We start from the raw sequence: 72089 nt of genomic DNA, 5'->3' as shown, positions 1-72089 counted from the left end.
CCTCCACCTCCTACAGAACCAGTAGCCCCAGTTACTCAACCTCCTAGACCTAGCTCAGCCAGTGGGAGTAAGGTGAAAATGACAGCTTACCTTAAGCTGGATGCTCCTAAATATAAGTCAGGGGATGATCCCTTTGAATACCTGAGAGCAGTGAAGACGATCACTAATGAGCTAGGGGCAGATGATAGAAGAGCCATTGAGATGGCAGGGTTCACCCTGAAGTGCAAAAAGGCAAAGGAATGGTTCAAGTGCTATGTGGACCCCAAGAAGGTTGAAGCTGTGACTAACTGGCCAAGACCCACCTCAGTGACAGAGATCAGAAGCTTCTTGGGTTTGGCTGGCTACTACAGGAGGTTCGTTCAGGACTTCTCTAAGATTGCAGCTCCTTTAACCAGATTAACCAGAAAGAATCAGAGATTCGAGTGGACCGATCAGTGTGAAGAAAGCTTTGAGGAGCTCAAGAAGAGTTATACAGACATCCGCAGGAGACAGGTAGAGTTTCAGGAGGGGGATCTAGTATTGCTCAAGGTGTCTCCAATGAAAGGGGTGGTTCGGTTCGGAAAGAAAGGTAAGTTAGCTCCACGGTACATCGGGCCCTTTGAGGTCTTGCAAAAAGTTGGGAATGTATCGTACAAGCTGGACTTGCCTGCTTCTATGGAGAGAATCCATCCGGTTTTCCATGTTTCCATGTTGAGGAAGTTCGTGTCAGATCCGGGCAAGGTTCTTAGTGAGCCTGATGTGGAGATCCAAGAGGATCTCACTTATGTTGAACAACCAGTGCGGATTCTTGACACTCAGATCAAAAAGCTAAGGAACAAGGAAATTCCGATGGTGAAAGTCCTTTGGAACCACCACAATATGGAAGAATGTACTTGGGAGACACGGGAGTCCATGCTCCAGCAATATCCCTATCTCTTTTAAGGTTAGTCTCTATGTGTTTTATATATATGTTATGTTGTTTTGCTATGCATGTACTAGTTGAGGAACATTCGGGGACGAATGTTCTTAAGGGGGGGAGAATGTAATACCCGGCTAGACTCCGGTATCGGAATTCCTACCGTCCGGTGGAATTTGGGTGTCGGAAACCTCTAGAAGGGGTAAAAGCATGTTTTTATAAAATGTTTTCATGTTTTTTTTTTTTTTTTATGTTTTAAGTATGATTTTAAATAAGTTTTTGCATGAAAATTCTTTAAGGAAAAACCCAGGTTCGGCCGCCGAAACTCACTTTCGGCCGCCGAACATGCATGGACTTTGGGAGGCACGTTAGGCCCCCGAAAGTCTAAGTGAGGGAAGCGCAGGTTCGGCCGCCGAACCTTATATTCGGCCGCCGAACATTGCATGGATGCGGAGGCACATTCGGCCCCCGAACGTGGCCTGGCCAGCCACTATAAAAGGGTCCCCTTGGTCCGCACGGGCGAGTTTTTTTCTCTCCCATTGTCGGCCAAGGTGAGTCTCCGCCGCTCCTCCCTCGATCTTGAGTGTTTCCTTTAGATCTTTCATGGTTTTAACAAGTCTTCATCTTGCTTTGAAGTTTTTAAGCTTTTGAAACGAGTTTTGAGCAAGTTTTGAACTTGGAGACCCAAGGAGCTCAATCTCTCCCAACTCCAAGTTAGATCGCCTCCACTCTCGATTTTCAAGAGGTAAGAGTCGATCTCTAGCTTACACTATGTTTTAAACAAGTTTTATGCAAGATCTATGGGGTAGAGATGCATGTTTAGGTTTGTTGATGAGTTTATGGTTTTGATGCTTTGATGAACAATGTAGCTTGATTGTGTATGAATGAAGTGTTGTAGATGGGGTATATGCATGTTTGAGGCCCCTAGGAACTTGTATGTATGTTTTGGTTGAGAAATATGCATGATCTGTGGTTTTGGGAGGCAGGAGGTTCATTTGAACCAAGTTTCTGCCGTTTGGCAGAAACCAGGTTCGGCAGCCGAAGGGAGTTTCGGCCGCCGAACCCCTCTTGTGAAGGCAGCTTTCGGCTGCCGAAGGTGCCCCCGAAAAGAGACTTTCGTCTCTGTCTGGCACTTTCGGCCGCCGAAGGTGCCGCCGAACCTAGCTGAGTTTCGTCTCTGTCCAGGACTTTCGGCCGCCGAAGGTGCCGCCGAAGGTGTCCTGTTCAGCCATTTCATGCATATTTTCTGTGATGTTTTCATGATGTTTTAGGGGGTTTTTGGGGGATATATTAGAGATATGTTTATATGTGTTTGGTCCCTCATTAGAGTCCACCTGTGTAGGTTCGGACCCGAGGAACCAAGGACCCCAGCAGTGACCCAGCTGCTGAGAGTTTGACAGAGTCAGCCAGAGGTGAGTGGAACTATACTTAACCTTTTTCTAAATTAAGAAAGTGAATGTTTTATCATGTTTCATGCATCATGACTATAATATAGGATGTTTGCATTAGAATCACGAATATGCTACATTGCATTATTATATTGTGGTTGATGAGGATGGACATTGCACGACTCACTAGCCCTGTGTACGAAGTCCTGTGGTGTCCATAATAGGGCCGGGCAATAGCTCCGAGTTACGAAGTCCTGTGGTGCCCATAATAGGGCCGGGCAATACGAAGTCCTGTGGTGCCCATAATAGGGCCGGGCATGGAGCTGGGGAATTTTTGAGTCAGTCCGTCCATGATGTGAGATGTTTGTGCAATGATGCATTCCATTATAGCATGTTTTAAATATTCTTTTTATAGTTCTACTCACTGGGCATCTAGCTCACCCCTCTCCCCTAACCCCCAGGTTTGCAGGTACGGGTTTGATAGAAAAGCAAAGAAGAGAAAAGTCATATGTATGTAATAGCTAGAGTATGTGGACATGACAAATGATAAGAATGTAATGTAAAGTTTTGAACAGTTATGTTTATGTAATTATGTTATTGAGGATAGAGTTGTGCTTGACCATAGTATATGTTAATCCCTTGGTATGTACATGATCTTATTTTATGATGTATACGTAAACTAACTCAACACATGATGTATAGCCCTCCGAGGCTTTGATGAGATCCCACAGAGGGACTTTATTTATGTATATGTTCAGAGTATGCACAGGTTGAGTTGGTGATTGATCACATGTATAAAAGAAAAGTTTTAATTTTTATGTATGATGGTCGATCATGTATGGGATTAAGCAGGTTTACAGGTATATGTTAGGCTTGCTACGGGTCCCGGCGGCCTTATGCCGATCTGGATCCTAGCGCCGGTAGCGGTCCGGATTTCCGGGGCGTTACAGAGCAAGCTGATTGGTCTAGGTGGAAGGGACACTTGTGTGGCTGGGGATTTTTAGCAGCCATACCCTTTGGAGGTGGATTGTCTATAAATAGGCCACCTTCCCCAGACTTGGGGAGCTCCCTTTCCAATTTTGAGAGTCTCCCAGCAGACAGAGGAGAGAATAGAAGTCTCCCAGCAAGCTAGAGGGCAGAGTGCAGTTGGCCAGCCAGGCTGAGAGCAGTAGCAACCTGATTGGGCAGTAGCCACTCCAGCAGGAGAGAGTGGTGAGCTGTGAGAGCCCTCTCCTAAAAATGTGCCTATGTAACCCTTTGTACATGTAAAGCTTGAATTGTACTTTGAATGATTGTTTGAGTGAATAAAAGCTCCTGATTTTTCCTTCCACCCTTGTGTTTGTGTTGCTTTCGTTTTGCCACAATTATTAAGCTTCTGTTGTGCCACTCTATGGTGCTGAATGTGCATTCCGTCACATTTATCCAAACTTCACAGCTTGAATTTGGTAGGGAAGGTGTCTACAAGGATCTCCTCCAATAGGGGCGAGGCATTATCCAGGCCATAGTCCTCCTCCTACTCCTTCTGGTACCTTTGCATTGCTCTAACCAGCTTCCAGTCGATGTCCTTTGGAGCCTCGTTTGGTGGCTCCTCATCCTCCAGCTTGGCCTTCCCTTTAGTCTGTGTTTGAATTGCTTCTTTTCGAGCCCTTAGGGTCTTAATAGAAGCCTCCTCCTTACCCTAGATGTTTTTAATAAACTAGGATTAGACAAGAATAACCTTGCTAAGGTCTCCTACTTGTTAGTAGGATTAGGGGACAAGATCGTGGTAGTACTGAATACCATTAATCTCCCCCTTGTGCTAAGTGATGAGAAGCACAAGCAGGAGCTATATGTGGAGTTTACAGTGGTTGATATTCCACTCACCTACAATGTAATAATTGATCTCCTAGTCTTAAACTGTCACGGGATAGTTATTAATATGGGTGCTATATGTTTAAAGTTACTAACTCCAAGAGGATTAGCTATTGTACGAGGCAGCCAAAAATCAATACAGGAGTACTACAAGCAATTGATGAAAAGCCTCAAAAAGGCAATAATGCTAATTGATCTGCTGGAAAAGCCAGATTCTCATACGAAGCCAGAACTAGTATATCCGTTGAAAAAAGTCTAGCCAAAAATCTATAAAAATGTATGATTTGGAACTGCATTAAGCAATGAAGTAAAAGATAGCTTAATAGAATTGCTAAATCGTAGAATGACCACTTTTTCTTAGTCTCTAGAAGATGTAATAGGTGTTGACTTGTCTCTAATCACCCATAAGTTATCCATCGATAAAATAATAAAGCCAGTACAATAAAAGAAAAGAAAGTTTGCATCGAAGAGGTAGTAGGTAATTAAGGAGGAGATTAACAAACTCTTGAACGTAGGGTTAATGAAAGAGGTCCAGTATCCTACATGGCTTGCCAATGTAGTACTGGTTAAGAAGGCAAATGGGAAATGGAGGATGTGCGTGGACTTCATTGACTTAAACAAGGCATGTCCAAAAGATCACTATCCACTTTCATTCATTGACAGGTTAGTTAACTCTACCTCGGGACACACAATGGTCTCTTTCCTTGATGCCATGTCAGGTTACCATAAAATCTTGATGGACATCAAAGATGCAGAAAAAACTGCTTTTATCACTGATGGAGGAGTTCTTTGTTACAAGTTGATGCCGTTTGGATTAAAGAATGCAGGGGAGACCTACCAAAGGTTGGTGTCAAGCATTTTCAAAGACTTGGTGGGATCAACTTTTGAAGTATACATGGATAATATGGTAGTGAAAAGTCGGTCCTTAGAAGATCATCAAGGTGATATCCAGATGGTTTTTGACGTACTGGATAAAACAGGTATGAAACTTAATACTGAAAAATGTACTTTTGAAATAAAGGCATCAAATTTTATAAGGTATATAGTATCTGAAAGAGAAATAGAAGCAAACCTGAAAAATTAAAGCTATCCAAGTATAGAGGCACCCGGATCCATGAATAACATACAAAAATTTAATGGGCGGGTGATAGCACTTGGCCGGATTATACAATTCTCGGCCAGGAGGTGCCTCCCATTCTTTAAAGCTTTAAAAGGCAAAAATAAGTTTATTGGGGGAGGGGGGGAAGAGTGTGTGGAAGCTTTTGAAAACTTGAAAACTTTTTTATCATCTCCTCCTTAACTAAGCTCGTCCATTGAAAGCGAGGTGTTGTTTTTGTATCTGTTTGTCACGCAGGAAACATTGAGCTTTGTACTTGTATGAGAAGATAAGGGGAGAGCAAAGCCTCATCTATTACGCCAGCCAGGTCTTGAAGGGAACATAGTTGAATTATCCCCCTCTAGAGAAGTTATTGTCTGCCACGAAATTGTGTCCTTATTTCGAGTCACACACCATAGAGGTAAGAAAAAACTATCCTCTGCAAAAGATACTTCACAGGCCAGAGTTTTCAGGGTGGTTTTCCACCTGGGCAGTAATGCTATCAGCATACGACATCAAGTATTTCCTAAGAAATGTGATGAAAGCCCAAGTTGTAGCTGATTCCACTACAGAAATGATTCCACCTTTAAAGACTCTAGAACCACCGGTTGAGGAATGAAAGGTCTAGGCGGATGGTGCTTGTGGAGCCGGGGATTCTAAGATTGGAATCTACATACTCCGGCAACCGATGAAGAGGAGTCTTTTCCCATCGAGGAAGGTGAATCGTTGATGATGTCGGTATACAAATTCTTGACGGAGGATGAGCTATCAACTGATGAACTATCGACCAAACAGGTAATAAGAAGGTCCTCTAAATATACACTAATTAATGGTTAGTTATACAAGAGGTCATCAACTTAACTATGATTATGATGAGTAATGGAGGGGTGAATCCTTAAATATATCCATGAAGGAGACTGTGGAAGCCATGAAGGAGCTCGAATAATCGTCAGGAAGGCATTCAGGCAAGGATATTACTAGCTAACGGTAATGTAAGATGCAAACGAACTCGTCCAGAAGTGCTGGTGATGTCAGGTGCATACAAGCATTCCATGAACCCCTAGTGAGATGCAAATAACAATCGGAAGCCCCTAGCCTTTCTTTCAGTGGGGCTAGACATCCTTTTCCCTTTTTTCAAAGCAACCGCGTCAAGGAAGTTTGTGATTGTAGTAGTAGATCATTTTAGCCTGTGGGTTGAGGCAGAAGCATCAATCTATCACCACCTAACAGGCAATCTCTTTCATCAATAAGAATATATTCACCCGATTTGGAATCTCAAAGGTAGTAATAACTAATAACGAGATTTAATTCACGAGTTCCAAGTTTAAAGATTTCTGCAGGAAATAAGAGATTGACTTAATATTCATCTTGGCATACCATCCTCAAACCAACGACATGATTGAGGTGAAAAACAAGACAATCTTACAAGGTTAAAGAAAAGTCTCGATAAAGCCAAGGGCAACAAAATAACTTCGAGAGCCCTATGTATGGGGCCAAGGCAATAATCCCCGTGGAGGTCCAAGTAAGCAGTTTTAGGACACAACACCGCGAGTCTTCAAGGGACCCCAAGGAGATGCAGTTCAACCTAGACCAAGCCAAGTTTTTATGAGAACAGACTGTAATCAAAATGGTGGTTTACAGGAATAAGATGTCTCGAATGTTCAATAACATTGTCAAACCACGAGTCTTTAATGTAGGAGACTTAGTCCTTAAAAAAATTGATGTAACGGGCAAAAGTATCAAGTTTAGTAAGTTAGGCGAAAACTGAAAAAGACCGTTTAGGGTGTCAAAGTTTATTCACTCTGAATCTTATTAGTTGGCCAAGTTAGATAGTCGGGTCATTCTCCATTTGTGGAATATTTGTAATACACAAAAATTTTATCAATAATGTTTAATAAAGTATTTTTCATGTGCTATGTGTTATTCAGGTTATAAGGAATGGTGGTTTGCCAAAATTAAATATTGTTGATCAAAGCATTTTCTCAGTATGCCAAAGCCACAAGGCAGATATTCATTAGGTTCATGATCGGGTGTTAGTCCCAATTATTAAAATTATTGAAGGCATTTTTATGCCAAATCTATAAGAAGGGTATCCACTAAGCTCATGCCGGTGTTAATCCCAATTATTAAAATTATTTTGAGGTATTTTTATACCAAGGCCACAAGGCGGGTATCTGCCAGCTGGCTCATATCTAGGTGTTAATCCCAATTATTAAAATTATTTAAGGTATTTTTATACCAAGGCTACAAGGCGAGTATCCGCCAGGCTAATATTTGGATGTTAATCCCAATCATTAAAATTATTTAAGGCATTTTTATGCCAAGGTCACAATATGGGTATCTGCTAGGCTCATGTCTGAGTGATAGTCCTGATTAACAATTTTACTTAAAAGTCTTTTATGTCAAAAGGTGAGTATTGTCAGGCATTTGACCGGGTGTTAGTCCTACTTAACTATTTTTTCCAAGTTGTTTAAATCTTATTTGACGATAATTGGATGAGTTATGGTCGAGAACCGATCCAACAAATACTTGGAAAACTTTTTTCATTAAATATAAGGAAATGTTACAGGATAGGAAGGACATCATCAGTTACCTCCTCTTGAGCTTCTATTACATTGTTAGTTGTAGCTATTACATTCTCATCAAAAGTTGGGTCGGAGGGATTGTCTTCAGCTTACCTCTCCTCATCCTACCCATCCTCATCTTCTTCATCCTCATATGGGAAGATGTTGTCGATCCAGGAGAAGTCCTTTGTAGGAAATTTCTTGATGAGCTTCTTCTTGACAGAGTCCTGAACTTGGACAAACATCTTCCCACTCCGGGCCACCGTCTCCTGAAGCTCAGCTTCCAGTTCAGTCATCATGTCTGTGGCGACCCGGGCCTCCTGTGCCTGAGGTTGCAGCTCCTGGACTTATCATTGAAGGATAGCCACTTGGTTCCTGGCAGTTTTAGCCTGATTCTCAAAGGCGAGTTTTGAAGTATTAGTCTCATCCAGTTATTCTTGGAGTTTATCAATGGACTCCAATGTCTCCTTCATGGTGTTCTCCACCTCTTCAACCCGAGCCTTCAGCCTCGAGCACTTTTCTTGTAGGAGATTTTTGTCTGTTTCCTGTGTTCCAAACTTTCACTTCAGAGCCTTGTCCCGCTCCTTGACCATGTATGCGCATAAGGCACTCTTGATCATAGAGTGGATGATATTGTCGTAGAGATCGCCTGTCTCGACAGTATTCAGGCGATGATTAGCTTCAGGCTCCAGGGCTTTCTTAGTTATAAGGACAGACAACTGGGGTTCTTCAAGAAGATAGGTCATCTGATTCAACTGTTGGGAAATCCTGAGATTATTGCAACCCAAATTGCCCAGCGGAAAAATGAAATCTCAGATTTCCTTTCTCAGAATCTGAGTGCTTCGTTTAATTCAAAGAAAGGATATGAGACTAACCTGTTAATCTCGTCGAGAAGATACAATGGCGGACTGATGGTGCTGCTTTTTCAAACGAACACCCTCTATGGTATCCACACGAACGTCTTCTATTCTTCTAGAGTGCTAGCTCTCTCAAAGATGGATAGATTATGTGCTCCACAATCTGCAGCTTTTTAGACTGAGTTTTCTCAAAAACGTTGTGTTGTCCACAATTCGTAGAAGGGGTATTTATATGTTTCAGTCTTTTGTTTTTCCCACAACTCCTTTTCGTAAAAGGAGTTGTATTCATAACCCACATGATTAATAATAATAATACTTTATTATTATTAATTATATTAATAATTAATGTTAATAATAATAACACTTTATTATTATTAATTATATTAATGATTAATAATAATAACACTTTATTTAATTATACTAATGATTAATAATAATAGCACTTTATTATTATTAATTATATTAATGGGCTTTGGGCTTTTAGCCCATTAATATGACATAGCACATCAACAATGTTATTTTGTGTGTGACCCAATAGACTCATATTAATTGGCAATAGGCCCAGTCCCACAAGGCCCATAAATCATAAGTGGCCTCTAACAAGACATTATGACTACCCAACTAATATGAGGATCAATAGTCCAATAAAGCCTAATAAATAGAACATGTATTAATCCCTTTGTCACACGATATCTAGTTTGAATATAAGTCATGGTAAATGTCAAACTTATAATGTTCAAACTTATGATTTTTCGATCTCTAAGTAGACTGATAAGATCAAATGATATTGATCACACTATCAATTCATTTGAGCACGGCCATGCATTTCTCAGTTTCACTTATCGAGGGGCCCAGAAGATATCTCTCTCAGAGTGAGGGACAAATCCTATCTTGATTGTTCATTATTCTCTACATAATTTCTACTATGCGCAATCATAACCTTTATGATTGTCCGATTAAAGACAATGTTTGGTTATGTCAAAACATAATAGTCCTCATGTTGAAAACTATGACAATCTCAAGTCAAAGGACATAACTATTTTGAGATTCACTTATGACAATAACCCATGTAGTGATCTCAGTGCGGGTCCATCCAATACTTTGTTCTCTAAAAAATATCTATGATTATTGAATTATATCAACATATACATAGTCATCTCATGATTATCAATCAATAATCATACTAGCTATATTTTATTATTATCAACATAATAATAACTAGGGATGATAATCATTATTATGTAACATGCAAACAAATAATAATGATAAAAATATCTTTTATTAATAACCAAAATGACATACAAAAGGCCTAAGATAATGGCCTAGGGCATATACACTAACATCAACGCCAGTGCCAGGTGTTGGATTCCCCGGGGCCACGTGACTCATGCTCCAGCCTCTCACTGTGAAGGTTTAGCTTGGACAGGATTGCCCCTTGAAAAGGACTCGGGTTAAGCTGGAGTTATTTCTTCGGTAGTAGGCAAAGGAGGGGGAGAAGGAAGCATGATGATCTCCTCTGCTCGTTGAGCTTGCTTAGGAGAAGGGTTGGATGTCCCATCAGCAGCTTTGCCTTTACGAGCAGCATGCGTTGCCTCTGCAAATGTGTTCTTCCCTTTACCGGTCATACCTGCATAGAGCAAAAGGTGAGTAAGTAAGGCAGTTTTAAAAGCAAAGAAAGTTAGAAAGAAAAATACTCTAGTCTACAATACAGGGAAGGCCATCCCGAGGGTTTTGAGGACTCGGTGGTTGAGGGACCTAAGCTTCTTCAGACTGGACATGACTTTGCCAGCACAAAACGGCGTTCCTCACTACAACATTACTATCAATCCTCTAGGCCGAGGCCATCCTCTGTAGGAAGTCCAAGGCTTCTTCCTCATTTTGCTGTGGCTAGACCCCATCCTTTCTAATCTCCACACATATATTCCAATAAGCCTAGAGCTGACCAAAACCTTCGGACACCTTGTATGCACAATAAAGAATAAATTCTTCTACAATTAAGGGAATAGGGTATTCGGTCAAAAAGAGTCTGGCATTTTTTCCCACTGAAGAACCAAAATTCTTCATTCTTTCGGATACCTAGATGGTACAGTTGGGAGAAAAGTGCAATACTCAGCTCGATATAATTGTGAAAATAGAGAAAGCGGAAAGCCACCAAAATCCTCCAATTGTTGGGTGCAATTGAGCGATGACAAGTTTGTGAAAGCAGAGGACCTCAACGAAGAATAGGCACATGGAAAATTGAAGGCCCACATTCAGTTGCTCTTTATAAACTATGATTGTGTCCTCTATAGAGATTTAGTCATCAACACGAACACACGGGTTGGGTGCGTGAATCCGGAAGAGTTCTCGGGAGATCTAGTAGTAATTGTACAGACATTTCAGTCCTTTTCTATTAATAAAGACGAGATGTCATTCACTAGGAGGTTGTCGTTGTCATGGACCACCCTCAGCAGAACAATGGGAGCCGAAGTAAGGATGGGGCCGCCGGAAGAGGAGCTTGAAGTAGAGCTTCTGCTAGAAGAAGATGATGAAGAGGAGATATTCATCTTGGGGAAGGGAACAAAGAAATACCTTAAGCAAAAGTGGTACTAAAAGGCTAGGTGGTTGAGTCTTTTTCAAAATGTAGAGATGAGTTATGAGCAAAAGTGAAAATTAGAGGAGAAGAAAGATTTTTATACTATGATTTCGATGGCAGGTTTAAAAAGTGGCTCGAGAAACAAGGTAATAATCATTTATACTCAGAAACAGGCAAAGCGACACGAGCATGAAGAGCCAATCCAGACGTGCCATGTGCCCAAGATCGTAAGGACAATTGTAACCTTCAAATTTGAAGAATCGAAGACCAGTGGGAGACCTCTGATGCAACATAATAATCACTCAAAATAATCCATGAACTGTCACTATAGGATAGAGCCATGTGGCAAGAGTTTAATAAAATGATACGTGATCGTAGAAGTCTCACCCACAAAAATGTTAGAGCAAGACACTGTAACACTCGGTACTCCATCAAGACTTGTCCTCTCCTTTCATGAAAAGTTAACGTTAGCAAGATACAATCTAACAAATCTCCATTACGCTTATAAACACGAGATCTCTTATCCACTAGCCAGTATCAATCGGATTTTTAGAATATTTGATAACAATTCCATCTCATTACCATATAAAACCAAACATGCACATAAATCAAAGTATGCATTCAAATGGAGAGACAACAAATTAGGAATTGGAAACATGACTTCAAAACAAACCTAATTGAAATATATGAACCTACCGGATGGTGACGAAGATGAGTTAGGTCCACTGGTGCATCCTACGTAAGTGGTCCATGAGGGTGTGCATGTATATGGAGTAAGCAAGAGTTAATGTTCTATTTGGTATTGTTGTAATATAATATAATTAATTTTTTTTAGATTTATTAACATAAAAAAATAAAACTTTATTTATAATCATAATTAAATTTAAAATTGAATTAAAATTAATTGTTATGATATTTTTTAACCATAAAATATTAAAAGAATTAATATTTTTACCTTAAATTTAATATCAAACGAAACCTTAGTCACAGCTATGATATTGAGAGTTGCAAAGCCAGAAGGAAAAACACTGGTTTTTTTTTTTTTGGCCAATAGGGACAATGGGGGTAGTTCATAAAAGAACACAAAGATTAATAGGTCGGACATAAATAATGTAAGATTCAGGGGCCTATTTGTAAAACAGCAACAAGAGTAGTAGTTTGAAAAAAGAACCCAAGGAATAGAGTGTTAGACATAAATAAGGTAAGATTCAAGTACTTATTGTGAAACAGCAACAACTAGATTATGAGAGTACTTCAGAAAAAAAGAATACAAAGAACAGGGGATTGGACATAAATAAGGCAAGCTTTGAGTGCTTATTTGTAAAACAGAAAAGAAGCAGTCAAAAGTTGCAAAAACGGGATTTGAACCCGACGTGAATCGAACACGCAACCTTCTGATCTGGAGTCAGACGCGCTACCATTGCGCCACGGATCCACTCTGTGCATTCCGAATCAATTCACTAACAATTTGGCAGATAAACTATTTATACAACAATGGTTTAAATCGAAAAAATTGACTCAACCGAATTGGTTTAAAATTTTAGTTTAATTTTTATACATTTTAGTTCGGTTCGATTTTTAATTTTAGAAATTTCAGTTCAGTTCAGTTTTGATCAGAAAAAAACCAAAAAAATCAAACCGAACCGATTAGTGATAATAATATATTTTTTCAATAATATAGAGAAATTAAATCATATTAAGATTAAAATATTTTAATTAAATTTTAAAATATTAAAAATAAGTGTAAAAAAATTAAAAAAATATTAAAAATTGAAAATAATCAAACCGAACCGAATCGAATTGAATCAGACCGGTTCGATTCGGTTTGATTTCTGATTAAAATCGATTCGATTCAATTTTTATAAATACTAAAATTTCAATTTTCGATTTATTCAGTTCGATTCAATTTTGAATGGTCACCGCTAATTCAAACTTGAGGCCGCAATCACTTCCTCCTTCTAAATGATACTAGTATTAATTAACGCCTATTATTACATGTTATCTTAACTCGTTAATAGCGTAATTATTATTTATATATATTATTTTAAAAAAATTTTAATATGTTTATATAATATTTTTATGATATTATATAATTGTTACTAATTTTTAATATTATTTTTATTTTTTTGAATTTGAAATTCTACGTTAATTTATCATATTTAATAAAATATTTTTTTTGTTAAGAGTAATATTTTTATTTATATTTTTAAATAATAAATAAATTTAAAAATAAATATATTGTTACATAAGTTTTAAAATTTTACTCTGTTGGAGAATTTTATTCATTAGTAGGTTAATTCATTTGTAATAAGATTTAATTTACTGATTACCGTTTGTTATATGAGAATGTGCTATTATATGATATTTTTAAAAATAAATATTTATTATAAAATTGTGAAAATAATTTTTAAAAATAAATATTAAATTAATATTTTATTATAAAATTATGAAAATAATCTTTAAAATTTTTAGTATGTTCAGTATTTAAAAGATTACAATGCTAGTATCTTACTTTATCATCACCATTATAATAAATTTTTTTGCCACAATGATTATTTTTATTCAAGAGTAGAGATGAGGAGCATTCGGTTCAAATTAAAAAAATCGATCGAATCGAATCAATTTAAAAATTTAATTTAGTTTTTTATACATTTCAATTCGGTTCGATTTTTAATTTCAGAAATTTTGATTATTTCGATTCGGTTCGGTTTTGATAAAAAAAACTGAAAAAATCAAACCGAACCGATTAGTGATAATAATATATTTTTTCAATAATATAGAGAAATTAAATCATATTACGATTAAAATATTTTAATTAAATTTTAAAATATTACAAATAAAGTGTAAAAAATAAAAAAAATATTAAAAATCAAAATCGATAAAATCTAACCAAATCGAACCGAATCAGACCGGTTCTGTTCGATTCGGTTTCTAATCAAAATCGATTCGATTCGGTTTTCATAAACACTAAAATTTCGATTTTCAGTTTATTCAATTCGGTTCGATTTTAAACCGAAGACCGAATGCTCACCCCTATCAAGATAATTAATATTATTTCCTTAAAATAACATTCAGTACCATGAAAAATAAATATAAAATTATTATAAATAATGGAATAATTTCCTAAAATTATAATAAATATTACATATCAAATAATTAAATATTTTATAAAATACTTACTTGAAATGTCATATCAACTCTTTTTTTTAATTGAACTTTTGTTGTTTCAATAAATTTTCTTGAATTTAATAAAAAAATATGATTTTTTATAATTTTATTACAATTATAACTATAAAAGAAATATTATTAGAAATAGTTTTATCAATAATATATATAAAATATGAAATTATTATAAAATTAACTACTTATTCTTCACGAAATTTATTTATCTAAATTACTATTATAATTGTTAAGATAGTTTACAGAAATCAAGCTACCTAATTCAGAGCTGAAAACTACTTATAACCCAAAGCCTAGCCCACGATTAAATGCATTCAAGAGTCGATCATAATTTTTTCAAACACAACCCACTTCTCCAACAAGCCATCGGCGCGACAAGCAACAAGATAGCAATAGAAATGAACTATCGCTAACATGCAAGCTTATCAGAGAGCAAAACCCATTTTAGAACCAAACTAAACAAAATTCCCACTAAAAGGTTGTTGTTACCATTGCCAAGGGCAGAGTCCCGCTCCCGCTGCCGTGAGGTAGAAGAGACCAACCTGCAAACCGAATTCTCGGTGTTTCTTCTTCTCTCTTTCCCTCTCTTTCTTTTGAATTTTCAACAAATCCTTGATATGCAATTTCTTTTTTCTTCTTCAAGTTTTTTTATTCATTAAGCTTCTATTAAATTTTAGTTATTTTTATATTATTGTTAAATTTGAATTCATAAAGTTATTATAATCCTATTAATTTATTATTATTATTATTATTATTATTTTTATTAGACTGTGGTGGGAAGATTAGAAATTAAACTATTTTAAAACTACTTTTTGAATATGTACATATTCAGGGGCCTATTTGTAAAACAGCAACAACAAGAGCAGTTTGAAAAAAGAACCTAAGGAATATGAGGGTTAGACATAAATAAGGTAAGATTCAGGTGCTCATTGTAAAACAGCAACAACTAGATTATGAGAGTACTTCAGAAAAAAAGAATACAAAGAACAGGGGATTGGACATAAATAAGGTAAGCTTTGGGTGCTTTTTTGTAAAACAGAAAAGAAGCAGTCAAAAGTTGCAAAAAAAGGGATTTGAACCCGACGTGAATCGAACACGCAACCTTCTGATCTGGAGTCAGACGCGCTACCATTGCGCCACGGATCCCCAGGGAACATAGTAAACTATTTATACTGAAAATATAAAATATGAGTATGATATAAGATGAGATAAACATTAGATAAATAAATCGCATCCGCTTTCTTTTTTTTTTTTCGAATTGTCAATTTAAAAATTTTAGAGTAAAATATAAAATTTTTTAAATTTATTTAAATATATTAATTATTAGACTAAATATGTGAGTGCATATTATACGCTATCTTAACTCGTAATTATTATTTATATATATTATTTTAAAAAATTTTAATATATTTATATAATATTTTTATAATATTATATAATTGTTACTAATTTTTAATATTATTTTTATTTTGTTGAATTTGAAATTATATATTAATTTATCATGTTTAATAAAATATTTTTTTATTAAGTTAATTTATTAAGAGTAATATTTTATTTATATTTTTAAATAATAAATAAATTTAAAAATAAACATATTGTTACATATGTTTTAAAATTTTATTTTTTAAAAAAAATTATTTATTAATAGGTCAATTCATTTATAATAAAATTTAAATTATTGATTACTGTTTATTATATGAGAATGTGCTATTATATAATATTTTTTAAAAATAAATATTAAATTAATATTTTATTATAAAATTGTGAGTAATTTTTAAAATTTTAGTAAAAGGTTTATTTAACAATATTTTTCAATATGTTCAGCATTTAAAAAGTTACAATGGTAGTATTTTACTTTATCATTGCCGTTATAATAATTTTTTTTGCCAAATTTCTAGCAAGATTTATATTAATGATTTTTTTATTCAAGACGGTTGATATTGTTCCCTTAAAATAACATTTAGTATAATGAAAAATAAATATAAAATTATTATAAATAATTGAATAATTTCCTAAATTTATAATTAAATATTATATATCAAATAATTAAATATTTTATGAAATACTTACTTTCATACCAACTATATTTTTTAATTGAATTTTACAATTTTTTTTAAAATAGAATTGAAATTTTGAGAGTAGAATCTGAAATCTCTCATATTTATGAGAGTAGAATCTGAAATCTCTCAGATTTACTCAAATGAACTTACCACCAAATTTCGTCTATAAGTGCAATTTTATTATAATTATAACTATAAAAGAAATAATATTAGAAATAATATACATAAGATACATAATTATTATAAAAATTAACTTAATCTTCATGAAATTCATTTGTCTCAAAAATATTTAGAACAATATGCTTATTAAGATAATTTGCGATTATAATTTACCTGTATATTAAAAAAATTAATAATTTATAATAATAATATTTATTTTTTAAAATAAAATAAGTATTTGTATAATATATCACATAACTTAATATTAATATTACCTTAGCACTAGCATTTGATAATACTATAATCGAAAAGTTTTTATATTTTATAAGATTTTTTAGGATGTGACCTTTATCATAAGAGTACTTCGGAAAAAAAAAAAAAAAGCATACAAAGAACAGGGGCCTATTTGTAAAACAGCAACAACAAGAGTAGTTTGAAAAAAGAACCTAAGGAATAGGGGGTTTAGACATAAATAAGGTAAGATTCAGGTGCTTATTGTAAAACAGCAACAACTAGATTATAAGAGTACTTCAGAAAAAAAGAATACAAAGAACAGGGGATTGGACATAAATAAGGTAAGCTTTGGGTGCTTATTTGTAAAACAGAAAAGAAGCAGTCACAAAAGTTGCAAAAGAAGGGATTTGAACCCGACGTGAATCGAACACGCAACCTTCTGATCTGGAGTCAGACGCGCTACCATTGCGCCACGGATCCACTTTGTGTGTTTCAAATCAATTCGAAACCAAAATATGTGCAAAAGCCTAGTATGATATAAACTGCACAATAAGAGGTAGATGAACATTAGATAAATAAAGAGATTCAAATTCGGGACCCCACCTATTTTTAGAGGAAAATTTACTTTGATTTAAAATTAAATTGAACTAAATTCAAAATTAAAATTTTGAGTATTTTTAAAAATCAAATTGATTTTGATTAGAAATCAAATTGAACTGAACTGGTTTAATTCGATTCGATTTAATTAGTTTCTATTTTTAATAAATTTTTAACTTTTTATTCTTTATTTTTAATATTTTAAAATTTAATTAAAATATTTTAATTTTAATATAATCTAATCTCTTTATATTATTGAAAATAATATATTATTATCACTAATTGGTTCGATTTGACTTTTTAAATTTTTTTACCAAAATTAAACCGAACTGAAATTTTTAAAATTAAAAATCGAACTAAATCGAAATAAATAATAAATTAAACTAAATTTTTAAATTTATTTAATTCAATCGATTTTTTTTATTTAAATCGAATACTATTACACATTATCTCAACTATAATTATTATTTATATATATTATTTTGAAAAATTTTAATATATTTATATAATATTTTTATGATATTATATAATTGTCATTAATTTTTAATATTATTTTTATTTTGTTAAATTTAAAATTATATATTAATTTATTGTATTTAATAAAATATTTTTTTTGTTAAATTAATTTGTTAAGAGTAATATTTTTAAATATTAAATAAATTTAATTGTTATATACGTTTTAAAATTTTACTTTGTTGGAGAATTTTATTCATTAATAGGTGAATTCATTTATAATAAGATTTAATTTACTCTTCTTTATTATATGAGAATGTGCTATTATATAATTTTTTTAAAAATAAATAATAAATTAATATTTTATTATAAAATTGTGAAAGTAATTTTTAAAATTTTTAATAGAAGGATTTATTTAACAATATTTTTTAACAGTCACGAATGCAGAAATTTAAGTTAAGTGTCAATTTTATTTTTTCATTGATAACTTTAATTTCATTTAATTCATAAAAATATTTATTTACATGTATAAAATTTTTAAGATAAAATTTAATTTTAGGTAGAGAAATAAAAAAATATGACATGTATAAAATTTTATAAATTAAATTAATTTACTTACTATTAAATATTAAATATAAATTTTTAAAATTTTTTAATATGAGTTATTTAAATTATTATCTGTTAAAAAATACTATATGATTTTAATATTTTAATTTATATTTAAAATTTTTTAAATTTAAAATATAATTGTGAACTATTAAAATTATTTTTTATTTACATTAAACGATAAGGTTAATTATGCTTTAAATTTTCACAAAATAATAAAATTATTACCGTTTAATTTTATCAATTTATAAAAAATTAAAATACATTTAGCAAATTTAAAAAACAATTAATAATATGTTTGGTTAATTTAATATTTTTTATTGTATTTACTTATCATAATTTTTATAATTTCAAATGTTAAATAAAAATAATCAGTTAATAACTTATTTTATAAATATTTTAAAAATAAAATAAAATTAAGTAGTGAAGTTAAAATTTCAAAGATTAAACGTAGATTTTTTAAAATGAAAAAAATTAAATAAGAAAAGAAACATAGATTAGAATAACTATTTTAAAATTGTTTTGATATGGGATTTTATTTATAAGAGAATTATTATTAGATTTCTTAATTTTTAGAAATTTTATTATTTTTTATCTTTATAAAAATTACTCAATTAAAATATTTATATATTTTATGAAATCAAATCGTTTAGTTCATTTATTAAAATAACCGTTAGTCAATTTATTTTACTTTTAATTAAAAAATAAATAATATAAATATTTAAATGTATAGATACTAAATGATGCATAAAATTAAAATTATATGAACTAAATGATATAAATATTTTCAAGACATATTAATAAAATTATAAAAATCTACAAATTTATTTTATAATATATAAAAATATTTTAATTGAATAATTTTTAAATAAAATAAAATAATAAATCATTTTAAAAGTTTAGGGATTGAATGATAATTTTCTTTTAATGAATAAAAATTACATAAATACCCTATTAAATTTTCAAAAAGTTCAAGAGGACCCATGACCCCTTGGCTCTGTTTGGATCCGTCGTTGCTTTTCACTATGTTCAATATTTAAATGTTCAGTATTTAAAAGGTTACAAAGGTAGTATCTTTGCTTTATCATCATCATTATAATAAATATAAAATTATTATAAATAATTGAATAATTTCTTAAATTTATAATTAAATATTATATATCAAATAATTAAATATTTTATAAAATACTTATGTGAAATATCATATCAATTATTTTTTTTTTAATTGAACTTTTGGTACTTCAATAAATTTTCTTGAATTTGATAAAAAACTATAGATTTTTATAATTTTATTACAATTATAACTATTAAAGAAATATTATTAGAAATAATTTTATCAATAAAATATATAAGATATAGAGTTATTATAAAAATTAACGACTTACTCTTCACGAAAATCAGATGCCTCAAAAATATTTAGATTAATTGCTATTATTTTTGTTGAGATAATTTACGGTTGTAATTTATTTGTATATTAAAAAATTAATAATTTATAATAATAATATTTGTAAAAGAATATAAAGATTAGTAGGTTGGACATAAATAATGTAAGATTCAGGGGCCTATTTGTAAAACAGCAACAACAAGAGTAGTTTGAAAAAAGAACCCAAGGAATAGGGTGGTTAGACATAAATAAAGTAAGATTCAGGTGCTTATTGTAAAACAGCAACAACTAGATTATGAAAGTACTTCAGCAAAAAAGAATACAAAGAACAGGGGATTGGACATAAATAAGGTAAGCTTTGGGTGCTTATTTGTAAAACAGAAAAGAAGCAGTCAAAAGTTGCAGAAAAAAAGGGATTTGAACCCGACGTGAATCGAACACGCAACCTTCTGATCTGGAGTCAGACGCGCTACCATTGCGCCACGGATCCCCAGGGAACATAGTAAACTATTTATACTGAAAATATAAAATATGAGTATGATATAAGATGAGATAAACATTAGATAAATAAATCGCATCCGCTTTTTTTTTTTTTTTCGAATTGTCAATTTAAAAATTTTAGAGTAAAATATAAAATTTTTTAAATTTATTTAAATATATTAATTATTAGACTAAATATGTGAGTGCATATTATACGCTATCTTAACTCGTAATTATTATTTATATATATTATTTTAAAAAATTTTAATATATTTATATAATATTTTTATAATATTATATAATTGTTACTAATTTTTAATATTATTTTTATTTTGTTGAATTTGAAATTATATATTAATTTATCATGTTTAATAAAATATTTTTTATTAAGTTAATTTATTAAGAGTAATATTTTATTTATATTTTTAAATAATAAATAAATTTAAAAATAAACATATTGTTACATATGTTTTAAAATTTTATTTTTTAAAAAAAATTATTTATTAATAGGTCAATTCATTTATAATAAAATTTAAATTATTGATTACTGTTTATTATATGAGAATGTGCTATTATATAATATTTTTTAAAAATAAATATTAAATTAATATTTTATTATAAAATTGTGAGTAATTTTTAAAATTTTAGTAAAAGGTTTATTTAACAATATTTTTCAATATGTTCAGCATTTAAAAAGTTACAATGGTAGTATTTTACTTTATCATTGCCGTTATAATAATTTTTTTTGCCAAATTTCTAGCAAGATTTATATTAATGATTTTTTTATTCAAGACGGTTGATATTGTTCCCTTAAAATAACATTTAGTATAATGAAAAATAAATATAAAATTATTATAAATAATTGAATAATTTCCTAAATTTATAATTAAATATTATATATCAAATAATTAAATATTTTATGAAATACTTACTTTCATACCAACTATATTTTTTAATTGAATTTTACAATTTTTTTTAAAATAGAATTGAAATTTTGAGAGTAGAATCTGAAATCTCTCATATTTATGAGAGTAGAATCTGAAATCTCTCAGATTTACTCAAATGAACTTACCACCAAATTTCGTCTATAAGTGCAATTTTATTATAATTATAACTATAAAAGAAATAATATTAGAAATAATATACATAAGATACATAATTATTATAAAAATTAACTTAATCTTCATGAAATTCATTTGTCTCAAAAATATTTAGAACAATATGCTTATTAAGATAATTTGCGATTATAATTTACCTGTATATTAAAAAAATTAATAATTTATAATAATAATATTTATTTTTTAAAATAAAATAAGTATTTGTATAATATATCACATAACTTAATATTAATATTACCTTAGCACTAGCATTTGATAATACTATAATCGAAAAGTTTTTATATTTTATAAGATTTTTTAGGATGTGACCTTTATCATAAGAGTACTTCGGAAAAAAAAAAAAAAAAGCATACAAAGAACAGGGGCCTATTTGTAAAACAGCAACAACAAGAGTAGTTTGAAAAAAGAACCTAAGGAATAGGGGGTTTAGACATAAATAAGGTAAGATTCAGGTGCTTATTGTAAAACAGCAACAACTAGATTATAAGAGTACTTCAGAAAAAAAGAATACAAAGAACAGGGGATTGGACATAAATAAGGTAAGCTTTGGGTGCTTATTTGTAAAACAGAAAAGAAGCAGTCACAAAAGTTGCAAAAGAAGGGATTTGAACCCGACGTGAATCGAACACGCAACCTTCTGATCTGGAGTCAGACGCGCTACCATTGCGCCACGGATCCACTTTGTGTGTTTCAAATCAATTCGAAACCAAAATATGTGCAAAAGCCTAGTATGATATAAACTGCACAATAAGAGGTAGATGAACATTAGATAAATAAAGAGATTCAAATTCGGGACCCCACCTATTTTTAGAGGAAAATTTACTTTGATTTAAAATTAAATTGAACTAAATTCAAAATTAAAATTTTGAGTATTTTTAAAAATCAAATTGATTTTGATTAGAAATCAAATTGAACTGAACTGGTTTAATTCGATTCGATTTAATTAGTTTCTATTTTTAATAAATTTTTAACTTTTTATTCTTTATTTTTAATATTTTAAAATTTAATTAAAATATTTTAATTTTAATATAATCTAATCTCTTTATATTATTGAAAATAATATATTATTATCACTAATTGGTTCGATTTGACTTTTTAAATTTTTTTACCAAAATTAAACCGAACTGAAATTTTTAAAATTAAAAATCGAACTAAATCGAAATAAATAATAAATTAAACTAAATTTTTAAATTTATTTAATTCAATCGATTTTTTTTATTTAAATCGAATACTATTACACATTATCTCAACTATAATTATTATTTATATATATTATTTTGAAAAATTTTAATATATTTATATAATATTTTTATGATATTATATAATTGTCATTAATTTTTAATATTATTTTTATTTTGTTAAATTTAAAATTATATATTAATTTATTGTATTTAATAAAATATTTTTTTTGTTAAATTAATTTGTTAAGAGTAATATTTTTAAATATTAAATAAATTTAATTGTTATATACGTTTTAAAATTTTACTTTGTTGGAGAATTTTATTCATTAATAGGTGAATTCATTTATAATAAGATTTAATTTACTCTTCTTTATTATATGAGAATGTGCTATTATATAATTTTTTTAAAAATAAATAATAAATTAATATTTTATTATAAAATTGTGAAAGTAATTTTTAAAATTTTTAATAGAAGGATTTATTTAACAATATTTTTTAACAGTCACGAATGCAGAAATTTAAGTTAAGTGTCAATTTTATTTTTTCATTGATAACTTTAATTTCATTTAATTCATAAAAATATTTATTTACATGTATAAAATTTTTAAGATAAAATTTAATTTTAGGTAGAGAAATAAAAAAATATGACATGTATAAAATTTTATAAATTAAATTAATTTACTTACTATTAAATATTAAATATAAATTTTTAAAATTTTTTAATATGAGTTATTTAAATTATTATCTGTTAAAAAATACTATATGATTTTAATATTTTAATTTATATTTAAAATTTTTTAAATTTAAAATATAATTGTGAACTATTAAAATTATTTTTTATTTACATTAAACGATAAGGTTAATTATGCTTTAAATTTTCACAAAATAATAAAATTATTACCGTTTAATTTTATCAATTTATAAAAAATTAAAATACATTTAGCAAATTTAAAAAACAATTAATAATATGTTTGGTTAATTTAATATTTTTTATTGTATTTACTTATCATAATTTTTATAATTTCAAATGTTAAATAAAAATAATCAGTTAATAACTTATTTTATAAATATTTTAAAAATAAAATAAAATTAAGTAGTGAAGTTAAAATTTCAAAGATTAAACGTAGATTTTTTAAAATGAAAAAAATTAAATAAGAAAAGAAACATAGATTAGAATAACTATTTTAAAATTGTTTTGATATGGGATTTTATTTATAAGAGAATTATTATTAGATTTCTTAATTTTTAGAAATTTTATTATTTTTTATCTTTATAAAAATTACTCAATTAAAATATTTATATATTTTATGAAATCAAATCGTTTAGTTCATTTATTAAAATAACCGTTAGTCAATTTATTTTACTTTTAATTAAAAAATAAATAATATAAATATTTAAATGTATAGATACTAAATGATGCATAAAATTAAAATTATATGAACTAAATGATATAAATATTTTCAAGACATATTAATAAAATTATAAAAATCTACAAATTTATTTTATAATATATAAAAATATTTTAATTGAATAATTTTTAAATAAAATAAAATAATAAATCATTTTAAAAGTTTAGGGATTGAATGATAATTTTCTTTTAATGAATAAAAATTACATAAATACCCTATTAAATTTTCAAAAAGTTCAAGAGGACCCATGACCCCTTGGCTCTGTTTGGATCCGTCGTTGCTTTTCACTATGTTCAATATTTAAATGTTCAGTATTTAAAAGGTTACAAAGGTAGTATCTTTGCTTTATCATCATCATTATAATAAATATAAAATTATTATAAATAATTGAATAATTTCTTAAATTTATAATTAAATATTATATATCAAATAATTAAATATTTTATAAAATACTTATGTGAAATATCATATCAATTATTTTTTTTTTAATTGAACTTTTGGTACTTCAATAAATTTTCTTGAATTTGATAAAAAACTATAGATTTTTATAATTTTATTACAATTATAACTATTAAAGAAATATTATTAGAAATAATTTTATCAATAAAATATATAAGATATAGAGTTATTATAAAAATTAACGACTTACTCTTCACGAAAATCAGATGCCTCAAAAATATTTAGATTAATTGCTATTATTTTTGTTGAGATAATTTACGGTTGTAATTTATTTGTATATTAAAAAATTAATAATTTATAATAATAATATTTGTAAAAGAATATAAAGATTAGTAGGTTGGACATAAATAATGTAAGATTCAGGGGCCTATTTGTAAAACAGCAACAACAAGAGTAGTTTGAAAAAAGAACCCAAGGAATAGGGTGGTTAGACATAAATAAAGTAAGATTCAGGTGCTTATTGTAAAACAGCAACAACTAGATTATGAAAGTACTTCAGCAAAAAAGAATACAAAGAACAGGGGATTGGACATAAATAAGGTAAGCTTTGGGTGCTTATTTGTAAAACAGAAAAGAAGCAGTCAAAAGTTGCAGAAAAAAAGGGATTTGAACCCGACGTGAATCGAACACGCAACCTTCTGATCTGGAGTCAGACGCGCTACCATTGCGCCACGGATCCACTCTACGTATTTCAACACTAACAATAAAAATAAAAAATGAGTTTGATATAAAGCAAAACACAATAAGAGGCAGTCTTTCTTCTTTCTCACTAGTGTAATTATTATTTATATATTATTTTAAAAAATTTTAATATATTTATATAATATTTTTATGATATTATATAATTATCACTAATTTTTAATGTTATTTTTATTTTACTGAACTTGAAATTATCTTATTTTTATTTTATTGAATTTGAAATTATATATTAATATATCGCTTTTAATAAAACATTTTTTTGTTAAATTAATTTATTAAGAGTAATATTTTTATTTATATTTTTAAATAATAAATAAATTTAAAGATAACCGTATTATATCATTTATTTTTTATATATTTTTATTTTTAAAATTTTGCTTTGTTGGAAAACTTTATTCATTAATAGGTCAATTTGTTGATAATAAGGTTTAATTTACTGGTTACTATTTATTATATGAAAAATGTTTTATTGTAGGATATTTTTAAAAAATAAATATTAAATTAATATTTTATTATAAAATTGTGAAAGTAATTTTTAAAATTTTTAGTAAAATAGTTCATTTTATATAATTAAAATTAAAGAAAAAAAATTATAATAATACTTTTCGTTCAATATTTAAAAGGTTATAATGGTAGTATTTTATTTTATCATTATCATTATAATAAATTTTTTTGTCATATTTTTTTAAGATTTATATTAATAATTATTTTTATTCAGGATAGTTGATAATATTCCTTAAAATAACATTTAATATCCTGAAAAAAAATATATAATTATTATAAATAATTGAATAATTTTTTAAATTTATAATTAAATATTATATATCAAATTAAATAGGATATTAAATAGATTTAATATTTATTTTTAATATTTATTTTTTATCCTTTCTATATTAAATTAAATAGGATATTAAATAGATTTAATTTTTATTTTTTATTTTTTTATATTAAATTAAATAAAATATTAAATAGAAGTGGTAAATAATATAAAAAGATTTCATATATCTATATTAAATTAAATAATATTAAATAGATTTCATATATCTATATTTATTATATTTTTTATATAAAATAATTTATCAATAATTAAATGTCTTGTTTGGATAATTTTATATCAAAATTTTGATATATATATATATATATATATATATATATATATATATATATATATATATATATATATATCATAATTTGCATATTTATTTAATTAATTTAAATAAATTGAGATAATAACATTTTAAAATTTAAATATAATTATAAATAATTAAAGCAACAATTTATTATATGATAATTTTATATAATTAAAATTATTAATCTTTTATAATTATATAAAGAAGTTTTTAGATTATATTAAAATTGTTAGATTTTTCTTTTATATTAAAATTATTATAATCAGTTTAATTATTAACTTATAATTTTAATTTTATAAATTTAAACTTACTATCTAATAATTTAATATTATTATATTATTTTAATATTATTAATTAAAAATTAATTTATCATTATCCAAATTATGTTATTATTTATTATCCTATATTTTTTAATATTAAACTTTTCATGTATATCCTAAAATTTACATGTTTATTTACTAATTTTAAGTTAATTTTGATAATAAAAATTATTTTTAATTGAAAAATAAAATATAATTGTCATAATTAAACGATGAACACATTATCTAATAATTTTATATTATCAAAACTATTATTTTATATATTTTTTATAATTAATTAATATTTAATTTCAATTTTTGATACAATTATTAATAATTAGAATATTCATTTATTATCGAATAATTTAATATTAATAAAATTTTATTTTATATTATTTTTTATAATTATTTAATATTTAAATTTAAATCTAATTCAACGGTATATGATTATTATTTTAATATGTTAAATTAATATTTAAACTTATTATTTTAATAATCTTATCTAAAAAAATTAATTTAAATATTACTAAAATTATTAATTTTTAATAATTATCCTACGTAATTATCAAATAAAATTAATTAAACTCATAAATAAAAACTTTAAACATACATTAATTTTAAATGATAAATATATAAAACAATTTTAAGGAATTATTTAAATAACAAAACAGTTATCATTTTAAAATTTCAAAGCAATTGTAAATATATTATTTTTCATAATTATTTAATATTTAAATGTAAATATAATAATATGTTATATGATAATTAATTTAATATTTTTAATTAATATTTAAACTTATTATTTTAATAATCTTATCTAAAAAATTAATTTAAATATTACTAAAATTATTAATATTTAATAATTATCCTACATAATTATCAAAAAAATTAATTAAACTCATAAATAAGAAATTTAAATATACATTAATTTTAAATGATGAATATCTAAAATTATTTTAAGAAATTATTTAAATAATAAAATAATTATTATTTTTAAATTTTAAAATAAATTATAAATAGTTAAATAACATAAAAATAAAATTGACAATCTCATTATTTCTTCTTAAATCTCAATATAGATATTTATTTTCATAAATTTAAATTTATATAATATTTGTGCACAAATTGCTAATCTCATCATTGTTTGATTTCATATATTTTTATATATTGATTGATAAAATTAGCTTTACATATTTATATTATTTATAGTATTAAATATTCTCTTCCTTCCATAAAGACAATCATATTCTATTTTTATATGAATTAATAAAACATGAAATTATTTTTTGATAATAATAAATTTTATTTTTAATATATATTAAATAAGAATAAATTAAAGCTAATAAATAAATTATCATTTAAAAAATTGTTTATAATTTAAGATGAGAAAAAAATAAAAATATTTCTATATTTATGGAACAGACATCATAACTTAACTTATGATGTCGGGTAAATATAATTCATGTTAAATTATGAGAAGGAAAATATTCCTTTCTCACTGCAGTAACCACAATCTTGATTAATTAGAAAAATTTAACATTGAAATGATAAATTTTTATTAGTTTTGCATATCTTAAGAGTAATATTGGTTTGCTTAGCATTGCTATAAAGAAACTCAAAAAACGTATATGCTATATCCAAATATTGCAAGTTACTCTCGGACAGTATAAGATCCGGGAAGAGACATCTAAGATGGACTCCGAAAGAAGAGATGAGACTTCCATAAACACTCCAAGATCCAGACGAAAGCAGCTAAAGGTAAGTCTAAATATGAAGATGAATCGAATGAGATTCCAAAAGGAATGGATTGGAAGTTAGTATGGATTATACAAAGATATCAAAGAGAATAGGAAGAGAATTTTAGTTTCGCCTATTTTGGAAGAAATACTGACAGAAACTTTTCCCGCTAAGTTCAAGTTGTCTTATTTGGATAAGTATGACAGGACGACGAACTCCCGAAGCTATCTAGCCATTTTCAGGATGACCATGCAATTTCAAGATGTAAATGATTTTGTATTATGCTGAGTGTTTCCGTCGACACTCACGAGTTTGGCTCATAAGTGACATCAACATCTAAACCTAGATTTAATCCAAAACTTTACACAGTTTGTTACAATATTCAAATCTAGATTTATCGCTTGTATACCTCCAAAAAAGTTTTCTTCGGACTTGCGAAAGATCCGCTAGGAAGAGGGCGAGTCTTTAAGAAGTTTTATTTCCCGTTTCAATACTGAAGCCATACAGGTGGAAAACTTGAATCATAAAATAGCATGTGAGGCGTTGAAGAAGGGGACCCGTAATGTCAAGTTTATGGATTCCTTAATAAAAAATCTAGCAGCAACATACCAACAAATGATAGATAGAGCCCATAAGTATATCAGATTGAACGATGAGATCCAGACACTAAAGGAAGATAAGAAAGCGAGTCAAAAGTTAAGCTTAAAGTCTGAGAGACGAGCCCATGAAAGAGATCACAGGAGCTACCCCATCTCATAAAAGAAGGACGAACAAAATAAGTATAAGAATTACATCTCGCTAAATGACTCACGAACTCGTATCTTAATGTGGATCAGGAAGAACAATAAAGAAATCAGGTGGCCGCCCAAACTTAATCCCGAGAAGACGGACAAACGGAACATGACCAAATATTGTCACTTCCACGAAGGTCATGGCCACACAACAGAAGAATATTGACAATTAAAGGATGAGATCAAGAGGCTCATAAGGGATGACACCCGCCGAAAATTCACGAGAAAAGGAAAAAAAAGGCAAAAGTCTGAGTTTGAGGAAATCCCTAAGACAACTCTTAATAGAGAACCCGTGGGAGTCATATGTGTGATAACAAAAGGACCCAATGAGGTATAGACAAGACTACAAACTTAGAAAGATGAGGAACTTTATATGTTTGGGGAAAACTTTTGCCCATAAGGATCGTCCACCCGAAGAATCTATTACGGTATTGTTCACATTCTGACAAGCAATTTAGTTTTCTCCTCGTATGTAAATGAAGGATATTCTTTTAATAATAAAGTTAACAAAGTATTTTCACATGATGTGTTATTAGGTCGCGAGGTGATTACTGCTAGACCACTCGAGCGTTGGTTCAATGAATCAAGGCCATAATGCAAATCTTAGCCAAGCCAGATCACAAGGCAATTACCACTAGTGTAACGATCCGGGAATCAGACCGCTACCGGCTCTAGGATTCAGATCGTCTTAAGGTCGCCGGAGCCCGTAGCAAGCTTACTATACATCCTGTGTACCTGATAGAATCCCATACATGATCACACGATATAACAAAAACTTAAACATTTCATAAACCAAAGCTCGACCTGTGCATGTATCAAATTGAAACATAAACCCATACTAGAGCCCTCATCAAATGCTCCAGTATAGTAAACATCACATGCCTCGAGCTTAGTTCAAATATAACTTATAATTAAAAATTTTACATAAGGATCATGTAAACAGGGATTACACGGTCAAACACTAGGGCAAAGCACAATACTAAAACCATAAAATAATACATGTCCACATCTATACCATTACACAGGACTATACCATCAACTCAGCCGACTTTCCCAAGTTAACTCTGACCCTGCAAACCTGGGGTTAGGGGAAATGAATAAGCTATAAGAGCCTAGTGAGCAGAACATAAAAATAGTTTAATAAACATATGATCGAATGAAATGCGTTACAACACAAACAATTCACATCAAGATGGACTTGTCACCAGTAACCCTCTACAAATTCCAATAGTGCTTGGCCCTCGACGGGAGCTCCTCAAGACTTTCTCTTAAACATAACATAATATCCATAATGCCAGAGGCGTAGAATGGGCAACCCTGGTCTTTCTCTTACATAGTGCCAGGGGCGTAAAATGGGCAAGCCTTGGTCTTTTCATATCCGTCATAACATATCATACTCGAGGGCTAGTGGGTCATCCAACATCCATCCACAACAACAGTAAATTATGCAATACATCATATTCGTGAATTCTAATGCAAACAACCTAGTACATAAACATGGCATTCGTGATGCATGAGCATGCTTAAAAAGTTTGATTCCTTTAAAGTAATAAATCAATTCAGTTCTACTCACCTTTGGCTGACGCTTGCCTAACACTGACGCAGTTATCTCACTGCAGGCCTCTATGGTCTCCCAGGTCCGATCTTACACAGATGGACTCAAATGAGGGACCAAACATAACCTTTACAAGACTCTAAACAACTCCCCAAGAACCTCCTAAAACATACCAAAACATGCATATAAAGCAAACAGGGGACGGCTGGGCAGGGGACTTTCAGTGGCAGATTCGGCGGTCGAAGGTCCCTCACAGATCCGAAAGTCAGTGACTTTCGGGGGCAGGTTCGGCAGCCTAAACGCTTCACAGATCCGAAAGTCAACAACTTTCGGGGGCAGGTTCGGCAGCCTAAACCCCTTCACAGATCCGAAAGTCCATACTTTCGGGGGTAGTTTAGGCGGCCAAAAGGCTGCCTCTACCTGCAGGTTCAGCGGCCGAACCTGGGTTCTCCAGCAAGGCAGAATCCGATTTTGCTCTATGCACACAGCCACCAAAAGCTTCGTTTCTCACCCACCCAGCTAAAAAAAACAACCATACATACTCAACACGCATAAGGGGCATCTAAGACTTGTCTAATCCCCATCATACAACACTAAAGGAAACATTCATCATCAATCCTAACCCAAGCCCTAAAACTTCAGGTTTAACAATTTGCATGCATCAATAACCCTTAACCCCTTAAAAACTTGCTGAAACTTCTAGAAAACAGAAGAAAAGCAAAGATTTAAACTTACCTCTTGGAGACACAAAGGTGACAGCAACCCAAACTTGGGGGTGAGGGGAATTAATCTCTAGAAGTCTCCAAGGTTTAAAACTTTAGATTCAAACTCAAATCTTCAAAAACAAAGGAAAACTCATGAATTTTCTAAGTGATTTGAAAGAATTTCGGCAAGAACATCAAAGGAAAGGCATGAACTTACCTCTGCCCGAAAATGGAGAGGAAGCTCTCTCATTTTCGGGTGGAAGGCCTCTTATAGGCGACTGGAGGAACCACCTTCGGCGGCCGAACCTAGGGATTCCTCTAAAACTCTTTTATTTCCTGAATAAAATTCCAAACAATAAAACCAAAATTCATTTTATGAAAACCTCATTTTACCCTTGTAAAGATTCCGGCTTCGAGATTCTGGATTCCGACGGAGATTCCGTCGGAAAGTGGGAATTCTGACGCCGGAGTTTAGTCGGGTATTACAACTAGACCATTTAGGCGTTGGTTCCATGAATCAAGGTCACAAGGCAAATCTTAGCCAGGCTCGGTCACAAGGTGATTACCGCTAGACCACTCGGGCATTGGTTCTATGAATCAAGGCCACAAGGCAAATCTTAGCCAAGGTAGGTCATGAGATGATTACCGCCAGTCCACTCGGGTATTGGTCCCATGAATCAAGGCCACAAGATGAATCTTAGCCAAATCAGGTCACAAGGTGATTACCTCCAGACCACTCGGTGGTCCCATAAATCAAGGCCACAAGGCAAATCTTAGCCAGGTCAGGTCATAAGGCAGCTCCCGCCAGACCACTCAGACGTTGGTCTTAGGAATCAAAGCCATAAGGCGATTTTCTCCAGGCCTCGAACTATAACCACAAAGCGAACATCCTCCAAACCTTATGTTTAGGGTGATAACTCCAGTCTAGAAATTCACTAAGTTTCTTATCTTATGGCACCAAGGCGGGTTAGCAATCAAGCGTCATAAATAAATGGTAGCCACATGAGCAAATCTTTTTCCTATAAAATAAGTAACACTATGTGCAGACAATAGAAACACCATTATATTGACATTCTCGACATTCATTAGAGGAGAAACCTAGTCAGAGGGTACATCTCCATTATGTTCATCCTCAAAGGGAGTATCTTTAGCATGCCCCCCTCCCTTACCTCATTCTCTTTCTCAGGGAGGATGTCATCTATCCAGAAAAAATCCTCAGAAGAAAAACGCTTCATCAGCTCCTTCTTCATGGAATCTTGGCCTTGAACAAACATCTTCCCGTTCTCGGCCACTGTCTCCTGGAGTTTCGCTTCTAGCTTGACTATCCTGGTGGAGATAGCCCGAGCCTCATCAGCTTAAGCTTGCAACTCCAAAACCTGGCGTTGCAATAAGGCCACTTAATCCTCAATAAATTTAGCCCGATTCTCAAGGCCTAACTTAGAGGCTAGGGCCGCGTCAAGGTCAGCCTGAAGCTTGTCCATAGATTCTAAGGTTTCCTTCATCGTACCCTCAACTTCGGCCATTCAGGCCTTCAAGATTGAACATTCTTCGGCTAAAAGCTCCCTGTGTGTCTCATTTGCACCAAATTCCCATCTCAAGTTTCTAAAACGCTCCTTGACCACATAGGCGCAAAGGGCACCCTCCAGCGCAGAATGAATAGCATTTATAAATAGCTCGTCCGTCTCGATCTCATTTAAGTGACAGCGATCTTTGGGCCTCAAGGCACTTTTGATTAGTAGAAGACCTAGAGAAAGGTCATCAAGGAGAGAAGGTGCCCTATTTAGTGCCAAGGCCAAATGTTGAATGCCCATAGGCCAGGAAGACTTGACCCCAGCATTCATAGGAGTGGAAGAAGACAAGGCATCAGTAGGAAGCATAGGGTCTGAGGCAGAAGCAGAGGCGCTTAGGACTAAAGTCTTAGGTTAAGGGGGTGCCAGTTCCTCGGCTGTAGGTTGGGAAGGAGGAGGGGGGAGTACAATCACATCCTTCGAAGGGCGAGCACGCTTAGCAGGAGGATTGATAACTCTAGCGGCAACAGCTCTGCCCTTTCGAGCAGCACGTACTGCCTCGATGAATCTGCTTGACCCTGCCATATCTGTTGACAAATGAAAAAATAAGTAAGATAGTCAGTTCAAAAAATAAAAAGGATGAAAAGGGAAGTACCCTGATCTTGAGGAAGGGGTATGCTTTTGGAAAGGCTGAGCAGGTGACGAGCGTTGGCCTGGCTTGTTGGCATGTGCTCTGCTAGGACAAGCCGACATTCCTCACCGCATGAGTAATATTAATCTTCCTTAAGGCTTTAGCCATCGCCATAAGGGAAGCCAAAGCCTCGCCCTCCTCTCTCCTTGAGCAGACCCCATCTTTTTTCAACTCCACCCAGTAGTGCCAGCTAGTCTGAAGGCGTCCAAAATCCCCCCAGAGTACGATGACGGAGGATAAAAAATTTATTTTTCCACCGTTTCAAAGAAAAAGGTATTAGTAAAAAATATTCAAGTACTTTCGACTGCTGAAATACCATAACTCCTCGTTCTTATGAGTACCAAGTTGGTATAGATGGTAGAAAAGCGCTAAGCTAGGTTCAATGTGATTGTTAAAACACACAAATCAAAAGGCTACCAAGATTCTACCGCTGTTAGGATGAAGCTGAGCAATAGAAAGCTTGTGAAACCGAAGGACCTCCATAAAAAAGGAGTCTAAAGGGAAACGAAGACCTGCTCTTAATTGCTCCTCGAAAACCATGATGGTGTCACCAGTAGGAATGAAGTCATTAGCATGGACGCGGAGAGAAGGAGCAAAGATTTGGAAAGAATCTCAAGGAATATGGTAGGTGTCATACAAATGATCCACGTCGCGATCTGAAAAGACGGACGGGATGTCACTAAAGGAGGCACCTTCATTCTCGAAGGTCTCTCGCAAGAGAAATGGGGGCTGGCATTCGGATGGAGCCATTAGAGAAGGAGCTGGAAACCCCGCTAGGGAAGGAAGAGATGTTCCTATCCATACCAAAAAGATGAAAAGTTATCGAAAATTAGGTAAGGACTTTAATGGAAAGGGAGTCACAAGTGTGAATTCCTCTAGAAGTTGCAGAAAAATGCAAAAGTAATGCTTAGAGAAGACAATGGACCCTTATAAAAGTCATTTCGACGGTAGGCATTAAATGTGACACAATAAACATTGCAGAAGGTTTGGTAGAAGCGACATAAGTAGCAAGGAATCGATCTTGAAGGGCCACGTGTCCTAGACCTTGATAGGAGATATCCTCTTCGAATATGAAGAAACAAAGACTAGCGGGGAGAACTTTTGATGTTACATAACATCCGTCCAAAGTAAGTTATGAGCTGTCACCACAGGATAGGGGCCACGTGGTAAGGATCTGACAAGTGAAAAATACGGTCTCACTATAGGAGAAGAAGACCCAGACACTTTAATATCCGGAGTATCATCAAGGTTCGCCCTCTCTGGATAGGCCGAGTCTCGGCATAAAGTTATTGTTATCAGGCACATTTCCATTTTACCAGAGATTGCAGGATCACCAACCTAATTAGCTAAAAATGTCCATTAATCGAGTAGCTGACCACATCATCGCTGGATTTTCAGAAAATACTATATTTACCTCCATCCTCTCACAGTATAAAAGGAGAATGATCTCGGAAGCAACGATATGCTATCTCTAAGACTACTCAAATTCTAAGTAATCCTTCACATTCTCTCTATTCTTCTAAACAATAATTTGAGCGTCAAAGTGGTTGTCATAGGCACGCACCACTGTCTCACATTTTTTCTCTTGTAGGTTCTAGTCAATCGCAACTTAGTTCTATTATAGCCATGTCATCAATCTAATTATAGCAACATCACTTAGTATATTAATTAATATATAAGATAAAAAATTTGTAATAATTTATTTACAATTTAATTTAAAAATTTAAAATATGCTAAATCAAAAACTTGCATGCACGTTATTGATTATAAAAAGAGAATAAAAAGAGAAAAAGTTATCTACCATAACAACCAAGAAAAAATTACTTTTCGTCTCTCTCTAATTTTTTAAAGAGAAAATGTGTTATCTCTCTTCTTACTTTCTTGAATTTTCTCTATTGTTTTTATCAGTTTTTTACTATCATTAGGAGGTTAACGAAGAAAGTCTTCTTCCAGTTTAGAGAATGGATTTCATTCTTTGCTTCTAGACTGGAGTGTAAATTTTTACTTTTATTTTATTTTCTCGAATATACGAGGGTTTCAATTAAAATTGAATTGTAGATAATATTTTTATTTTACCTTTGTACTTTTTATTATTGTTCTCATATATGAAAAAAAAAATCTTTTTATTCAAAAGAAGCTTAGTTTGTGAATATTAGATTGATAATAGCAAATTGTGCACTTATCTTTCGTATTTTGTTTTACGACAAATAAAAATAAGGGGAGCCATTTTTTTGTTTTCATCCACAGTAAAGCTTTTGCAATTGTGTGAGGTATGAATCTTTGTCCCTCCCAATCAACATTCGATGAATGGTTGGATAGAGAATAATAGTTTCAGAAGGTGAGATTGGAACAACGAAAAGCATTACTCCTCCAAGTAATCTGACATATCTCCCCTTAGTTTTAGTTTTTTTGCTTTGCTACTATTTTAAGAGTTTTTTTTCTCATGCCGTTATTGTAATATTTTTAAAAACAAAAAATTTGGTATAAGACTTCCCTTACATGCTTTGAAGAATGGCAAAAAGTGGCATCGAGCTCTTCCCTAACTATAGAATTCATAAACAGCTGTCCAATTTTTTTTCTTAAAAATTATATTTAATATATTAAATAATATTTTTAACTTATTATTGATTATTTTATATTTTATTTTTATTAGAATAATATAGAGATTTAAGTGAATAAAAATAAAATAAAAGAAATTTAAGAATTTTAAAATACAAATAAATCACCAAATTATATACCATTTTATAAAAAATATTGCGAAATTTATAATTTACTTCATAAATATTATTATTATTATTAATAAGTCAATTCTTATATTTTTTAAATTTTATTAAAATATTTTTATTTTTTCTCTTCATCAATAAAATAGTCATTCTGTCTATTTATACCGTTAAAAATATAATAAAAGATCAAATTATCTAATATTTTTTCTTCATCTTTTCATCATCTTCTTCTTCGTTAGTTCTTTTTTCTTCTTCCTCTTTGACTTTTCTTTTTATTTTTTTTTAAGGAAAAGGAGACAATTCTTTTTCTTTTTTTTTTCTCTCATCATTTAAAAATTAAATTTTAAAATTTTTTCTATTATTATTTATTAAAAAGAGAATAATACAATTATTTTATCGATAAAAAAAAATATTTTAATAAATTTTTGATAATACGAAAATCAATTTATTAATAATGAAGATCTCTCGTTATTAAATTATAAATCTCTTAAAAATATCAAAAATATTAAATAAAAAAAAAATAAAAAAGGACATAATAATCGTAGTTAATTACCTTCTTTATCTCTAGGCTACCGCAATAGCATGTGGTGCCCAAACCGCAAAACATGAGCTTGTCTCTCATTCAAGGCTATTCTTCCGCCGAAGGAGAGGAAGAAGCACCATCGGAGGATTATGGATACTTTTCCGACGATGATGAACACGATGATTCCTCTTCCGTCGCCGGTGGTCGTTCGCTTTCGTACAAACCAGTCTTCGAACAATCTGCTCTGTCCAATGGATCGTCCGGCTTGCCCTCTGCGCTCGATGCCTTCTCCGAAGTAATCATTCTTAATGCGAGTTAATTAATTGAGGAATTCAAAATTACGTCTTTTTTTTGGGTGTTAAACAGAGATTAGGCGTCTAACAATTTCTTTGGTTGTTGTGGTTTTTGGAGATTTCAGGACCTCCACAGTTTCTTAACAATTGCGTGGAAGAGCAGGCTAGTGTAAGAGACGTTGAGCATCAGCTAGGGAGGCACGGTCGCTGGAGGAACAGAAAGGAGAAGAAAGACTTACCTGCTGGTAAATTTCTGATTTGTTTTTTATACTGTATATATTTGTCAATTAAAGAATAAGATAAAAGCACATCGCGTCACGATATAGAAAATTATAGGAAATTATTTGAACTCCTATAGCAGTATGATTTCTGGGGCATCTTCTGGTGATCTAAAGAGAGTTTTTCGAAACTGACCTTTTTACGGTCAATTTTGGAGTAAAAACTCTTTTTGGTCACAAGTTTAACCCGCTAGAGAAGACGACGACATGCATTTCATAAAACCTTAGCAGCTTTGTACAAGTTTCAACAAATATTTATGATAGCCCAGCGAAAGTGGCAATCAGTAATGAACCCAACTTGGTCAAATCATCAATGAGTCCATTTACCATGTGCCGTTCATCTGGACTCAACCCATACAAACTAATTTCCTATAGAATTACATAACAAAGTACAGCATCAGTTGGAAGGCTTCAAAATTTTATTTCGGCAGCCCTGGCGAATTTCAAGTGATTAGTAAATCGCAATGGTAATGGTCTTTATTAAGTATTTGCAAGGTCTCACTCGAAAGTAAAATTAGGTGAGGAGTCATGGCTAGCCATGGGGACTTAGGGGTCTTGGTGCATTTACTAGTGTTTCAAGTTTGTGTTGGATATTCCAAACTTAAGGCCCGTTTGATTTATGACTTCTTTCAGTATGAAACCTGTTGAATCTCAAATCGGTTGTGGAAAGGGTAATGTGCCCCTTATATGAGCCATAGTCAATCCTCCCCTTGTGCTAGCTTTTGAGATGAGTTAGGCCTGACCCAATTTTAACATGGTATAAGAGCCTTCCATAAATGTCACATCACGCACCAGTAAAATTCCGGGCGTGAGGGGTGTGTTGAATCCCACATCGGTTGTGGAAAGGGGTAATGTGTCCCTTATATGAGTCATAGCCAATCCTCCCCTTGAGCTAGCTTTTGGGGTGAGGTAGGCCTAATCCAAATTTAACAGAACCTTTTCTTCCAATCAAGAACCAAAAAGTTAATCTTGCACCATGTCATCTGCACAGCATAATATGGAGTGACACTCATATCTTGTGTTTGTATTGGTAAATTTCAAATTGTTATCTTATAGGGTGTAGGTAGGAGCTTGGAGGTTATTTCAAGTTGGCTCCTAGACAAGTTGGAACCTGGAGGTTATCTTATGAACACCTCATAATGTAAAGGTTTATTAATATTAGCCTTTAGGTAGACCTCCAAAATCAATATGGTGTTTCAACTTCTATATTTTCCGATAGATATCTGAAGTATACAGGTTCACTTTTGGAGAAGTTTGTGGAGGAAATTTGGGATAAAATTGAAATATTCTAGGACTTCCCATCCACAAACACTCAAATACAAGTTGTGAATCAAACTCTTAAGACATTAGAGACAATGCGATCACTTGGGATTTAGTCATAACCCAAAATGAATTTGTCTACAATAATTCTATAAATGAGTATAAGGAAGACATCTTTAAAGCTGCATATGGATTGAAACATTAACATGTGCTTGACTTTGTGCTTTTACCACATTAAGCTAGACTGCTAGGGTGAATGATGATAGGAATCATTTGCTGACCCTACTCAGAAGATTCATAAACAGATAAAGGATGAGTTCAGGCCTTGTTAGGTGTTGACCCAAAAAAAAAAGGAGACACCTATTTGATTGAGTTGCCATCTGATTTGCAAATTAGCCTGGTCTTTAATGTTTGGACTTGTATCCCTTTCACGGATTTGGTTTTGCTTCTACCATTGAAGCTCAAGTCCAATAGCTTTAGGTTGCGAAGGTTGATATTGAAGAAATGTTAGATCTCAAAGAACACATGGCAATCTTTATAAAGGATTCTTGGTGAAGTGGCTCAGTAGACTAGTAATTGAAGGAACTCGGATAACTGAAGAGGGGTTGAAACTGGTTGATCCAGACATCTATGAGGAGTATCTCCAAGCTTATTTGTTTGTGATAAATTGGTTGTTGCTGTAAATCATCTCTTTAAATAAGGGAGCTTGGAATGATGTAATTGAATTAACAATAAGATAAATTCATGCCGATAGTAATCTAAAGGATAACAACTAAACAACATATTGTAATGCTAAATGAAGATAATTGCCATCTTGTTGAGAGTTCAATCAGTCCTTTAATTCCTTCTTGTGTTCGTTCCTGCTGTGATGGTATAGCATCACACGATGGCATTTATAACTTCACTCCCTTCTGGAGAAATAGCTTGTCCTCAAGCTTGTAAGTCTGGGTGTGCTATCTGAAAATGGGATAATGGTTCCCATGTTGAATCATTGAGTGGAAAACATGACTGATGCACTAACACCTCCCACTCCCCTTGATTGAGACGAGTCTTAATAATTTTCTCCAGTACTAGAACCATACAGCCATCTGGATTTGGTCATGTCAACATTGATAGGGGGAGTGCCTTTGAATGGCTTTAACAATGACACATGAAATACATAATGGATCTTACTTGGTGGCAAAGCAAGTTGACAAGCGGCATTGCTAATGTATCTCAAAATCTTAAATGGGCCATAGTATTTTGGTAACAACTTGTTTCTGTGCTTTTTAGTGATAAAGAGTTGTCGAAAAGGATATAAACAAAGCCAAACCTGAGTTGGAGATTCAAAAGAGACATCTCTAAGCCCTTTGTCATAATATTCGTTCATTCGCGTTTGAGCTTTTTGAATCTCAGCTAGTACACTACATGCAAGCTGCCTGAGGTATATGACAACAATTTAGGTGTTTCACACCTATAAACAATATGAAATGGAGTGCTTTAGACTCCTATATGAAAGGGAGTATTGTAACAAAATTTAGTCCATAGTATCCATTCCCCCTAACTCTTTGGTTATTCCCCACAAAACAGTAAAGATACATGTTTGTGCGATTGATTTCTTCGATTTGACTATCCGCTTGCGTGTGATAAGCTTTGTGCCAACTAACTAACATAGCTCCTTCCAGAAAATGCTTGTAAAAACAACATTTGATCACACACAATTGACTCTGGCGCTCCATGTAATCGGACTGTATGAGAAAAAAATATGTAAGCCACACTCACTGCTGTATGTGGATGAGATAATGGAATGATGTGGGCATACTTGAAAAAATGATCAATCACAATCAGAATCACTGTTTTTACTTTCGACAATCCTTCGATAAAACCCATCAAAATGTCTGACTAAACTTGTGTTGGAAGTTCTAATCACTGAAGTAATTCCGCAGGATGTAAATTGGAAGTCTTATTTATTTGGCAAATAGAGTATGAAGCAAATCTTTACTCATAGATTACATACTTGTCAGTTAAGTTCATTGGCAATTTTGTAGCTGAGTCTTTTGCATGATCTCATGAGTTTAGTTATGCATGGTGCTCATAATAGTCTCGATCAAGGAGGAGATAAACTTTATTTCGGTGCAAGATCAGTCCCTCATATATTGACCACTCGACACTAGCTCTGTCTTCCATGGTTGCCTTAGTTGTGAGAGAGAGGCTGTTTCATCAATTTCCCTTCTGATTGCATCAAATAAAAGAATAGTTGGTAGGGATATGGCCATGCACAGTTCATAATCTTCATGCGGCGGGGGAGAGCATCGACAGCCCTGTTGTGCTTCCTCATCTTATTTTCAACTCAAAATTAAATCCAATAAGCTTGCTTAACCAGTGTTGTTGAGGTGAAATGGAGAGGCGTCGCTCAAGTAGGTACTTGAGGTTGTAATCATTTGTTTGAATGAGAAAGAACTTCTTTAAATGAAGGGTTGTGAGAGAGAGCAAGTTAAGTAATTATATAGGCTCTTGAAGGGTTGAGAAGGACTCTTCAGAATAGGCAGGAGGCACTGCTTTAAATGAAGGTTGTGCAACAATTATTTCCCTATTTCTATTACACTACTGTTTCCTTTTTTGGAGAAGTTGTTGAATGAATATTTTCAATTACTATTTATATTTTCCAGTGAAAGAGGAAATAACTTATGCGACGTGTGCTTGTTTGCAGGTGTAGTAGTGGAGGCCAAAGCTCAACTTGTGGGGATTCATGAGCGAGTAAGAAGTGATATTGAAGCTAGCCAACCTCCAACATCATCAGTTCAAAGCACAACACAGGAGGGAGGAAAGCGAGTGCCAACAGTGACCAATCCAAATGCGGAAGATGCTGCAGAACTACTGAGGTACTGTTTTCCTATCTTGTAGATGTGCACCTAAGCCATAATAACAGTTAATTATTTTGCCTTTTGCTATGCCTGCTAGTGCCGAGTATGAAGAAGATTAGTGATTTTTTAAAGTGATTTCACTTGCCAATTTTGGGTGTTATTTAACATTCTTTTTGAAGGAATAACAAATATCTGTTATTATAGGTTACATAATTAAACAAACAATAAATTTTGCAATATTAATATATCTTTTCAATTTTAGGGTGTTGGTTTTCATCAGGCGACCTTTTGCTATAGAGTAAAGAATAAACAAATCTTTCACACTTAAAGGATGTGTGTCTTTAACTTATAAATTGATCAAATTAGCTTATAAACTAAAAAAAAAAGCTGAACCATTAATTTATAATATTTTTTTAGCTTATTAACTTTTTAACAAAAAAGTTGAGGAATTGAGTCATCTTTATTTGATGATTGTAAACACTAAGGGTGCATTCATTATCGTTGCCGTTTTTTTATTTATTTTGTAAAATATAAAACTTGTTCGTTTGATAGTATTGCGTTTTTATTTTTAGTATTGCGTTTTTATTTTTGATACTTGGTAGAAAATGTTTTTGAAATAAAAAAATTAAAAATTCTACAAATGTTAGTTTTTTTTATCACATATTCTATCAAACAATTATTTTTCTTTACAACTTTTATTAAATTCTCACTTAAAATGTCAAAATTTTATCTTATCATTCAAGTTCATATTTATTTACTTAATTCATAAAGTATAATTTTATTTTATTATTAGAAGATAAATTTACTATTTAATCCTTGTAATATGGAAAAATTCATTAATTTATTGATCAATTTTGAAAAATAAATCAAAACGTCTTTTAAATTTTAAAAGATATACTAATTAGTCCTTACATTAGTTTTAATTGTTAAATGTTTTACTATTTAGTCATATAATATAAAAAATTCATTAGTTAGTACTTTAATTTTGTAAAATGCATACTAACGAGTTCCTTTATATTGAAGATATTTTAGACTTTTTTGCAAGGAAAATTTATTATTTAGTTCTTATAATAGTGGAAAACTCATTAATTGATCCCTTTATTTTGAAAAATACATTAAATGGTCCTTTTATTTTAAAAAATACATTAAAGCGGTCCTTGAGGTATTAAAAGTATATTAATTAGTTTTAGTTATTAAATATTTTACTATTTAGTCTTTTGTATAAGAAAATTTATTAGTTGATGTCTTAATTTTATAGAAATGTATACTAATGAGGATATTTTAAATTTTTTAATAATATTTAACAATTAAAATTAATAGAGGAATTAATTAATAAATTTTTTAAAATTTAAGTGACAATTTGAATGTATAATATAAGTCAGAGGGAATCATCCTCTTAGTACTTACTGCTTTTTATATTGGCTCGTAGGATGTGCTTGCAATGTGGAATACCAAAGACATACTCTAGTGCACGTGGAATGGTCTGTCCGGTGTGTGGTGATCGTCCGCAAAGCGATACAAGCCAAGAGCCCAAGAAGAAGGGATCAACGATCAAGGATAAAGAAAAAAGCAAGCGGATGAAGGGGCAGTCGTCTCATGCTACATGGAAAAGTGAAACAGAGATGCAACTCAGGCAACAATTTGATTAGGATAAATTAAGACACCACTCCCTGCTTGAGACGCTTATGTTTTAAGGAAATATTTGTGATGCAACCGCCTATCAATGTATTGCACTAAGGACTAAATATGTTTGCTCAAAGTGCTTACGATACCTTTTTTTCTTCTTTTCTCCCCCACCTTGGCTTAACTACTTTTTTTCTTCTTTTCTTCCCCACCTTAGCTTAATGACCAAGGTTAAGGTATAATCTTTCCTTTCCCTTTCTTTTCTTTCTTTTTCTTTTCCGAGCTCAAACTTGAAATTCTACGACCATAAGAGTGATTATGACCAGTTTAACTCATTCTTGTCTTGAGCATTATTACGAGGATCTTAGACACAAATTTAACTTCAAAGATAACAACAGTAACCGAATAATAAATAAATATTGAATTTTTCTACTCATCATGATATTCCATTATTCTTATTTCCATATCGAAGAAAATATTCACTTTCGGTCGATTCCTTATTAGTTATCTGTTCCCCTTGATTGACAACTTCAAAAGCAGGTAGTTGTTTTTCTTTTCTTTTTTAAATCATGACGTATGAGTAGATAATTAAGTTCGAGTCATGATAGAAACTAATTATGCCCCCCAAAAAATTAAAAAACCCCTATCAAAGTAATTAAGAGAATGTAGACAAGTAATTGGTATTGGTAATACTCGAAATGCTTATCTAGCATCAGTTAACGCACACTTCACCTGTGGATAACAGGCATGAAACAGCTGTAAATCTCAAAGAATGGGGCAGGCTGGGATTGGTTCTGAGCCACTATTAATCAAAAGACAGGCATAGAAAGTAGCAAGTCGTATCCACAAAACAAGACTAAAACGGGCATGTTATTACAGTCCACATGATAATTGCAACAAAAACAAAACCTCTGTAAATAGGCAGTTAAATAGGTAAGCGTGTTAAGACATTCCAAGTATAAACATCAAAGTTGATTACACATCTGAGAGATGATGAGATGAGGATCCCAACAAAGAATTGAACGGTATCTCTATGTTGGAGCCTCATGGATGGCTATTATACATCATGGTGTCCAATAATCCAAAAACAATAGACATATTCTACAACAAGTGAAGTGAGGCATGTTAAATACTTGTTATTTATTGCCACTCGTTAACAAGCTTTCACCTGCACCGCTGGCAGTTTCGTCCTGGCAAACTTGTTCCTTGGTTATCATAGGTGCACTCGTTACAGACCCATGAACCTGTCAATTCCCCTCCCATTGAGTAAATCTTACAACGCAATAGAGGTTGATGATGTTTTTAAGAGATTTTGTTAAAGCATAAGAACGACAGGCTTTACCATGGCATGAGACTTGAGAGACGAAGGATCATTCACAGGCATCACAGATGGATCAGACGGCCTGTGAAACAGTAAATGGGCTATGGATCGATCTATGGGATTTGTATCAGTTTCCATATCAAGAAACCCTGTGCACCTGAATCAGACCAACCGTCAAATCAGATGAGAAGAGGAATTCTGCAGATAACCTGAAAACTAATGCACTTCAAAGATGACGGAATCGAGGCAGAGGATAAAAATAATATGATTCACAGTTAAGCCTGAATGATGAAACAACAAAATGCGGCTTACGAACTACAGTGATGGATTAATTTAAACACATTTCAGTTATCTTTCCATGATAAATATAAATACGATTGCCACCTTCCATGTCATAAAGAGTAAATGGGTTGCTGCAAAGAAGGCATCATCAGTATCTTAACATTAATCCCATTCCAATCCATCCCAGGTACAATAATGGCAAAATTAACTCGGAACAGATGCACACAAAGGCTAAAAGATAAAATAATGGAGAGAGCAGCGAACGTACTTGTTTGTTTCTTCACCCATCAATGGATCATTGGCGTGTCTATCATCTTTCTTACCACCATCACAATTATGCCTTTGTTCAGCACTCCTAGCCAAGCGATAGAGACTATCTCTTATACACAGTTTTGTCCTAATGTCCAACTGAATTAAAGAACGTTCAGTTCATTAAAACTCATTAGTATAATGATCAAAATGTAGAAACCGTCATATACATGTCCTTTACTAATAAATGTAGATAATGATCAGAAAAAAATAAAATAACAATTTGTCTTTGGTAAGTTTATTCACAGAGATTAAATTAAAAACGAAAGCAAGATTAGATAAACTTAGCACAAATGATAGGGTAATAGAAGAGAATTTAACAGTCCCAGAACTCTCAACATTATAGGTTGACTCGTCAGCTATGGTAACAAGAGAAAGTGCTGTATAAAATTGAAAGCTGATAAAAATATGAGAATTATCCGTTATGTGATCCGTGGCACCAGAATCAATGACCCATTTATGTGAAGAGGAGATGAGACAAGTTTTACCTGTCTCGGCAATAATAGCTGCTGGAGTGGATCCTTTCAACCAATTTTTTTTAATTTTGGTAGGGCGTTAGGATGATTTGGATCTTACTATCAGAAGACATTTTAACCAAAACTTAGCATAGATCACCAATTCACTTCACACAGTGCTTCAAGACACGAAATCAGGCCTTAAAACACAACACCCAACCTTAAAAAGCTTAAACACAAATCAAGAATAGAGGATCTAGAACCTGCTTAGTCACAACAAAGGGGAAACCCAACTTCAATAGCGTTCGATGATAGATCTGCCGCTTGAGACTGGATGGAAACCACGAGGCGACCTCGTAACAGGAACTGAAGGCTTGCCAAAAGTGCCATGCTCCTCCACGCGCCGTCGCATGACGGATCGAACCAACCTTCAAACGGCGCGTGAGATCCACTCGCCAACAGGATGACCATCAGACTTCAAGGAATGGCTGGAAACATGCTTGTGCACCGTGGAAAGCCAGAGGTGAGACCAAACGGGCAATGGATTTCGGTCTACTAGTGAGGTGGAGGACGATGAGTTACTCATCTATAGAATCACATCTGATGGTGGAAAACTCCTCTAATGTGCCTTCTGCTGTACAATCTGATGGTGACATTCCTTCTAGTACTCGGCCTTCTAATCAACCGGCAGTTATTCAAGTTTACTCTAAAAAACCAGTACCTGATGATACATTTTCATCACCAAAATCTACTTTGCCATCAGATCCACTACCAAGTGACTTTGACCTTCTCATTAGTCTTTTGTAAAGGTAAACGACAATGTAAGTCTACCTATTCTATTGCTAACTTTCTTTCTTATGATCATCTGTCTCCTTCCTCTGCCTCTTTAATTGCCTCTATTTGCAATCTTACCCATGAAAGCAAAGGAAGCCCTGCCCCATTTTGGATAGCGTGATGCAATGCTTGAGGAAGTTAAGGCTCTAGATAAAAATCATACTCGAAAACTGGTTGATTTAGAGCAGATAAAAAGGTTGTGGACTGTAAATGGGTTTTTGCTATCAAAGTTAATCCAGATGGTTCTACAGTGAGGTTTAACGTCCGTCTTGTCGTTAAATGTTATGCCCAAATCTATGGCGTTGACTGCTTTGGCAAATGTTAATAAGAATACCTAATTGTTTGAAAAATCCTAAAATTAGCTACTCTTTCATTGTATTTAGTGCTCTTAAGTTTATTAATTACATTCATATGTTACCGCTTTTGTCACGTTTTGATTAAATGGGAATAAGAACCTATACTGAAGTGGTGTAAGGTGGACTTAAGAGATGGAAAAAAAAATTATCGACTCTGGTGATGTATGCCCTTCCTAATTCCTATAACTGCCATACAGTAGCATTTTACAAAGATGCACTTTAAGGAAATTTATGGTGATCGTACTTTGCAAATTGCCGCCAGTCAGTTTGAAGTGGGCCTTCCAAATCAACAACTCAATTTATGTTTTGGATTCTACCTTACTGTGATGTTAGCATGAGAACCTGCCTCAAACTCATGAGATACGATTAAAACAAAAACAATAGTGCATCCACCAAATTAATAAAATAAAAAGCTTAATATAATAAAAAAAGCACATGAAGTTTGGGAGTTTTAAGACTATCAACCTTGAGGGAAGTCATATGGCTAGATGATGAGCAATTCACTTTTACGAATCAGATTTTAGGAATTTTGATGGAGATTATAAATCTTTGTCTCAGAGTTCAGTAAACTATAAGGGAATAAACACTTTGGTGATGGAGTGGGGCAGAGGGAACTAAGGGATAATATATTACATATGTCTACAACAAAATTATTCCTTACCAAATAGGCTTGTCAATTGATGTTAAACACAAGGTTATAGTAACTTTGGCAGCATTCACATTTCTGGAGTACCCAACGTTGGTAAAATTTAAATAATAGATCTACATTTAGAACCTATACAAAGTTCAAGATTTTTATCATTTGGGCATTAATTTATATATATCTGAAGAATTTTAGAAGGCATTTTTAATTCTATTCCAAATTGATTTGAGTATTTATACACAAAGAATCAATCTAAATTAGAAATATTTACAATAAAAATAAAATCCTTATAATCAAGCCTAATTAGTATTCCAAAAATCTGAATCTTCTTAATTAGGAACCTTCTATGTTGGTCAACACTCCCCCTCAAGTTGGTGCATAGATGTCACGCATGCTCAATTTGTAAACCAAGGTGTGATAGGTCTTATTATATTAACTTCTCTTTAATGAAGTGTCGATCAATCTTTATGTACTTCATTCGATTATATTGAACTGAATTGTGAGCTATACTGAAGGCAACTTTGTTGTCACAGTTCAAAAGGAGTTTATCCCTCTCCAACGGCTTCAATTCCTCCAACAATCTCGCAACCATAGAAGTTCACAAACACCTTATGCTATTGCTCTATATTCTGCCTCAGCACTTGATCGAGCAACAACACTTTGCTTTTTTCTTCTCCAAGTGACAATGTTTTCTCCCACAAGTATGCAGTAACCACTAGTCGACCTCCTATCATTTAGGGATCCAGCCCAATCTGCATCTGTAAATGCGTATATGTGGAGAAGACCGTGTTTAGAGAATAGAAGATCTTTTCCAAGAGTAGACTTTAAGTATCACAAAATGCAAAAAACAGCTTGCATGTGAGACTCACGAGTATCATATATAAACTGATTGACTAAGTTGACTGCATCTACTATGTCTGGTCGAGCATGCGAAAGATATTCACCAATCCATGCTTGTAACTTGTGATTGCTCTCAATGAGAGTTTCTGTTGGTTTGCAACCTAACATACCAATTTCTTCCAAAAGATTCAAAATGTATTTTCTCTGAAAAATAAAAATTCCCTTCTTTAACCTGACAACCTCGATTCCCAAAAAATATTGTAGTTTTTCTAGATATTTAATTTTGAATTCCTGAGCCAAAAGCTCTATCAGCCGAGTCATCTCTTGTATGTCATCTCCTATCAACTATGAGAAGTGTAATTTTACCCTTGTGATGTCTGATAAATAGGGCATGATCAACATTCTTTGTTGATAGTCAAAAGAAATCATAGCTCTGCTGTATCGATCAAACTAAGTTCTAGGTGATTGTTTCAACCCATACAAACCCTTTTTTAGCCTGCACACTTTTCCTTGAAGTTTTTCATCAGCAAATCCAAAAGAAATTTCCATATACACTTCCTCCTCCAAGTTTCCGTGGAGGAATGCATGTCTCACATCAAATTGCTGTAGGTTCCAGTCAAGGTTGGCAGCGCAAGATAGTAATACTCTGATTGAATTCATTTTGACAACAGGTGCAAATGTGTCCTGATAATCCACTTCATAGGTTTGAGTGTATCCCTTGGCAACTAGTCTAACCTTGAATCTTTCAATTGATCCATCTGCTTTGTGCTTTGTGTTTCACAGTGAACATCCATTTGCAGCCAATTAGTTTTTTTTCATGTGGAAGAGACATCAACTCCTAAGTCTCATTTTTAGCCAAGGCTTTTATTTCTTCAATCTTCGCTGCCTTCCAATTAGAATCTTTGAGAACTTCCTTCCAATCGTATGGAATAGACACAGATAAAATAGACAAGGCAAATGCTATATAGGATGAAGACAAAGAATCACTAAAAGGAAAGTTAGAAATAGAGTGCTTAATGCAAGACCTAACTCCTTTTCTTTGAGCAATTGATTTATTTAGATCATCAATGGGCTTAAGATTTAGGGATGACTCACTAAATTGAGAAGAGGAAAATTCATGACACTGAATAGGCTGCACAATAGCTTTTTCTACTTCTGTTTTTATCTCTTTTTAAGTATCTCCTTAAATCTGGTTTATCCAAATGCCCAATTTGATCACTAATAGTTTCCCGTATAGTAGTCTCATGCTCACCACTCCCTCTGTATAGTAGTCTCTTCTAGACTAAAACGTTCTAGAATTATAAGACTAGGAATCATCTTTTCTCTCTCATTATCCTCTCCCTGAAAAGGTAATGGGTAGTACTAAAATAAACTTCAGCCTCTAAACTGACAAAATATTTTCTAGATAGAGGGTGATAACATTTGTAACCTTTTTGTATGGAAGAATACCCAACAAACACACATTTAAGAGTGCTTGGATCAAGATTCCCACCTGTTTTAGTATGAACAAAACAAGTGCATCCAAATACCTTTGGCGAAACAGTATAAGCATTTTTCTCTTGCAGCACCTCTAAAGGGCTTTTAAAAGTAAGAACGTTGAGAGGCATTATATTAATGAGATAAACTGCGGTTAAGACTGCATCTCCCCAATAGATGTTTGAAAAATTCATGGTGAAAAAGAGATATTTAGCTACTTCCAACAGGTGCCTATTTTTCCTTTTAGGAACACCATTTTGGACACTAGTGTAAAGACAACTAATTTGATGTAGTATCCCATTAGACTCTAGATAAGCAGAAAAACGTCCATCCATGTAATCTGTGCTATTATCAGTTCTCAAAACTTTTATCTTCGCATCAAATTGAGTATAAACCATCTTGTAAAAAGATTGAAAGCAAAAAAATACATCACTCTTTGCCTCTATTAAATAAATTACGAGTGCAGCAATCAATAAAAGTAATAAATCACGATAGTGAAACTGTTTGAGTAGGTTCCCAAACGTCAGAATGGATGGTCACAAAAGGAATTATACTCCTATTGTTGCTTGAGGGATAAGAGATTCTTGTATACTTAGCGTACTCACAAGTATCACAAACTAAAGAATTACACTAAGTCTTGAAAAATAAATCAAGATAAAGTCTCTAAAATAAAGAAGGATGGGTATTTTAACCGTTGATGCCACTGTATGATTTCCTGGTTAACATCCTCTCAAGGCGAATTCAAATTCATATTACCTTTCAATATATATAAGCCATCGTATAGTTTACCATTGCCAATCCTTTTTTAAATTTGAAAGTTCTGAATAACATAATAATCAGGAAAAAATTCAATTTTACAATTAAGTGCTTTGGTAAGAGCACTAACAAATAAAAGATTAATAAAAAAACGAGGAACATGAAAAATAGAGGATAGCTTGATATTTGGAGTACAAACACTAAAACCGGTTCCAGAGGTAGGAGTGAAAAACCATATGCGATTCTGATAGTGTCTTTTTGCAGACATGGAAGATAATTAAGGAAGCCTTCAGAGGAGACAGTCATATGTCTATTTATACCAGAATCAATAATCCATAAAGCAGAACTAAGAGAAGAAACCTTACATTACTCATACAAATCATTGCCATTTCAAGAAAAAACCCATAATTTTTCTGTCAAAAAGGGTAGAAAATTACTATTAGTGAAGAAAGAATTACTGTTCATCAACAAAAAAGGCACGGGTCCAGGTAGATCAAAGGCGCGACTTGAAGACTAGTCTGCCAAAAAAAACACCGGAAAACATCCCCCACACCGAAAAATGGTGAACCAAGTCACGGGTCCACACAGGTCAGAGATGCGACTTGAAGATTAGGTTGCCAAAAAGGATCGTTGTCGAAAAAGACCACCGAAAAACATCACACGCGCCGGCGCGTGGGAAAGATGTAGAACCTTACAACGGCGCGTGGCTTCACGCCCGTGACCAGACAACGACGGCGATGACAGAATAGGCCAGAAATTGGATAGACTTCCCTTTGGGACAGGTGGTGTCAAACAACTCTCTTGATATAGTCGCCTAGAAGCTTGACTTATTAGTTAATTCTAACTTTTTTGTGACAGGTTTGAAACTTATGCCAATTAAAGTGGCAAAACTCTGATACCATGAAGAATTTTGGGTGAAATTTTTTATTCTATTCCAAATTGAATTGATCTTTTACCAGATTTGAGTATTTATACGCAAAGAATCACTTTAAATTAGAAATATTTACAATAAGAATAAAGTCCCTATAATCAAGCCAAATTAGAATCCCAAAAATTCTGAATCCTCCTAATTAGGAACCTTCTATGTTGGTCAACAATATCATTCTATGCATGCCCATTATATAGATCTTGAAACACAACTGGAATTCTACAATTTCCATATATTTCTAAAGTAGAGATCACTGAAAGAATACAACATGCATGCACATGTTTAAAGATTTTTCAGTGACAAATAAATATGAAAACTGGTTTTCAGTTACAAGTGGTAAACAAAGTTAACAATTACCATACCTGTTCCATGACCCGTTGAAGCTGACGAAAACTAGTTGCTTCTAGTGAGATTTCATCCAACACAGAGCTCATGCAGGAGCTTTCCTGAGCATTTGAAGAATCTAGTTCTGCTGGAATCCCAATGTTAACTCCTTCAATTTCACTGTGACTTTCAACCTCATATCCAGATTGACACGCTTGATTCTGAACTGAATCATAAAATGCTGCTGGACTTGCAACATTTGCACATTTGAAATTCCTAGCATATGGAACTTGTAAATCCTGGTTATGATGTACCCTTTCCCTCTTCTTGGTTGATACAGCAGGAGCCTGTAATGAGGGACTGTGTAAACTGTCCATGGATTGCACTTGATTTGATTCAAATGAAGACTCCTTTGGAGAGGGAGATGGGAGGCCACTACTTTCAGATCCAATTCCAGATTGATTTGGACCGACACAGGTTTGATTTGAAGAACGACCATAGTCCATATGCATACATCGAGTATGTGCCTGCAAGTGATTCAAGGAATCTGAAACTGTGTTTTGTTTATGTTGCTGAACACCAGGAGGGAAAACTTGCTGAGATGTATCCCCAAGCGAACATTGCACATCTGCAAATTGCTCTAAGTTACCAGTAAGTGAGCACTCTGTATCTGTAAATTGCTTTAAGTTGCCATTATGATGGAAAGGACCACCATTATCCATACTTTGTTCTTCTCCCTGTCCTTCTGAACAGTTCCGGTACCTTGCCTGACTTCTATGGCTATTAATCTGTCACATAGCAAGCATCTATTGAAAATTAAACTGCATTGATATCACTTTTTCCCTTTTGTCAAAGATAGGAATACAACTATAGCATTAAAACATTGTCATAGATAATTATTGATTATATATAACTGCCTAAGTGACAAAACTGACTGATATATATATAATGCAATTTGTCTTCTTCTAATTTCGCAGCTGCTTTCTGAATTAATAATGGGCAATATTTTGAACTCAAAATGACCATTAAACTCAAAGTGCTTCTGACGGTCATGCAGGGCCCTCTGAAGCTCCTAAATGCGAAACAATTATTCTAGCTTAACAATGCTATTGGGATACAAGCAACCATTTGAAAACATTATAACTTTACAAACCTGCTTATTAAGCATCAACTCATTCTTGCTAACAGATTTTGCATCTGATCCATTTGGAAATTGCATGCGACTAAAGGCAGAATTTTCAGCAGCACCAGCAGTATTGGAACGTATTTTGTCACCTGTTACTAGAGATTCCTTATTTGAATCATTGACAGAAGCATCAGCATTGTTTAGACTACAAGCATCGTGACGTTCTGATATGCAATTCAACACACTTGCCTTAGAACTTGAAAACTTAGAACCCAACTTTAATGCATCTTCAGATGCTCCGGTAGATCGAGATGAAGAAAACCAGCACAAGTCATCCTCATTACTGAGACTCCCCAACCCAAATGTTGAATCACAGCTTCTACAGGGTGAAATAAATATAAATACAAGCCAAATACAAAAGCATAAACACACACGCGCGCACGCGCATGTGTCAGCACACACATGTATGCACACAGTATATACATTATATATATATATAGTTCAAGTACACAGATTCAAGAGAGGATACTCTAAGCTTAGAAATTCCAATTTGCCATTACAATAAGAGAAGCTCAAACCCTATTGTTTAGTCCAAGGTTTACGGAAATCTTGATGAACTTGAAACACACACACACACACATATTGAAAAAAGTTATGTAAATGATAAGGATACAGATTATCCATTTTGTTCATTGTGTAAGAAAAATTAAAAAACAAGGTGGGTAATCTGTAACCTTCCCATTTACAGAACTCTTTCAAAATAAGATTTTTCTTGACATAAGTACAAATTGATACTCTTACAATTTTGATCAATACTTGTCAATGTCTAATTGAATTGAAATCTAATGCATGATGTGCACAAGTGGAGTATTAAATCAAATTACGAAAATAGTGGAATACAAAAACAATGTTACATAATAATTTAGAATGGACATAACTTCATCATTCTTCATCCTCCCCCCCCCCCCCCAAAAAAAAAAAAAAAAAAAAAAGAGCACATACACGTGAAATGTCATCTAAAGGACACACGAGTACATGTATCTTACTTGTTATATATTTGTTTCATAAGGAACCCAAATTACGTAATTGCAAAAGTCCTGCCAGGTAAAAAATTTAACCAGGATAAATAAAAGCATATTGTAAAATAAGAAGGGCAATGCATTAACTACCTAAACATCCTGTCAACATCTTCAAAATTCCCAATGTCATCAGGCCACCCGTAATATAGTAGATCACTGTTTTCTTTATCTTCATGATCATTGTCAAAAAAGTTAAGACCATCGTCTGTCTGAGACATGTGACTGAGTGGAAAACGATGTCTGTCAGTATTGTCTGCACCACTCTTGTCATCCAAGATAGGATCATCAGAACAAAACTCGCTACCAACTGAATCAGTATTCCCAATTTTCAAGAAGTGATAGGATGCTCCTGTTTCTTCAGAGGCAATACTTGACAACTCTTTGACTGGGCCACTATCACAAGAAGCAGGAAAAGCACCATCAGGTGCATGAGACCATGAGCCCTTATCTAGCATCCTATCTTTCTTGGTCAGGGTAAGCAAGCTAGTTTCCTCTTTTCTCTGTGTGCATGTAGCATCACCAGCATTACTCAAAACGCCAATTACTTCGAGCCTTGGTTTCTTATCACTGTGAACTCTAAATTGATCCTCACATTCCTCAGCAGGATGAGGTACTATATGGTCGTCAGTCTCACTAAATTCATCCCACACATTATCATCAAACTGTAACAGTGGAAAAAGATATCAGCCAACAAAAGAGAGGTCAATAGCTAATTAATTTCTTAAAAATGCAGTAAACAAACATATTCAGAATACATAAATAAGAAAGCTGGCAAACAATTTCAAGAAGATAACAGTAGCAAACTAGGGGGACAGATATCAATTTAATCAGTTTAGTAACTTGTATTATCTTAGCAACATGGGCTCATGGACAATTGGGAAGTCGGCAAAAAGAAAAAAAAGATTTAAAGCTCAACTTATCCCATCCACTTATTGGGGAAGTTCAAATTAGTCTTCTTTCAACTTTTTTCCATATTGGCCTAGAAGTTCCAATTTAAGCTCAATTTAGCCCAAAAATAAAGAAAATTAAAAAATTGGGTTTATTGATTTCTGGACTGAATAAATGAAATCAAGAAAATTAGCTCAGAATTTACGAAGTTGACCACCTTGATTTTTTATATGAGTAATAGATCAAGAAATATAAACAAAAATTTTTTACTTTTAATGGTCTAAACTGAACTTCCTAAAAAATATACAAGTGAAATTGAGCGATAAAAGAAAAGGAAAAAATATAAACAAAAATTTTTTACTTTTAGGCTAAATTGAGCTCAAAATGAAATTTCAATTCTAATTTGGACCAAAAGTTTAAAATGGTCTAAACTGAACTTCCTCAAAAATATACAGGTGAAATTGAGCAATAAAAGAAAAGGAAAAAGATCTAGAAGGTGTTCAGAATTATCCCCAAAGACATTCGGACTTGTGTTTGAAACGAAGCAACAAATAAAGCACATGAGAGCTAAATATACTTAGTCTGCAGTAATTGGAGTATGATCTATAGAAAGACATCAGAGCCTTCCTCAAGTATCAGTGGGTATTCCTGAAGCAAAAGAAGTATCAAGTATACTTCTACGTCCAAACAGCGAATTGTTAAATCAGTATGAGTCTTTATGTGGTAAAGATTTCACTTCCATTTGACCAAAATTAAGGTAGCATTTAACAGAGCACTATGAGTATATTATAAAATGGAAAAAAAAAAAGGTGTGAAATTAGGTATATAATAATTGATAGAAAATGATGCTTCATGTAAATGGGCCAAGAGATCTTTTTATCAATGTATAAAAGGTAAACTTAGCATAATATGACCCGAAGTATGACCCACTGGCAAATTTAATAGAGGAGGACAAATAAAAATTAGGGTTTCTAAGGAGACGAAATTCATTAAATGGAAAAGAAAGAAGAGAGAGAGTCAGGTCATAAAGGTATGCCACCATCGCTCTCCTCCTCTTTTTCCTGCCCTCTTTTCCTCCTTGTTTTTCCAGGACTAAAAAGTCATTGCATATTGTTCCATCACAGAAAGTATCAGATGTTTTATCCATGTCATTAATCTAAAGTTCACAGCAACATAACAGCCGACCAAAATTCCTATTGTGATATAAATGATTCATGATGTCTTGTCCATTATTAGAACCCTGGTCATGATCCATTTTGAGTAATAACAAATTGGATTAAATGAATACAATAATTTAGATAAAACACAACGTATGCAGACTTTGGATGATTACATTTATATCTACACATTGGAGACAAGACTTTAAGCAATTTGCAAGAGAATTGGGAGGAGCTCCAAAGGACAGAAGTAGACCGCTTACTTTCACGGGGAGATTCCTATATGCAAAAACATAATAACTATAGAACATGGTTTTAAATCGCGATAGCGACCACGTTCGCGGTTGCGGTCCCAGCCACGTTGTGGGTAACAGAAATAGACCTGTAACGGCTGTAACGTAATGGTAACAGCCTAGTCGCTACGCAAATTTTTCAAAAAAAATTGCAAAGTTCATGAAATGATATTGATTAGATTTAATTCAGAACAATGTATACAAATGCATAATAAATATAAATATATAAAATATAGATTATTTAACTTAAATTAAACATAATATAGTTTAAAATAAGAAAAATCAACATAATCTTTATAGATTGAGTAAACTAATAGCTCAAAGTACAATTTTAACTCAAAACTAATACTTTAATCCACAAAAACTTTTTAAAAAAAGGAAAAAAAAAACAACAATTAAAAACTAAAATAGATAAAATTTAACTAACTTTTTGAAAGAAATAAGCTTGGAAATAGAGTAGCTTATAATGAATCTAAGCTTATATATGAGAAATATACAAGGAAGATTGAAATTTGAAAGAGAAAGGGAAGAGAAAACTTAAAAAATATAGTCTTTAAATCTGCTGAAAAATGTAGCAACTAATGTAAATGAAAATAGGGAGCAAAAGAATGATATAAAAGAATTTTAATTATTGGCAACGACGGTAACGTCCGTTACCCCTGAAAATTAGGGGGTCGTTGTATAATAGGGTAATAGGTAATGGCCTCCCCAAAATCTGTTACATAAGCGTAACGGCCATTATTTAAAACCATACTATAGAAGCAAACTTGGATGGGATCCTCCAATTTTCGGTTTATACGAGTCATTATTTCCTTCCATTCAATATATCACCTTCCCCCTGCTCTAGAACGAGCAAAGGAACTACTAACTTGTTAGAAATGATGCGCATAAGGTGCTATACTTTTGTCTCGACTCTCAAGCGATCACCGGAGAAGTCTCTTTCCTCTCTATTGTGTTCCATGAGTTTATATCTCAGGGAAACTCATCCACCAATAATGTTCCCGCTCCTTTAGTTAGAGTGTCCAGGAAAAGTAATTTGAGAATTCAACAGTTTCTAATTAGGAACTTCCCCGAAAAGTTAAAAATCCTTATTTTCTTGAGAATACTTTTTCCTCCATTTTTTCTTGCATTTTTTTGTTATTACTATTGGCGGTCCTATTATAATTGTTTCGTCATGCCAACTAGGTAAACCAGTCCTTATTTCTTAAAAACCCTAAGTGTGTTTTCCCGACTATAGTACACAAATCCAGATGAAAATAATATACGGTCCACATTTCCTTAGTCCGGAACCTGAAATTTTATCTTTCTTCCCTTCCTTAGTTTAAAAAAGAGGCTGACACCATTGATTCCTCAAGCATCCACATAATTACAATTAAATAGCTTTAACTTCATTGTTCAAAATACATCCTATCTATCTTGTTTCCAAACTCCAGCCACCATTCCATTTCAAGACATTGATCTCACAACCTAATTTATCCACAGGCCATTATAAATACTAAATGCCAATGGTTCTAAGTCTAGGTGCAAAGAAAGGTGCAGAAAATGTTTCATGACTCAGTTTCTGATAATCACTTGGGAGAGAGGAACAAGTTCTTTCTATAATCCTAAAAGCTACTTCATAGAGGTTAAATGAACGAATCATGCTTTAGCAACAACATCAAGAGAATCTAAGGGGGAAAATGATGAGATTTTCTTTTCCTCTTCCTTTGTGACATTATGCATATTGAACAACATTGTTCATGCTTTGTAAATACGTTTACAAACAAGCACTTCATTTTAACATACAAACCAATAAACAAAATCTAATAAAGCAACATTTTGATTAAAAGGGATAGGGAGGCCAGATAGCATGTGTAAGGCTCTATCTAAACCTATAGCAATATAACTTCACAATAACATATTTGCTAACAAGAAGTGATAATCTACAAGAAATCCACCAAAGTTGTCTATGAGAAAGGATTATGTATTTGTATGAAAGCCAAAAGAAGGATATGACAAAGTGAAGCTTGGGTAATTGACAAGCATCACATTTTAGTAAAGAAAGATGAAGAATGAGAGGACAGAAGTGGAGTTACTATCTAGAGACTGAAACTAGGAACGACAAAAACAATTTCACTATTTTCCCAAAATGTTAGATGATGAGAAGCATACGAACTCTTTATCCTGAACTCAGATGGTAGAGGTCATTCCAAATATGCCCTCCACCAGTTTTCATCATTGGCTTGAGATCCTGAAACAATCGGAATGGTGAACGTCATTGAATCTAAGTATTGAAAATAGGATGAGTACTGAGTAGTGCTCACCCAATGAGTAAAATTATCATCTTGAAAGAAGACATAGAGAAGGTTTATAGAAGTTGTGAGGAGGGTGGTGTATCAAAAAGCCTAACTCGGTCACACATGAAATTGCAGTTGAGAAGTAAACACAATCCAGAGTTCATCTATTAGTTTTTCTTTTAATAACACATAAAAATATATTTCTAACCTTCATTGAAGGAAGAATAAAAATATAAACAAAATAAATTAGACACATACAAAATTCGCAACTAAGAGGAGTAATCAGGTCAAATCTAGCATATATTTCCAAAATAACAATAAAAAAATGCCTTTTCCCACAGTAAAGCAGTAAAGTGTAGTATATGCCATATGGAAAATAAAACTAATTTTACTAATAAAAATTTGTCTTAGCTGAAATTTAAATGCATATTAAATAAATCTCTCTCTCGTCCAAATAACAGGGAACAACGAACCAATGCAATTCACCAACCTATCCTTCAAATCCAAGTTTCATAAGCCTAGTCGAGCTTCCTTGCTATCATGTTAAACTTACACTTGGCAAAGCTAAATAAGTAATTCAATATTTTTACATCTCCAAGTCATAGGACCTTTTTGTTACAAAGCTGATGCAAAAGGTCCCATCATGGAATATAGATTTAAATAACAGCCATTATGCATTTTAAATGTGGTTTGCTTTTTTTCTTTCTTGTTTTCTCTATTTTAAGTAACAAAAACTGACAACACAAAACACTGTAGAAAACACACATGGTAAAAAAAGGGAAATAATTAAAACCATGAGGTAGTGGACTTCATAAATGCCTCCTCACTCATTCAAAACATGCATGTCATGTAAATGAGTGATATTACACTCCTTTGCATGTGCACAAGAACGTCAAGTAGAGTCCTTCATTCTTGTTGTCCCACAAAGAACATCATTGCCTGATGGGCAATAATTAAGCACCAACGGGGTTTATTTTTTCATTTCTCTCTTAGAGATTAATTTCGTGGACTACTTATTCATATTGTCTCTTTAATATAAGTGTTCTACTACATCATAATTTGTTGATTGCTGAATGCCAGCAGAAATTTTACATATCAACACCAATTAGTAATTAACACAGTAGAAGTGCTTGTAAATATTCCTCTCGTATTTGTCGCTATGACAGATGTTACATAATGGTTGCACCTTTGTGGATTTTAGACATTTCTCTTGAACATGGAAACTTGTAAATAGTATAAGCACAAATGCATAGATCAAAAGCTCCTGATTTCTGAAAACAATTAACCAAAAGTTACTACTATTTTTGTCTGAAAAAGCTTAGATGGAGGTGCAAGTGCAAAATCATATCAATCGTGGATTTAAATGACGGTTGAACAGGAAGAAGACAGTAACAGCACAACCTACTGCTATGATTTTTTTTTTCGAAAAGCGAAATAGTAGATATTTAAAGATATAAGTAAAAGCTTGTAATGGCCATTAAATATGCTTTTTCCTATAAATAATAAGATTACAGTAACAGAGGCCTCAAAAACCCCTAAAAAATGGCAGCTACATTGTAACAGTCTTTATTTATAACTACAATATCAATTAAAGATAGTAAAACCATGGTTTTAGATAATGTTACATAATGCAATGGCCATTAGCTACAGGTATTTAAAGAAACCGTGGCCGTTAAGTCCGTTATTTAATAGCAAGAAAAATTTGTGCAAGTAAAAGCTGTTGCAGGCCATGACTTAACGGTCTACAGTTACTTTCTTTTCTCTGCAGGAGACAACCTTCTTCACGTGAAGCTTGAATTATAGAAGGGTTGAAGATCCTCTTTTCATTAACAGCAGCCTTCATTAGTTCATTTTCCCAAGCAAAATTGCCAAAACTCACAAAATCAGATTTCTCTCAAGTATCAAGCTCTCTTCTCAACTTTCTCTCAATATTTCTCTAAATTTCACTACTCTTTTAAGTGCTATTAATAAAAGAATTGCAAATTTTTGTGTTCAAAAGAATCAAGAGAAGTTTCAAAAGCTATAGTGCAAAAGGTTAGATTTTTTTTTTTCAACAAATTTCAGATATTTTTTGAATCATTTTGTAGTGAATGCAAAAACAAAAATAATTAGAAGTTACAATGTTAGAAAACTTTGATTAGAAATTTAGAACTTAAGAATTATTACTTTTTCAACAATTTTTATATATATTTTGAATACCTTTTAGTTTTTAGTGAATGCATAAATAAAAATAATTAGAAGTTAGAATTTTAAATAACTTTTATTAGAAATTTAGAACTTATGCTTCATTATTTGTTCAACAATTTTTAGATATTCTTTTGAAAGTTTTTAATGAATGCATAAATAAAAATAATTAAGAGTTACAGTGATAACTTTGATATTTAAATAATTTTACATACTTTAAATTTAAATTAATTTGCATATTAATTGATAATATATTATTTGTTTTATAGTATATTATTTGATAATTTGAAAATGCCAAGAAAAGGATCTGAAAAACCAAGTCAATATGTTGGATGAAATTTTGCTACCTCTATAGGGAACTGTAATTTTTGTGGCAAAAGAATAAGTGAAGGATTAAGTCACCCAAAGCAGCATTTGGCTAATATACCAGAGAAGTTGCTAGTCAAAGGTTTTTTGCCCAAATTAAAAAAAGGAAAAATTACTACTTACTCCCTATGGTATGAGAAAACTCACTAGTTAGTCTCTCAATATTGAAAAATGCATTTAAACGTCCCTGACGTTTTAAAAAGTCTACACTAGTTAGTCCTCCGTTAATTTTTCCGTTAAGTATTTTATTATTTAGTCTTCATTGGTTTGAAAATTTTATTAGTTGATTCTTTAAATTTTTAAAAAGTTTTATCAGGGGTATTTTAAACTTTTTTGTAATACTTAACGTCTAAAACTAACGAGAGACTAACTAATAGATTTTTTAAAAAATCAAAAATATTTTAATGCATTTTTCAAAACTGAGGAACCAACTAGTGAGTTTCTCCATACCATAAAGACTAAGTAGTAATTTTCACACAAAAAAAGCCACAGCGAATGTGTTGAGGAGTTTAAGTTGCCAAAAAATCCCAAGTCCTAACTCTGATTTCTAAACAAAAATTGATCAGTTGGAAATTAAGAATTGATCAACCAAACCAAATTGAATCGAAATATATTTAGTTCAGCTTGGTAAAAAAAAGTATCTCGATTGAACTGACCGACCAATTGCTCACTCTAGTATGTATGATCGTGGTTTTGATGCACAAGAATAAATTCATTCACTAGTAATTAGGTCGTTACAATATGCTAGGCGTTAACCATAACTTATGAAAACTAAGAGTGGATAGAGAACTCACTCTAGGTATAACATAAATGAGTTTCTATAAATATCAAAATGTTGTAGAGTCATTGTCAATTAATAGTGAACCTAGAAACACTCCGACAATCAAGATGCTATTAAATTGATTAATTAATTAAAATGTTCAAGTAGTTAATTAAATTCATTAATTTAGTTTGTAATTAAATTTACAAGGTCCATAGTATGACTTAAGACTAGATTAAAAATGGGTGACATAAAGACTTGATTTATACGGAATATAAATTGGTCATCTTGAAACAAAAAATTCAAGGAGTATTACTATTTATGAGGTGAATTTTAGGCTAAACCATTTAAATGTTATATAGGATTAGTTTATATTGGACATGAAATTAGATCATAGTGGAATTTCTCTATATCTTTGGGAAAGGTGATCTTAGTTTAAATTGGTTTTAGACATAGGCCAAAGAGATCATTTCTAAATTGGCTTGATCTTAATCTTGGTAGTAAGAAGAATGATTTGATGGGCTTAAACTATGGCCTTGTGAAGTCCAATGGGCTTAGCCCATATTCAAAGTTCACTAAGCCATATAGCTTGAGAAGGAAGAAACATAAGAAGAAAGGAAAGGGTCTTATTCCAATGTTCTTCCTAGGAAGGCCTTGTCTATGGCTTCTTTTTCTCATGTGTAATTGTTAGAGACTACAATTGTCAATTTCTTCTCCTTCTACCTTTTTTTGTTTCATTAAAAGGTTCAAAGAATATTATGTCTTTAATCTTTAGCCTATGCTTGGAGGAATTGGTTCCTCAAGCTCCTATTACCCTAACCTTTTGTTAAATGTAAATTCCAACCCTGTGCTAATTGGTGGCTGAACCTAAAGAGAGCACAAAGGATGGAGGAATGCAAAGCATGGGTTGTCTTGGTTGTCGTGTTCGTGTGGACGAATCAAAGGGCCAATAGTTGGAGGTTTACCCAAAAACAGAATATGATTTTGTGATTCAAGAGGCAAGCCTAACCTTAATTTAAGTTGTGTTATTTAAATTACCAAATCACCATTGGGCAAAGGTCCAATTGAAGTCATAAGAGTTATGACTTGTATTATGATTGTATGTATGTTTTAATTGAAGCAAATGTTGTGCGGTTTGTTGTTGAAAGAATGAAATCAAAATTTTTTAAAATCACCTTCCCAATGCCCTTTCGCTTCGCACACCTTCATGCTACTCCTTCCTTGGCCTACCTAAGCTACCGTTTTGCTTGGCATCTGCTGCTTGAAAATACTATTCTCCTACACTTGCATGATGCATTGACCCAACAATCAAGTTTGAAATTTGGTGAAATTCCCATGCACCTGCTACTTCACATTCAGTTGATCAAAATGGTTCAAGCTATTTGATTGTATTTGAATTCATTAAAGTTGTTTTACAAATTTGTTGAAATTCATACTTATCTGTATTTTTAATTGACTCGCCAATATAGGTTGTTGAATACTCGAATCTGCATTATTGATTTAGGGTTATTGAATTGATGGCAGACTAGCTTGCCCATCTAGGGAAGTAAACATTCTGCAATTGTTGGTTTGGGAAAATTTAAATTTGACTATTAAGTGTTTAAACTTGTAGAAATTCATATTTGTTAGTATTGTTGATTTATTCTCTGCTTCTGAATACTTGAATCTGGATTGTTGATTTTGGATTGATGAATGGCACACTAGTTTGTCCATTTGGGGAAGGGAACAAGACAGCAGGGAAGACAGCCTTACAATATATATAGCTTAGCAGATAACGATACCCTTTATTTGGTAGGGGCAAAATTTTGGACATGCACAAAGCCGACATTTCAACTGAAACAATTCGATGGGGTTCTTCCTTCAATTTGGTTCAATTCAGTTTTTTGATTTTTCTATATTTCTTTTCAGTTTGGAACTAAACTAACTGAATGTTTCGCCTTAAATAGAATTATTCCCGAGTACCATTAGCATGAACTGCAACTGTTTTCTAAATCATAACTTAAGCCAACCAGGATGATATATTGCTTTTGCCACAATCTTAGATATTGGATAGTAGATGAATTGAAAAATGAAACCACGTTATGAAGGTCAGAACCAGTAATAAATCAATAATCATAAGTAAGATGAGAGTTACAAGTAGATCAAGTACCTTTTCTGATAGCAAGAGTGCTGCAAGTCCAGGCCCAAGGAAGCCGAAGGTTTATTTTAGGAAGAAGTTTAGAAAAATGGAGGGCCCAAGGGCAGGTTCTGGAACCGGACAGCTGGTATCTCTAGAAAAGTAAGAGACAAATGAGAAGGAATATTCTTAGTTATGCTGTTAGAGGGATTCTCTGGAGAGGTTGTCCTCCCGAGAAACGCTCTTGTATTTAAATAATAGTAGTCTGAAATTTGGTGAGTAGGAGTGATTTTCCTCATTTTTCTGTGAGCATCTTTGCTGGCTAGCTTGAGCTAGAACGGAAGGAACTCTCCTGGTTTATTTCCTTATTGAGTTTTTATAGAAGGATTGATTTTGTATTGAGATACTCCTGCTTGGGTATTAATAAAACCCAGTTTTCTATTATTTCTTGAGCTTAAACCCTTTTTCTAGTTCCTAGCTCTATCAAATTGGTTGGATTTGCTGGATCCCTCCCCACCCATGACCAAAACTAGAATGGAGGGAAGAGTAGATGTGATAGAGAGGAACCTGGGCAGCATTGAAGAGTTACTGGCTGCCATGAAGATGGATCAAGAACAGAAGCTACTTCCGATGAAAGCATACCAGGATCAAAAGTTTGCAAGGTTAACATCATTGTTGACTTCTTTGGTTCGTGGAAAGGGGATTACAGACGAAGGCAATACTTCGAACAGAACTCCTCAAACTGGGAACAGCTCTAGCATTCAACCGATACTTCTGCAAATGTCACAATGTTGGATGACTCCACTTTATCGGTAAAAAGGGTGGAGCTAACCAACTTCGACGGACAAGATCCAGACATCCGGTAGTTTGGTTGGCGAAGGCATAACAATATTTTCTCATTAGCAATACGAGAGAAGATCTGAAGGTACAGATTCCCCTAGTTTGCATGGAGGGACCTGTGTTCCATTGGTTCCGATGGTTACAGCTTAGAACTCCAGAACTCTCTTGGGCCCAGCTTGGTGCAGAACTAAAAAAAATGTATGGGGGAGATTAGTGAGCTAATCCACATGAGAGATTGGCCATGATTAAGCAAGAAAAATTGGTAGATGAATATATTGATGTTTTTGTGGCTCTAGCCTCTCAAGTGCAGGGATTAACGGATCAGCAATATTTGGGGTTCTTTCTCTGTCAAAATTAACACTTATGTTGTTCATAAATAAATAATTTAGTTCCTATATTTTAACTTCATCAAACTGGGAAAAAATATTGCTTTGATAGAGAGACCTTCAATTTGACAAAGTCAAAGTACAGGGACTAAACTATTGGGTTTAAACATAGAGAGACGTGTTAATTTTGAAATACCTCAGCGTTGTAAATATAATTTTCCCTAAATTTTTTATAAAATTTTGTGTAGCAACGAGTTGTTACTGTTGAATCCAATATTGATCGTTACCCCTTATATGGACCATAGGCACTCCTCCCCCTTGAGCTAGCTTTTGGGGTGAGTTAGACCTGCCCCAAATTTAACACGATATCAGAGCCTCCCCATCCAATGTTGAGCCTCCCATAAATATGTCACGCACCAGTAAAAATTATGGGCGTGAGGGGGTGTGTTGAATTCCATATCGGTTGTGGAAAAGGGTAATGTGCCCCTTATATGGGCCATAGAGCCTCCTCCCCCTTGAGCTAGCTTTTGGGGTGAGTCAGGCCTACCCAAAATTTAACAGTTACCATTACATCATGACAGTTATATGCTTGTTTTCATTAATGGTGACTGATTTAAAACTATGCTTGTAATATACAACAATATGTGATTGTGTTTTAAAACTATGCTTATAATATACAATAATACATCTTATAAGTCATGAAAGATCTGCTGACCTTATTTTTATCATCTCCAACACCAGCATGTTACAATACTAGAAAACCATAAACCTGCTCATATATAAGTTCTAATATATAAAAATTTTGAAAAAATGGGGAAAAATTCTAGTGTATAGAGATCTCATAAAATCTTTGGAACTCTAAAAGCAGAAAAACTTAGTTATCAAAGGGTTGTCCTTTGTAATAGAAGGATTGTAATTAAGGAAACAATTATCTTGATCCTTCCTCAACCAAAAATAATAAAACTTGTCTTAATAGCAAATAAGTGAACAATGTTTAGTTTTGTTTCCTAGTTATCCTCAAATTATATTACTTAGTATTTTGTCTAACAAAAATCTACAACCACCATTTCGAAAAAAATGAGAACTAGATACGTTATCATTAACAATATACATTCTTCACAGCCAAAATAAGTTCTTAGCTCAAAATCCTCCCAGATAGGTTGTTCACTCAATATTTCACACCAAAAAGTAAGTTAAAATGTCCATGCCAATATGAACAAAGAAAGCCAAGTACAAGATTTTATAGTTTGATTTATCTCAAGTTAAAACAACATGCAAGAATTATCTAATAAAGTAATTTTCATGGTTAACAATAGACAAAAGGTGAAAATAACTCAAATAAAAACAAAACTGTAAATAGATGAATCCCTACCTGATATATGCACAAGTCTGACATTCCTCAGAATTTTCTACCCACCACTGAAGATGCAAACAATTTGATAAAATATCATGGCTACTATGGAAAATCTGCCCTCAATTATGCTTTCTGAGTTGGGCAACAAGAATAGATGTCAGTGTACATGCATTCAGGTGGTAGAAAATCACAGATACAAGAAAAGGGTGAAATAATTCAATCTAGAGTTTGAACAAATGAAACCAAGAAGTAATGTTGGCACAACTAAGGCAAGCTGATCCTTCATAGTTTAGGTACTGATGCTAAACGCTTTTAGTATTCTGTTTTTTATTACCATTCACAGTGCTAGGCCTGCACTCAAATAGCCCTCAAGAACAGTCTTTTCTCATGCTCTTTTGCTTCCAGGTCATACTTTATTATATATTATTTTATTTTGAAAAAAAAATAGGAAATAAATTTCTATTTTCTTTAGACTTAAAACTAGAAGCGGTCCTGCGTGACCTAACCCTCTACTTCGAAAAATTTTCAGTTCGGAGAAATAACAATGGATTCCAAATTTTTTTAAATTTACGTCTGCAGAGAATCAAAGAGGATACGGAGGAACCAAATTCCACTTAAGCCAAATGATAAGAACATTCAATACACCTAAACTAGAAACGGGGAAAACAGGCTTTTTTTTGACAAAAAAAAAAAAACCCATTTTCCTAGCACCAAATCATAGCAGAAAGGAAAAACCAAGACATTTCAACCAATAAGAAAATGGACCAAAACTCCACATCCTAATCAATCAATTAAGATACACTTCAATGGCACTATATCCAATTTCACTCTGTTAGCCTTCGGCTAATTTCGAGTTCTTAAAATCGAGAAATACAAGCTTTCCTTTTCCACTTTCTAGTAATTTCTCTGCAACCAAACAGAAAATGAACCTAAGAGCATGGTGATATGATGCTACCAATAATAATTCAACTAAGTAGACTTACAAAAAATATTCAGATTCTATTATTTGTTTTAATTTGACCTAAAATTAATCTCCAGTTCTAAAGAAACTCTCAACAGCAAAACAGACAACAAAACTAACTAACGAAAAGATTAAAACACAAAAAGGGGGAAAACATTCAATAAAACCACAGAATTTGCAGCAAAATAATCAACCAGCAAGGATCTCCCGTTAGAAACTCACCTGGAATCCGAAACCTTCATCCGCAGAGAATTCAAAAACTTCCCTAGACAAATCAAAAGCCTCTGAGTCTCAGCACAAAGCAAAATCACCAGCAAATCCAAAGGTCACTTTGCCCTAATCAGCAATTTCTGGTAGGTTCTAGAGCGTAGCAATCTCTTAAATTTTTTTATTATTATTTTAGGAGTATTTTTAGAGAGACGAGATGAGACTGACACGTGGCGAGGAGATCAAAACCAGCAAGCGTAGATATCAGAATTCGTGGACGAGAGAGGGAGATGAGATCCGATCACTTTCCGCGATGTTATTGGTCCACGTAATTAGTAGGTTCTAGAGAGTCGACGCGTGTCCAGTCCACTTGTTTGAGGAATATTTTGAGAAGTGCACGTGTCCCGTTTGCAGTGACGTCAGCTTGCTTTCGGTGGTTTAGGTATCATAAATAGTTTTTTATTTAGTAATAAACACAACATTAATATAATTAATTATAAATAAATTAATTAATTAATTAATATTGCGTGCGCTCGCCGTTAGTTTTTCTGGTTGGTCGGCGGTTTTATTTCTTTTATTCCTTACATATGGTGAAGTTACCCCGTCGCCGCGTTTTTCGGACTGGCTCCGATTTAAAATTTTTTTAAGAAAAAAAGGCCATTTAGTTGTCGTGTGGCCTCTTGTGAGGAACATAAATTAAAAAAAAAAAAGAAAAATAAATATAGTTTTATTATTTCATAATTAATTATAAAAAGGGAGGTGAAAGAAATATTTATATTATCTTCTCTCTAAATTGATTGTGAGGAAATTATTTAAAATTATAAATACTTCTCTATATTTATTTATTTTCAAAAAAATTATTAATAAAGTTAATAATTTTAGAGAATAATTTTATTCATTAAAAAAAATTTTGCTTTGTTATTTTTTATTTTATTTAAACACAAAAAAAAATTTAACTTCAATAAAATCTATATATTAGTCTTTGTGATTTTAAAATTAAATTATTTAATTTTTATGATTTTAAAAAAATAAAAAATTAATTTTTTTTATTTTATCCACAATTTAATTTCTATATTTTTATATATTTTAATACTTTAAGTCTTTATAATTTTAATATACATAATAAATTAGTCTCTAAAAATAATATAATAATAATAATTTTAACTATATCTTTATGAAATGAATTAATTTGTAACTTTTTAAAATTACAAGAATTAACTAATTGATTTTTAAAAATATAAAAAACAATGTATATATTGTACACTTTATTATTTTCATAACATTATTTCTGACTTCCTATTAAATTCGTTAGACTTGTGGTAGACGGTAGATTTTAGTTCAAGATCGATCCGGACATGCTATTTCAATTGAAATAAGGGCTATTAGTATAAAAAATTTAAAAATTTTTACAAATTTATAATTTAATTCAAAATTATAAAAATTGATTAAATTGTTTGATTTTTTTAAAATTATATCTAAATTTAAAATTTGAATAGAAGAGAATGTATTTTATTGATGTGACAAGATAAACATAAATTATTTTATTTTATTCATACGTCATATAGATAAATAATATTAATATAAAAAATTTAAAATTTTTAGCTATTTTGCAATTTAATTTAAAATTTTAAAAATTAATAAACTTCATCTCAAAATTTTTAAATTTATCATCCTTCGTGACTAATTACAAATATTCGATTAGTTCGATTTAAAACTGAATCAGATTGAATAAACTGAAAACTGAATCAGATTGAATAAACTGAAAAATTGAAATTTTAATATTTATACAAACCAAATTGAATCGATTTTGATTAAAAATCAAATCGAAGCAATCTGTTTCGATTCGATTCAATTCGGTTTGATCGATTTGAATTTTAATAAATTTTTTTATTTTTTACCATTTATTTTTAATATTTTGAAAATAATATACAATTATCACTAATTAGTTCAGTTTGGTGTTTTTGATTTTTTTATTAAAACCGAATAGAATCGAAATAACATAAATTTTTTAGATTAAAAACCGAACCGAACCGAACCAAAATGTATAAAAAATCGAACTGAATTTTCAAATTAATTTGGTTCGGTCAATTTTTTCAGTTTGAACCGAATACTGCTCACCTCTATTCACTATTAAATCTCTATATCATATTATTATACTTTATTTCTATCTGTTTAGTACAATAAATTATAATAGAACTTCTTTTTACTTTTTAGTTTTGATTCTCTTAATTCTTTTAAGTTTTAATTATGTCTATTCTTAATACAATATTTCTGTTTGTGCCTCCATGTGCCGATTTATACTATTAAGCCGTAACAGAAAATTAATTGAACAATTGTGAATAATAAGACTATAATTTCTATTTTTTATTATATTAACATGATTTTTTATAATAAATATAGTGAAATTTATTATGATGGATATCTAATAAAATATTTAGAAATTAGAAATCAATAAATATGATACTGTTGTAATTTTTATTAGAATTAATAACAAATAGAAAGAAGTTAAAGTTATGATTTTTTATATTAGGGTAGACGAGGATGAAGACAAATAAATTTAAAGATTTTAAGTTGAATTACAATAATTTTTAAAATTTTGGATTAAATTGTAAATAACTAAAAATTTTGAATTTTTTTATGAATAGCATTTATCTACATGCCATATAAATATAATAAAATAATTTACATTATTTTGCCACATCAACAACAAACACAGTATCTCCATTTCAAGTTTTTTGGTTAGATATAATAGTAATAAAGTTTGCAATTTTAGATAATTTTATTAATTTTTAAAATTTTAAATTAAATAAAATAATGAAAAGTTTAGGTTTTTCAAGCAAATAAGAATGGAATTAATTAAAGGTGAGCGGATTTAAAAAAGTGTGGATTTTCATTTAAGTTGCAAAAATTTGATGAATTAATTTAATTTAATTTGTAAATTACTTTTTATTAATTTAGTTCGATTTCTTTGAAAAATCAATACTATAAACAAAATAATTAATTAAAGGTGAGCGGATTTAAAAAGTGTGTAGATTTTAATTTAAGTTGCAAAAATTTGATGAATTAATTTAATTTGAAAATTTTATTTAATTTAATTTGTAAATTACTTGTTATTAATTTAGTTGGATTTCTTTGAAAAATCAATACAATAAATAAAATAATTCACCTTTTTCAATATGGGAGATAATACTATGAATGACTAATGTTGAGCGCATCTTGTAACATTCTAACTAGTAGTTAAGGAAGAGATATGATAATACTTAAGTTTCCAGTCAAGTCGATTTGCATAAGAATTGGTGTAATATCCTAAAACTCATAGTTAAAAATAGTGATACCACTATATTTGAGTAAAGTCTTTTTTATAGTTAGAACAAGTGACATTAGAGAGGTGCTAATTAACTGTGAACTATTTAAGGGAGGTGTTAGTTTATCTCAAACTACTAACCACTGATAGAGTGTCAAAAGTTATATTTAGAAGCTTTTTTTGCATTGAAAGAGTTAAACATTTTGAAATAGAATTAAAATAAAAATGACCAATAATAATATTTTAATATTTTCAAGTCCTAATACTTGGACTATAGAAAATTCAAATAAGGAAACGAGCGCATCTAAAAATAACGCAGACAGTATAATAAGCAAGTTGGAATTAAGTTACCTTCGGGAGGTGCTTAGGGTTTTTCCAACATGCTAACTTGAGGTGCTTATTAAATTCGACGTGCTTACCGAAATGAAATGGAATTCTAAAGGTTAAAAGTGTAATATTAGTAGTTCAATCTATGAATATTGAAAGATTAAAAACTAAATTGAAATATGGTAAAAAGTTTAGTAGGTTAAAGTGTAAAATAAATAGTTTAAAAGCAAAATTCAAGTTTAGCCCTTCATTTTTGCTACATCTTCAACTTAGCCTTCAATGTGGCATCTAAATAAATTTAAAATAAGTGACAAAGTAAAAAATAAAATTTTATCTTCTTTATTTTGGAATCTTTGGCCAAAATTCCTTCACAAAAGAATAAAGGTGAGCTTAGTTTTCTTCATTTCCATCAAATTTAAGCCAATTTTTTTTATCAAATCAACTCTTTTCTTCAACCAAAATTCATCCTCATATCAAGAGCAAGAAAATAAGTCATAAATTGAAATATTTGAAGAAGAAAAAAATTAGAGTTCCAAGTATCTAAAGCTTGAAAACCAAAGAAATTTCAAAAGAAAAGAATGTTGCAAAAAGATTTAGTGTTTGTATGATTTTCTATTTTCCTTTAATTTTCTCATGAATATGTAAAATTAGGGATTGATTTTACTTGCTAAAAATATTATTTTGATTGTATAAATATGTAATATGAATGATGGAATGGTGTTGGAAGACTTAAAACAAAGAAATTTAACATGGGAGTTAAAAGTACAAACTTAGTAAAATAGGTTTTAACAAGGCATC

The 72089-nt window shown here is 31.9% G+C and overlaps 2 protein-coding genes and 6 non-coding genes across 12 annotated transcripts; 1 reads left to right on the top strand and 7 right to left on the bottom strand.

The window, feature by feature from the left end:
- Positions 1 to 12589: 12589 nt before the first annotated feature.
- Positions 12590 to 12661, bottom strand: TRNAW-CCA. Its single transcript has one exon. It is a non-coding gene; the product is annotated as a tRNA-Trp (tRNA).
- Positions 12662 to 15480: 2819 nt separating this feature from the next.
- TRNAW-CCA lies at positions 15481 to 15552 on the bottom strand. The gene has a single exon. It is a non-coding gene; the product is annotated as a tRNA-Trp (tRNA).
- Positions 15553 to 17267: 1715 nt separating this feature from the next.
- On the bottom strand, positions 17268 to 17339 carry TRNAW-CCA. Its single transcript has one exon. It is a non-coding gene; the product is annotated as a tRNA-Trp (tRNA).
- A 2978-nt stretch (positions 17340 to 20317) lies between these two features.
- Positions 20318 to 20389, bottom strand: TRNAW-CCA. The gene has a single exon. It is a non-coding gene; the product is annotated as a tRNA-Trp (tRNA).
- Positions 20390 to 22103: 1714 nt separating this feature from the next.
- Positions 22104 to 22175, bottom strand: TRNAW-CCA. The gene has a single exon. It is a non-coding gene; the product is annotated as a tRNA-Trp (tRNA).
- Positions 22176 to 25153: 2978 nt separating this feature from the next.
- TRNAW-CCA lies at positions 25154 to 25225 on the bottom strand. Its single transcript has one exon. It is a non-coding gene; the product is annotated as a tRNA-Trp (tRNA).
- An 11720-nt stretch (positions 25226 to 36945) lies between these two features.
- On the top strand, positions 36946 to 43364 carry LOC110600315. Its single transcript, XM_021737140.2, has 4 exons — positions 36946 to 37201; positions 37318 to 37444; positions 41427 to 41598; positions 43010 to 43364. Exons 1-4 carry the CDS (start codon positions 36989 to 36991, stop codon positions 43227 to 43229), a joined length of 732 nt encoding a protein of 243 aa, XP_021592832.1. The 5' UTR covers positions 36946 to 36988; the 3' UTR covers positions 43230 to 43364.
- A 679-nt stretch (positions 43365 to 44043) lies between these two features.
- On the bottom strand, positions 44044 to 67877 carry LOC110600314 (protein LNK1). Of its 5 annotated transcripts, XM_043950368.1 has the most exons (9): positions 67676 to 67877; positions 66511 to 66624; positions 58426 to 58500; positions 54023 to 54594; positions 52881 to 53232; positions 51766 to 52515; positions 45075 to 45214; positions 44546 to 44681; positions 44044 to 44447 (listed from the first exon to the last, which is right to left on the bottom strand). In XM_043950368.1, the coding sequence occupies exons 4-9, from the start codon at positions 54385 to 54387 to the stop codon at positions 44340 to 44342; spliced, it is 1851 nt and encodes a 616-aa protein (XP_043806303.1). In that variant the 5' UTR covers positions 54388 to 54594; positions 58426 to 58500; positions 66511 to 66624; positions 67676 to 67877; the 3' UTR covers positions 44044 to 44339. The 5 variants fall into 5 exon arrangements, with proteins under 5 accessions (XP_043806303.1, XP_021592826.1, XP_021592829.1 ...); XM_021737134.2 differs by lacking the exon at positions 58426 to 58500 and having other exon boundaries at positions 67676 to 67876; XM_021737137.2 differs by lacking the exons at positions 58426 to 58500; positions 67676 to 67877 and adding an exon at positions 64006 to 64999.
- Positions 67878 to 72089: the final 4212 nt, after the last annotated feature.

The sequence above is a fragment of the Manihot esculenta genome, chromosome 14, assembly GCF_001659605.2.
Source record: "Manihot esculenta cultivar AM560-2 chromosome 14, M.esculenta_v8, whole genome shotgun sequence".
Taxonomy (NCBI): domain Eukaryota; kingdom Viridiplantae; phylum Streptophyta; class Magnoliopsida; order Malpighiales; family Euphorbiaceae; genus Manihot; species Manihot esculenta.
Note: the sequence above shows the minus strand (reverse complement) of the source record. Positions and strands in the feature narration are given on the sequence as shown.

Excerpts from the sequence above, each read along its gene's own strand:
- LOC110600314 (XM_021737134.2), bottom strand. The coding sequence starts at position 66,534 with ATGTCAGACTTGTGCATATATCAG. Across the intron at positions 53,233-54,022 it reads GATGTTGACAGGATGTTTAG|AAGCTGTGATTCAACATTTG; the intron begins GTAGTTAATGCA and ends TTCACCCTGTAG. Across the intron at positions 44,682-45,074 it reads ATGGGTGAAGAAACAAACAA|GTGCACAGGGTTTCTTGATA; the intron begins GTACGTTCGCTG and ends GGTCTGATTCAG.
- LOC110600315 (XM_021737140.2), top strand. The coding sequence starts at position 36,989 with ATGAGCTTGTCTCTCATTCAAGGCTATTCTTCCGCCGAAGGAGAGGAA. Across the intron at positions 37,202-37,317 it reads CGCTCGATGCCTTCTCCGAA|ATTTCAGGACCTCCACAGTT; the intron begins GTAATCATTCTT and ends TGGTTTTTGGAG. Across the intron at positions 41,599-43,009 it reads GATGCTGCAGAACTACTGAG|GATGTGCTTGCAATGTGGAA; the intron begins GTACTGTTTTCC and ends ATTGGCTCGTAG.